Source organism: Triticum urartu, chromosome 1A, assembly GCF_056163025.1.
Source record: "Triticum urartu cultivar PI428250 chromosome 1A, HENAU_Tu73, whole genome shotgun sequence".
Lineage (NCBI taxonomy): Eukaryota > Viridiplantae > Streptophyta > Magnoliopsida > Poales > Poaceae > Triticum > Triticum urartu.
In genome coordinates this window covers 301,370,791-301,442,451 of record NC_141873.1, presented here as the reverse complement: position 1 = coordinate 301,442,451, position 71,661 = coordinate 301,370,791, and the positions used below count along the sequence as shown (strand labels likewise).

The following is a 71,661-nucleotide window of genomic DNA, read 5'->3' as shown; positions in this document are numbered from 1 at the left end:
CACGACGGCGTGGTGGTGGTGAAGCTGCAGTACTCCAGCAGGGCTTCGCCAAGCTCTTACTGAGGAGGAGAGGTGTTGGGGAGGGGAGGGGCTGCACCTTGGATGTTGTGTGCAGCCCTCCCCTCACCCCTCTATTTATAGGGGAAGGGGGAAGGGGGCCGGCCCCCTCTAGATGAGATCTAGAGGGGGCGGCCAAGGGGAGGGGGGCTTGCCCCCCAAGCAAGGGGGCGCCCCCCTTAGGGTTTTCCCCCAACCCTAGGCGCATGGGCCCTAGGGGGGTGTGGCGCCCCATCCCACTTGGGCTGGTTCCCTTATCCATACAGCCCATAAGGCCCTCCGGAAGAGGTGGCCCCTCCCGGTGGACCCCCGGAACCCCTCCGGTGGCCCCGGTACAATACCGATATGCCCCCGAACCTTTCCGGTGACCGTATGACAACTTCACATATATAAATCTTTACCTCCGGACCATTCCGGAACTCCTCGTGACGTCCGGGATCTTATCCGGGACTCCGAACAACATTCGGTAATCACATACAAGTCTTCCTAACAACCCTAGCGTCACCGAACCTTAAGTGTGTAGACCCTATGGGTTCGGGAGACATGCAGACATGACCGAGACGACTCTCCGGTCAATAACCAACAGCGGGATCTGTATACCCATGTTGGCTCCCACATGCTCCACGATGATCTCATCGGATGAACCACGATGTCGAGGATTCAATCAATCCGTATACAATTCCCTTTGTCAATCGATACGTTACTTGCCCGAGACTTGATCGTGGTATCCCAATACCTTGTTCAGTCTCGTTACTGGCAAGTCACTTTACTCGTACCGTAATGCATGATCCCGTGATCAACCACTTGATCACATTGAGCTCATTATGATGATGCATTACCGAGTGGGCCCAGAGATACCTCTCCGTCATACGGAGTGACAAATCCCAGTCTTGATTTGTGCCAACCCAACAGACACTTTCGGAGATACCTGTAATGTACCTTTATAGTCACCCAGTTACGTTGTGACATTTGGCACACCCAAGGCACTCCTACGGTATCCGGGAGTTGCACAATCTCATGGTCTAAGGAAATGATACTTGACATTCAGAAAAGCTATAGCAAACGAACTACACGATCTTTGAGCTAAGCTTAGGATTGGGTCTTGTCCATCACATCATTCTCCTAATGATGTGATCCCGTTATCAATGACATCCAATGTCCATAGTTAGGAAACCATGACTATCTTTTGATCAACGAGCTAGTCAACTAGAGGCTCACTAGGGACGTGTTGTGGTCTATGTATTCACACATGTATTACGATTTCCGGATAACACAATTATAGCATGAACAATAGACAATTATCATGAACAAAGAAATATAATAATAACCATTTTATTATTGCCTCTAGGGCATATTTCCAACAGTCTCCCACTTGCACTAGAGTCAATAATCTAGTTACATTGTGATGAGTCGAACACCCATGCAGTTCTGGTGTTGATCATGTTTTGCTCTAGGGAGAGGTTTAGTCAACGGATCTGCCACATTTAGGTCCGTATGTAGTTTACAAATCTCTATGTCTCCATTTTGAACACTTTCACAAATGGAGTTGAAGCGACGCTTGATATGCCTAGTCTTCCTGTGAAACCTGGGCTCCTTGGCAAGGGCAATAGCTCCAGTGTTGTCACAGAAGAGAGTCATCGGGCCCGACGCATTGGGTATGACTCCTAGGTCGGTAATGAACTCCTTCACCCAGACTGCTTCTTCTGCTGCCTCCGAGGATGCCATGTACTCCGCTTCACATGTAGATCCCACCACAACACTTTGCTTGCAACTGCACCAGCTTACTGCCCCACCATTCAAAATATACATGTATCCGGTTTGTGACTTAGAGTCATCCAGATCTCTGTCGAAGCTAGCATTGACGTAACCCTTTACGACGAGCTCTTCGTCACCTTCATAAATGAGAAACATTTCCTTAGTCCTTTTCAGGTACTTCAGGATATTCTTGACCGCTGTCCAGTGTTCCATGCCGGGATTACTTTGGTACCTTCCTACCAAACTTACGACAAGGTTTACATCAGGTCTGGTACACAGCATAGCATACATGATAGACCCTATGGCCGAGGCATAGGGGACGACACTCATCTTTTCTCTATTTTCTGCCGTGGTCGGGCATTGAGCCGTGCTCAATCTCGTACCTTGCAATACAGGCAAGAACCCCTTATTTGACTGATCCATTTTGAACTTCTTCAATATCTTGTCAAGGTACGTACTCTGTGAAAGACCAATGAGGCGTCTCGATCTATCTCTATAGATCTTGATGCCTAATATATAAGCAGCTTCTCCAAGGTCCTTCATTGAAAAACACTTGTTCAAGTAGGCCTTTATGCTTTCCAAGAATTCTATATCATTTCCCATCAACAGTATGTAATCCACATACAATATGATAAATGCTACAGAGCTCCCACTCACTTTCTTGTAAATGCAGGCTTCTCCATAAGTCTGCATAAACCCAAACGCTTTGATCATCTCATCAAAACGAATGTTCCAACTCCGAGATGCTTGCACCAGCCCATAAATCGAGTGTTGGAGCTTGCACACCTTGTCAGCATTCTTAGGATCGACAAAACCTTCCGGCTGCATCATATACAATTCTTCCTTAAGGAAACCATTAAGGAATGCCGTTTTGACGTCCATTTGCCATATCTCATAATCATAGAATGCGGCAATTGCTAACATGATTCGGACGGACTTCAGCTTCGCTACTGGTGAGAAAGTCTCATCGTAGTCAACCCCTTGAACTTGTCGATAACCCTTAGCGACAAGCCGAGCTTTATAGATGGTCACATTACCATCCGCGTCTGTCTTCTTCTTAAAGATCCATTTATTTTCTATGGCTCGCCGATCATCGGGCAAGTCAGTCAAAGTCCATACTTCGTTTTCATAAATGGATCCTATCTCGGATTTCATGGCTTCCAGCCATTTGTCGGAATCCGGGCCCGCCATCGCTTCTTCATAGTTCGAAGGTTCACCGTTGTCTAACAACATGATTTCCAAGACAGGGTTGCCGTACCACTCTGGTGCGGAACGTGTCCTCGTGGACCTACGAAGTTCAGTAGTAACTTGATCTGAAGTTTCATGATCATCATCATTAACTTCCTCTCTAGTCGGTGCAGGCACCTCAGGAACATTTTCTTGAGCTGCGCCACTTATCGGTTCAAGAGGTAATACTTCATCAAGTTCTACTTTCCTCCCACTTATTTCTTTCGAGAGAAACTCTTTCTCTAGAAAGGACCCATTCTTGGCAACAAAGATCTTGCCTTCGGATCTGAGGTAGAAGGTATACCCAACAGTTTCTTTAGGGTATCCTATGAAGACGCATTTTTCCGATTTGGGTTCGAGCTTTTCAGGTTGAAGTTTCTTGACATAAGCATCGCATCCCCAAACTTTTAGAAACGACAACTAAGGTTTATTCCCAAACCATAATTCATACGGTGTCATCTCAACGGATTTTGACGGAGCCCTATTTAAAGTGAATGCGACAGTCTCTAAAGCATAGCCCCAAAATGACAGCGGTAAATCGGTAAGAGACATCATAGATCGCACCATATCTAATAGAGTACGATTATGACGTTCTGACACACCATTACGCTGAGGTGTTCTAGGCGGCGTGAGTTGTGAAACTATTCCACATTTTCTTAAGTGTGTGCCAAATTCGTGACTCAAGTATTCTCCCCCACGATCTGATCGCAAGAACTTGATTTTTCTGTCACGTTCATTCTCAACCTCACTCTAAAATTCCTTGAACTTTTCAAAGGTCTCAGACTTGTGTTTCATTAAGTAGACATACCCATATCTACTCAAGTCATCAGTGAGGGTGAGAACATAACGATAGCCACCGCGAGCCTCAACACTCATTGGACCGCACACATCAGTATGTATGATTTCCAATAAGTTGGTCGCTCGCTCCATTGTTCCTGAGAACGGAGTCTTGGTCATCTTACCCATGAGGCATGGTTCGCACGTGTCAAATGATTCATAATCAAGAGACTCTAAAAGTCCATCTGCATGGAGCTTCTTCATGCGTTTGACACCTATGTGACCAAGGCGGCAGTGCCACAAGTATGTGGGACTATCATTATCAACTTTACATCTTTTGGTACTCACACTATGAATATGTGTAGCATTACGCTCGAGATTCATTAAGAATAAACCATTGACCATCGGAGCATGACCATAAAACATATCTCTCATATAAATAGAACAACCATTATTCTCGGATTTAAATGAGTAGCCATCTCGTATTAAACGAGATCCCGATACAATGTTCATGCTAAAGCTGGCACTAAATAACAATTATTAAGGTTTAAAACTAATCCCGAAGGTAAATATAGAGGTAGCATGCCGACGGCGATCACATTGACCTTGGAACCATTCCCGACGCGCATCGTCACCTCGTCCTTTGCTAGTCTCCGCTTATTCCGCAGCCCCTGCTTTGAGTTACAAATGTGAGCAACTGCACCGGTATCAAATACCCAGGAGCTACTACGGGTACTGGTAAGGTACACATCAATTACATGTATATCACATATACCTTTCGTATTGCCGGCCTTCTTGTCCGCTAAGTATTTGGGGCAGTTCCGCTTCCAGTGACCACTTCCCTTGCAATAAAAACACTCAGTCTCGGGCTTGGGTCCATTCTTTGGCTTCTTCCCGACAGCTTGCTTACCGGGCGCGGCAACTCCCTTGCCGTCCTTCTTGAAGTTCTTCTTACCCTTGCCTTTCTTGAACTTAGTGGTTTTATTCACCATCAACACTTGATGTTCCTTTTTGACTTCTACCTCTGCTGATTTCAGCATTGAATATACCTCAGTAATGGTCTTTTCCATCCCCTGCATATTGAAGTTCATCACAAAGCTCTTGTAGCTCGGTGGAAGCGACTGAAGGATTCTGTCAATGACCGCGTCATCCGGGAGATTAACTCCCAGCTAAGTCAAGCGGTTATGCAACCCAGACATTTTGAGTATGTGCTCACTGACAGAACTATTTTCCTCCATCTTACAACTGAAGAACTTGTCGGAGACTTCATATCTCTCGACCCGGGCATGAGCTTGAAAAACCATTTTCAGCTCTTCAAACATCTCATATGCTCCGTGTCTCTCAAAACGCTTTTGGAGCCCCGGTTCTAAGCTGTAAAGCATGCCGCACTGAACGAGAGAGTAATCATCAGCATGTGACTGCCAAGCGTTCATAACGTCTTGGTTCTTTGGGACAGGTGCGTCACCTAGCGGTGCTTCTAGGACATAATCTTTCTTGGCAGCTATGAGGATGATCCTCAGGTTACGGACCCAGTCCGTATAGTTGCTGCCATCGTCTTTCAGCTTGGTTTTCTCTAGGAACGCGTTGAAGTTGAGGACAACGTGGGCCATTTGATCTACAAGACATATTGTAAAGATTTTAGACTAAGTTCATGATAATTAAGTTCATCTAATCAAATTATTCAATGAACTCCCACTCAGATAGACATCCCTCCAGTCATCTAAGTATAACATGATCCGAGTTAACTAGGCCGTGTCCGATCATCACGTGAGACGGACTAGTCAACATTAGTGAACATCTTCATGTTGATCGTATCTTCTATACGACTCATGCTCGACCTTTCGGTCTTCTGTGTTCCGAGGCCATGCCTGTACATGCTAGGCTCGTCAAGTCAACCTAAGTGTATTGCGTGTGTAAATCCGGCTTACACCCGTTGTATTCGAACGTTAGAATCTATCACACCCGATCATCACGTGGTGCTTCGAAACAACGAACCTTCGCAACGGTGCATAGTTAGGGGGAACACTTTCTTGAAATTATTTCGAGGGATCATCTTATTTAAGCTACCGTCATTCTAAGCAAATAAGATGCAAAACATGATAAACATCACATGCAATCAAATAGTGACATGATATGGCCAATATCATTTGCTCCTTTTGATCTCCATCTTCGGGGCTCCATGATCATCGTTGTCACCGGCATGACACCATGATCTCCATCATCGTGTCTTCTTGAAGTTGTCTCGTCATCTATTACTTCTACTACTATGGCTAACGCTTTAGCAATAAAGTAAAGTAATTACATGACGTTTATGTTGACACGCAGGTCATAAATAAATAAAGACAACTCCTATGGCTCCTGCCGGTTGTCATACTCATCGACATGCAAGTCGTGATTCCTATTACAAGAACATGATCATCTCATACATCACATATATCATTCATCACATCCTTTGGCCATATCACATCACAAAACACTTGCTGCAAAAACAAGTTAGACGTCCTCTAATTGTTGTTGCAAGTTTTTACGTGGCTGCTATAGGATTCTAGCAAGAACGTTTCTTACCTACGCCAAAACCACAACGTGAATTGCCAATTTCTATTTACCCTTCATAAGGACCCTGTTCATCGAATCCGGTCCGACTAAAGTGGGAGAGACAGACACCCGCCAGCCACCTTATGCAACTAGTGCATGTCAGTCGATGGAACTGGTCTCACGTAAGCGTACGTGTAAGGTTGGTCCGGGCCACTTCATCCCACAATGTTGCCGAAGCAAGATAAGACTAGTAACGGCAAGATAATTGACAATATCGACGCCCACAACTGCTTTGTGTTCTACTCGTGCATAGTAACTACGCATAGACCTAGCTCATGATGCCACTGTTGGGGAACGTAGCAGAATTTTAAAATTTTCTACGCATCACCAAGATCAATCTATGGAGTCATCTAGCAACGAGGGAGAGAGGAGTGCATCTACATACCCTTGTAGATCACGAGCGGAAGCGTTCAAGAGAACGGGGTTGATGGAGTCGTACTCGTCGTGATCCAAATCACCGAAGATCCTAGCGCCGAACGGACGGCACCTCCGCGTTCAACATACGTACGGAGCGAGGACGTCTCCCGCGCCTTGATCCAGCAAGGAGGAGGGAGAGGTTGAGGAAGAGGGCTCCAACAGCAGCACGACGGCGTGGTGGTGGTGAAGCTGCAGTACTCCGGCAGGGCTTCGCCAAGCTCTTACGGAGGAGGAGAGGTGTTGGGGAGGGGAGGGGCTGCGCCTTGGATGTTGTGTGCAGCCCTCCCCTCACCCCTTTATTTATAGGGGAAGGGGGAAGGGGGCTGCCCCCCTCTAGATGAGATCTAGAGGGGGGGGCGGCCAAGGGGAGGGGGGCTTGCCCCCCAAGCAAGGGGGCGCCCCCTTAGGGTTTTCCCCCAACCCTAGGCGCATGGGCCCTAGGGGGGTGTGGCGCCCCATCCCACTTGGGCTGGTTCCCTTCTCCATACAGCCCATAAGGCCCTCCGGAAGAGGTGGCCCCGGTACAATACCGATATGCCCCCGAACCTTTCCGGCGACCGTATGACAACTTCCCATATATAAATCTTTACCTCCGGACCATTCCGGAACTCCTCGTGACGTCTGGGATCTCATCCGGGACTCCGAACAACATTCGGTAATCACATACAAGTCTTCCTAACAACCCTAGCGTCACCGAACCTTAAGTGTGTAGACCCTACGGGTTCGGGAGACATGCAGACATGACCGAGACGACTCTCCGGTCAATAACCAACAGCGGGATCTGGATACCCATGTTGGCTCCCACATGCTCCACGATGATCTCATCGGATGAACCACGATGTCGAGGATTCAATCAATCCGTATACAATTCCCTTTGTCAATCGATACGTTACTTGCCCGAGACTCGATCGTGGTATCCCAATACCTTGTTCAGTCTCGTTACCGGCAAGTCACTTTACTCGTACCGTAATGCATAATCCCGTGATCAACCACTTGATCACATTGAGCTCATTATGATGATGCATTACCGAGTGGGCCCAGAGATACCTCTCCGTCATACGGAGTGACAAATCCCAGTCTCGATTTGTGCCAACCCAACAGACACTTTCGGAGATACCTGTAATGTACCTTTATAGTCACCCAGTTACGTTGTGACGTTTGGCACACCCAAGGCACTCCTACGGTATCCGGGAGTTGCACAATCTCATGGTCTAAGGAAATGATACTTGACATTCAGAAAAGCTATAGCAAACGAACTACACGATCTTTGAGCTAAGCTTAGGATTGGGTCTTGTCCATCACATCATTCTCCTAATGATGTGATCCCGTTATCAATGACATCCAATGTCCATAGTCAGGAAACCATGACTATCTTTTGATCAACGAGCTAGTCAACTAGAGGCTCACTAGGGACGTGTTGTGGTCTATGTATTCACACATGTATTACGATTTCCGGATAACACAATTATAGCATGAACAATAGACAATTATCATGAACAAAGAAATATAATAATAACCATTTTATTATTGCCTCTAGGGCATATTTCCAACAACAACAATAGCAAAAAACTGGAAGACACCTGGCGCAACGGTCTCGGGGCGTCACAGAACTCTTCGGAGGTTCGAGCGATTGAGGAACAACTCCGCGAGACATACGCCGGGGAGGAGTTGCTCCAGCATCAACGCTCCCGAGTGGATTGGCTGCAGGCGGGTGATATGAACACGAAGTATTTCCAAGGGAGGGCGTCTCACAGGAGGAGGAAGAATACTGTACGGACGCTTCAACGCGAGGATGGCTCCAAGTGCAAGGTAAATGAAGAAATGAGAGAGTTGGCCGCTGGTTTCTATGAGCAGCTTTTCGCCTCAGAAGGGTCTAATCATGCTGTTGTTCTTGAAAATATTAATGAAGTGGTCTCGGCTGAGATGAATGCAAAGCTAACCGCCCTGGTTTCTGATGATGAGGTGGAGACGACCTTGTTCCAAATGGGGCCGACGAAGGTGCCGGGCCCGGACGGCCTTCCGGCGATGTTCTACCAGCGACACTGTCGCTTATCAAGGATGATGTTTGCTGCGTTGTCAAGGACTTCCTTGCTGGCGTGGCTGCACCGGATGCTTTCAATGCTACGGTGATTGTTATGATACCGAAAGTTAGCTCACCGGAGTCGCTCTCACAATTTCGCCCTATTAGTCTATGTAATGTCTTGTACAAGATCGCGTCCAAGGTTCTTGCCAATAGGCTCAAGTTTGATTCTGCCGGTTCTCATTTATGAAGAACAAAGCGCCTTTGTTCCCGGGCGGCTTATTACTGATAACGTTCTTATGGCCTATGAATGTGTTCACGCGATCAGAACAAGGAAAAGGAAGAGACCACTTTGCGCTGTCAAACTAGACATGATGAAGGCGTATGATAGGGTGGAGTGGAGTTTTCTTGAGCAGATACTGGCACGCTTTGGCTTTGAGGCTGGTTGGATAGCCATGATTATGCGATGTGTCACTTCAGCTAAATTTGTTGTGAAGCTTAACGGTGGCTCCAGGAGATTCTGCCCATCCAGAGGATTGCGGCAAGGGGACCCCCTATCCCTTTACCTGTTCTTGTTCTTGTTCTGCGTGGAAGGTTTCTCTGCCTTGTTGAAGCGGGCTCAGGAGGAGAATGAGTTGAAGGGGGTGTCGTTTGGGAGCACTAGCCCCCAAGTGACACATCTTCTGTTTGCTGATGATAGTATCGTCTTTCTTCAGGGGTCAGCGGATAATCTTGAGAAGCTGAAAGCCATTTTGGAGGTGTATGAGGTGGCTTCGAGGCAAAAAGTGAATATGAACAAGTCCTCTATCTTCTTCGGGAAGGATGCCCGGAGGGGCAAAAGGAGGTTCTAAAGAGGGCTATTGGGATTGAGTCAGAGGCCTTGAGTGAGCGTTATTTATGCCTACCAACGGTGGTTGGGAGAGCTAAAGATGGTGTGTTTAAATATGTCACGGAAAGCTCGAAAAAGAAGGCTACGGGATGGAAGGGGCAGGGCCTATCCAAGAAAGCTAGGGAGGTCTTAGTGAAATCGGGACTGCAGTCTACTCCCATGTTTACCATGAGTTGCTTCCACCTCACAAAGAGGATGTGCCGGAATTTGTCATCAATCTCCTCTAAATTCTGGTGGGGTGCTATCAATGGTGAACGCAAGGTACAGTGGATTGCTTGGGACAAGATGTGTACTGCTAAGCGAGTGGGTGGCATGGGGTTTCGTGATCCTGAAGTGTTCAACCAGGCGCTTCTAGCAAAACAAGCTTGGCATCTACTTCAGTTGCCGTCCTCATTATGCGCCCAGGTTTTGAAGGCTCGGTATTACAATGATAGGGGCATTCCGAATGCTACTTGCCCAACGGGTGGACCGTACACATTCAGGAGCATTATCCATGGGCGTGATTTGCCGTGAGCTGGCTTAGTGTGGAGGATCGGAGATGGAATGCAGGTCAATATCCATCATGATCAATGGATCCCGAGGAAGGGGGGTTTGACACCGTTGGGTGCTGAGTTCATCCCGGGTTTGACAAAAGTTAGCCACCTACTGGATCAGTCAGGGGCACGGTGGGACGATCAGAAGCTGGCTGCTATGTTTTCAAGTGATGATGCTCGGGATATCAAACAAATTGCAGTGGGTGGGCTAGGCGTTGAGGACTGCCTCGCGTGGAACTATACGAAGAACAGACAGTTCACGGTCCGCTCGGCCTACCACTTGCGGATGGAGATGAACAAAGCAAGGCACGATAAGGCAGAGTCCTCATCTGTGAGTAATCACAAAAGCTGGCTGGCTCTATGGGATTCAGATGCTCTGGGGAAGGCCAAGATACACATGTGGCGCTTAATGAGGAATGGCCTTGCTGTTGGGAATGAGCTGCGGAGGAGGAGCATCAAAGCTGGTGTATTCTGTGCTGCTTGCGGTCGAGACGAGACCATTTTCCATCGTTTTTGGAGATGCCCGCACTCGGCCTTGTTCTGGAAGAGGCTGTGCTCAGAAATGGGAATGAGGGTGGCGATCCCGCCCTGTCAAATTGATTCCCAGAGTGCACTCAATCGGTGGCTGCTGGATTGGCTTCCCGTTGCTCATGAGGACGAGAGGTCATTGGTGATCCAAGTTGTATACACTCCGTGGCCAGCGCGCAATGAAACCAGTGAAGGGAAGCGCATTGAGGATCCACCAACGATTGCTCGCCGGGTGGTGGCTCTCACGGAGGAGTGGAAGTAGGTCCATCAGCATTCGCCACCACAGCCGAAGCAGAGGGCTCAGGTCAGATGGGAGGCGCCAGAGGCCGGGTGGGTGAAGGCCAATGCTGACGGGGCACTGTCCATCCAAAGGGAAAGGGGAGGGGCTGGAGTACTTCTCCGAGACCACAATGGTGGTTTTTTGGCTGCTGCATGCCACTCCTACAAGAATATGGTGAGCCCCGAGATTGCTAAAGCCCTCGCATGCAAAAGGGCAATTCAAGTGGCAGCTGAAATCAATGTGCAAAGGCTCCATCCGGAGCTGGATAACGACCCTGTTTGGTTCCACGAGTTAGAGTTAGTTTGGGTTAGTTTGGACTCAACTAACCCAAAAATATCCAAACATGAGGGTTAGTTTGGGTTGGATGCATCTAACTCATCCAAAAAATCTAATCAATCCAAGAGGTGCTTATTTGGGTTAGTTCTCCTTGGGACCACTAAAAAACATCTTTTTCTCTCATTCTCCTTGCAGCAGATCCCTCCCCACTTCCTCGAAGTTTCTCGTCCTCTCCCTTCCTCCCTCTCGCACCGCTCGTGAAGGCGCCTCGTCGTATTCGCGCTCTCGTCCGCCGCCGGTAAGCAGCCCCGCCCTATCCTCCCGTTCCAACCCCCTCGTCTTCCCGCGGCCCGTCCACCCGCCGGTAAGCAGCTCCTTGCACGGCCCGGCCCCGCCGGTCTCGGCCAGGGACGACATATTCGGTCGGTGGGCTACGCGAGAGGCCAGCGCGGCTCCTTGCCGGACGCGTCCCCGTCTGCCTCGGCTAGGGCTCGCTCTGCCAAATCCGGCAGGAAATAGGGTGCAAAGTAGCCAAATGATTGAGAAAGACCATTTATTATTAATCTAACCCTGCCATCCAAACATCTCTTTGGTTAGAGTTAATTAAGGACTAGTTTAGGGTTAGAATCTAACTCTAATTTCTAAGTTAGAGTATCCAAACAGGACCAATGTGGCTGTTGTTCAGGCTATCTCTAGCAGCAAAAGAGATTTCTCTATGTTCGGGCCTGTTGTGTAGGAAATAAAAAAATATGCTCCAGGAGTTCACTAAAATGAAGGTGTCGTGGAGGAGCCGTGAAGCAAATCGTGCCGCCGATAAATTAGCTAAAGCAGGTTTAGATGATGATTTATGTAAGGTGTGGTTTTCTGTGTCCTAGAGTACGTTCTGAAGTTTTACGACATTCCTAGCTTCGTTTAATAAATGGCGGCGATGATGATCCAAAAAAAAAGTTTTCCCGCTGAAAAAAAGTTTTCCCGCTGAAAAGTGCCACGGCCCTGCTCCCGGCGCAATGCGCTAATCGCGATTTTGCTCACTAGGGTCTCGCCGGGATCGTCGCGCGAGGGCTCCTTGGATCCCCCCCAGGTCCCAGCGCCGCTCGGGATGGATTCCGCGGCGGAGCGAGGAAGTCGGAGCGTGGGGGCAGGGCGAGGTCCTCAGCCTCACGCGTGGCGGGCTTCCCCGCCTGTTCGTCCGCCCCAATTCTCTCGCCACCACGACCTCTTGGCCCGAGCCGCTCCTAGTTCCCTCCCACTAGCAACGCCAGGGAGCTCTTCCTGATAGTCGTCCTCCTCCCCCTCCCCGCCGCTGGATTGGCCAGTGGAGATCCGTCGGGGCGCGATTCCTTTTGTTGGTGAGAATGCCCTAATCCGTTTGGGTTCTTGTTCGTTTTCCTTGCCGCTAACAATCGAATCCGACCAAATCTCCGCTCTTCGTGGGTCTCAGTTTATCCATATCCTGTTGATCCACTGTTAATAATTAATATACGAACTACTGCTACCAAGAGCCGTTTTTTATTTCAGAACAAAATTAGGGTCCCAACTGTTTTAAACCTTGCGTCTTCGACTATGTTTCAGCCTTATCCCGCAAAAAAAAAGACTATGTTTCAGCCTTGGGTGATTCTTCTATAATTTTTATTAACTCAGCTGAGTATCAGGCGAGAAATGCAGTTTACCCCATGACAGAATCTGCATCAGTTATTTATTCACCATTTCTTGCAAGAACTAAAAGAAGGGCGATTATTACAGGAACTGCAAACAGCTGCATGACGGGGGTCCAGGAACAGCAATACGAAGAGTTCTTTGGTGGGTTTTTCTTTGATGAAGATGCGTTAAGGTACTACCACCCTAGTAGCGTTGATGAAATAGGTACTGTATATCAAAGGCTTTGGGCTCCGTGGAGCAATGCCATTAGCTTACAATGCATGCTTGTAAGGAAAGTATAGGAGTAGGACACTATGATTTTTCCCCTGTTACCTTAGCTAAACATATTTGCTGTAGTCGAGAGTGTTGTTGCTTGTTTGTGCGAGAGAAGATTACTTTCTTCAGTCATGGAATCTTCATTGTTGGTTATTTGCTGGAACAGCAAGGATATATCATTGGATGGGCTGGACAAGGAACTTGAGGAGCACAAGAACTATGATGTGAGTCTAAAGCCCACTGATCCACATTCTCCATTTCCATATAACAATGGTCTGAATTAACTGTTCTTACCATTGGAGTATTGCACTTTAACGATTTTTAGTTATTAATGACTGCACAATTTGCAACTTTTACTTGATGAAGTACTGATTGCATATTAATGGCGCAGTGTATGTAGCGTCTTTATTTGTTATTGATGGTTTTAACATGTATCCTATATTTTGGACCACCAAATGCCTGTTATCCGATTTCCTTACCATTCCGAAAGATGTCTGATGTTCTTTTTACAAAAATAAAAAAATAAAAAAAAATCCTGAAATAAATGAGACCTAGGCTATGCGCCATTAATTAGCTTCCACCGCTACATACACTGCCCAGGTTCTTAGAAGCACGATCTTTCTTTTTTCATATGATAATATCAAGTGTCATACGCTTCTCTGTGCTGTTTTCCAGGTGCTAATAAGTATTCTAGCCAACGGTGAAAAACAGCGTGACATGGCAACCATGGTGGAAGGCAACCTAGGCCATATTGAACAGGATCTGATTCAAGTATGTGTTTCTGCAAGCTTCAGCTGTGTCACCAATCTGCTAATAAAACTATACACACAGTGCGGCACATGTGTGTCTTCCAAAGCGTTGGATATTGGATTATTGCATGGTACTACTGATTGTTTCTTTAGACTAGAAATATTCTACATTTTCCTTGCTGGAGCTATATTCCATGGAAAGAGAAGGAATTTGAATGATTCAATGTTTATGGCAGCAAACTGAGGAGTTAGGAAAAATATTATTTCTAATGATATGATTCTAGCCAGTTTTTCTTTGAGCAGAGCATGATTAAACTTGTTTTGAGTCTTTGTTGTCCTGTTTGCTTGCTATATGGTACAAGCTAAATCTATATTTTTCCTAGCTTCGTTTACCCACATATTGTTTTGAACTTTAAAACAATGGACTGCTATCTCATCTGTTCAAAATGACTCATCTACCGATGCTTGCTTTTCTCTTATGAATGACTCTCATGTTACTCAAGAACTCAATTCAAAGCTCTAGCAGGTAGACATGGACATAGCAAAGGTCACAAACCAGTAGTGATAGGAAGTTTTGTGTAACAGACCTAGGGAAGTAGGACTTACAATTAGTGCCAGTGCTTAGACATGGCATGATACCATTTTTTAGAAGGTATTGATTCTGATACTTATAATGAGTCTGGGCCATGTGTTGTGACTTATATTTTGCTAACTAGTATGTGGTTCCTATAATGTATGAAATTACCAAGGGAAGGTCTCTTGCATAGTTTCTTGATCTTCAACATAGCTGTGCCGTGATGTTTTGCATATTTCAATCCATACGTTTCTAAACTTTTATGTACAAAATTGCATGGAAATATCTAGATCTTAAGAGGATCTTTCTTCATGTCTACAGGATTATATAAAAGATAATGACAGCCTAGTTCTGTTGCATGATCAGATTCATGACTGTGACATTGTTTTATCTCAAATAGGATCACTTCTTAGTGGATTTCAGGTATATTCTTGATTACTATGTAGTACATGTAGGGTCCTTATTTATTTGATAACCTTTCTGTTGCAGTAGGTTAGCTTTTTCTCCGAGGGAAAATATGTATGGTGTTGATGTTATAAGCAAACTGTTGAGATTTCATACATGTCAATATGTAAAGTGTGGGGATGTAGCTAGCATGACGTGACTGCTTATTTGAACGTTTAATTTTCAAATTTTATTAAATTGATAGGCTGTATCCCCGTTGAGGTGTGGAGAAGCCTTGGGGACATAGCGATAGTATGGGTAACCAAGCTTTTCAACCTCATTTTTCGGGCAAACAAGATACCAGAAGAATGGAGACGGAGTATATTAGTACCAATCTTCAAGAACAAGGGGGATGTTCAAAGTTGTACTAATTACCATGGAATTAAGCTGATGAGCCATACAATGAAGCTATGAGAGGGAGTCATTGAGCACTGCTTAAGAAGAATGACAAGCATGACCAAAAATCAGTTTGGTTTCATGCCTGGGAGGTCGACCATGGAAGCCATTTTTGTGGTTCGACAACTTATGGAGAGATAGAGGGAGCAAAAGAAGGACCTGCATATGGTGTTCATTGACCTGGAGAAGGTCTATGATAAGATACCGCGAAATGTCATGTGGTGGGCCTTGGAGAAACACAAAGTCCCAACAAAGTACATTACCCTCATCAAGGACATATACGATAATGTTATGCCAAGTGTTTGAACAAGTGATGGCGACATTGATGACTTCCCGATTAAAATAGGACTAACCAGGGGTCAGCTTTGAGCCCTTATCTTTTTGCTTTGGTGATGGATGAGGTCACAAGGGACATACAAGGAGATATCCCATGGTGTATGCTCTTTGTGGATGATGTGGTGCTAGTCGATGATAGTCAGACGGGGGTCAATAGAAAGTTAGAGCTATGGAGACAAACCTTGGAATCGAAAGGTTTTAGACTTAGTAGAACTAAAACCGAGTACATGATGCGGTTTCAGTACTACTAGGCATGAGGAGGATGTTAGCCTTAATGGGCAGGTGGTGCCTCAGAAGGACACCTTTTGGTATTTGGGGTCAATGCTGCAGAAGGATGGGGATTATCAATGCAGATGTGAACCATCAAATCAAAGCCGGATGGATGAAGTGGCGCCAAGCTTCTAGCATTCTCCGTGACAAGAGAGTGCCACAAAAGCTAAAAGGCAAGTTCTATAGGACGACGATTCGACCCGCAATCTTGTATGGCGCCGAGTGTTGGCGACTAAAAGGTGACATGTTCAACAATTAGGTGTGGCGGAGATGCGCATGTTGAGATGGATGTGTGGTCACACAAGGAAGGGCAGAGTCCGGAATGATGAGATACGGGGTAGAGTTGGGGTAGCACCGATTGAAGAGAAGCTTGTCCAACATCGTCGGAGATGGTTTGGGCATATTCAGCGTAGGCCTCCAGAAGCTCAAGTGCATAGCGGACGGCTAAAGCGTGCGGATAGTGTCAACAGAGGTCGGGGTAGACCGAACTTGACATGGGAGGAGTCCCTAAAGAGAGATCTGAAGGAGTGGAGTATCACCAAAGAACTAGCCATAGACAGGGGTGCGTGGAAGCTTGCTGCTATCCATGTGCCAGAACCATGAGTTGGTTGCGAGATCTTATGGGTTTTACCTCTAGCCTACCCCAACTTGTTTGGGACTAAGGGCTTTGTTGTTGTATTAAACTGATAGGCTGTCAGAATTTATTTGGTCATACACGAGACCTGTTACGTGTCAAAGTAGCCCAGTGCCCACCTGAACTCTATGTTGCTTAGGTGGGGCAGGCCCAGCGTTGCAATTCAGTACTACCAGGATTGAGTGTGTGTGTGCATGGGTGGGGGGGGGGGGGGGTGGGGGGGTGGGGGGGTTACAAATGAAGAAATATGAGAGATAGAGAAGAATGCATAGTACAATATGAATATCTCTCAATGCAGTCTCGGATTCATTTTTCTGCCCATGATTCATGATGCTTTTAACCCATGCTGTCACATGGTGGGTACTTTCTGATTGGCAATACATTGGCTCAGTATATTGGTTGATGCTCAACAACCGTGGTTATCATTGTCCGTCATGCCTTTTAGATTGCTGGTCCGTGGCCTTGCCACGCTGCGCGACTTACAACCAAGCCTTTTGCGGTCTGGTTGCCACTCATTCAATGCCTCATGGTAAAGAGAGGAAAGGGAAAACAATGATAGAGAAAGAGGAGGTCCAAGGGGAGGGAGTGCATCTAGAACTCGCTAATCCAGTGTTAGGCATATGATTGCCCATTCTAATGAACCTTCTTGCCATCAATCCCACTTATATATTGCAGCAAATGGTTGTGGTTGCCGTCGCCTACCATATTTGTGGGATCTGAGAAGTTCATTCTTTCATGGTCCTTTGCCATTATACGAGGCTTACCGGCTGTCATGCACTCTTTGCCATCTAGTTGCCACTCTTTCAGTTCCTCTGGAGTTGGGAGCAGAGATCGCTGAGCTCAGAACGAGCAATCACCAGTGGAAGAAGACTATCTGGGGAATCCTGTTAACCTGGCTTTGGGTTGGTACTTGACCGGACAATGCAGGACAAATGGGTTGTCATTGCCATACTACTAGCTGATCAATTAGATCATAACCATCGTAAGCTCACAGCGCACTGAAGTTTGAAAGCCTGAGAAAGTGAGAGTGCTTGTTATGGATGTGGTACTAGTGAGGCAGCGCTAGGCAAGGCGAGTATCACACAATAACTGTTGCCATCTGTCAGCACTGCCCCTGATCTGACTGTTGAAGTGTATATGTGGATTGCCTAGCCCTTTCCATCAGTTCGGACTTTTGGTTGCGTTGGCTAGTGCATGAAGCTTAACTTGGTATCAGGGCCTATCTTGAGTTCAAGTCCTGGCTTTCGCAGTTTATCCAAAAAATTGCTGCTGCCCCCTCTATCACTATGTCCACGTATAGGCCTCTTGAGCCATACCTCTGAGTCTATCCACGTGTTGACTTTCCACGTCACACGTGAGAGGGGGTGTTGAAGTGTATATGTGGATTGCCTAGCCCTTTCCATCAGTTTGGACTTTTGGTTGCGTTGGCTAGTGCATGAAGCTTAACACCGACATCCTTGCCCTCACCACAGGTGTTGGCTTGCAACAGCGTTTGGAGGGGGAGGAATCCTTGCATCAACAAAGTAGACCTGAAATGGAGAGGGTTGGTGAGGCTTGGGTGGCCATACCTGACGGGGAAGTGTGTGCTCCCTAAAACTTTTAGTTTTGTGATACAATTTGCAAATAGATGTCCAACATTAGCTCCCAGCTTCCCACACAACCAGCTTGTGACCATAATCATATTATTGAAATTACGTCTTGTTGCATGACAGGTTCACATTGGTTCTTTAAGCTCGGAACTTAGAAGTCTCCACGAGAAATTCTTGGACTTGGGTGTGAGGCTGAAGAACCGGAAGGTAAGGACAATCCTGTTAGGCTTTTACTGAGACTGCGCGATAATCTCATATAGGTACAGAAATTCTTCACTTTAACAAAATACTTTACGAGTAACAAGAGTTACACGGAAGTTTAGTTTTGGCGTGATACAAAATTGAATGGTAAAATATTAATTGGCAGCAGTAGCATACTTGATGCACTCATAATGTTTACTTTAGTGGTTCAGTAAATATTAATGGGCTGATACGGGAGCTTATGCTGTACAGTTGGCTGAGACAAAGCTTGCAGCATTTGTCGAAGAAATTGTCGCTCCTCCTGGTTTGGTGAATGCTATAATTGATGGAGAGGTAAGCATCTAACAACAACTCTGCAATTTGATGCGGGGGTTTTCCAGTATGATAGGTTACTTTTGAATTCTTTTGTTCCACACTGCAAGTCTTGACGATTTTAGTAGCTATGAGCCAGTGACTTCAATATTTTTTCTTCATGCACATCAGCACATGTAGATGAGAGTATATGTGTGCATCAGTGCATGTGATAAACAGTTGCTGTACCATTTACTCTGTATGTTAATGTGCTGTCTAATATTTGTCGTTTTAGTTAGACATGATTGTTCAAGGGTGAAGTGCACTAAAAATGGTTTTTTCTAAATGCTCAGTTCAGCACCACCCCACTAGGCCATCACTATCATCTTCAATAGTTAGGACGATCCAGTATATCTTATTCTTATCCTGTTCTCAGTTTCAATCAAATTATTGATATTCATATGGATTTTTGTTTTGGTTTGCTCATATGGAATTGAAAGGTTTTAGACTTAGTAGAAGTAAAACCGAGTACATGAGGTGCGGTTTCAGTACTACTAGGCACGAGGAGGTTAGCCTTGATGTGCAGGTGGTGCCTCAGAAGGGCACCTTTCGGTATTTGGTGTCGATGTTGCAGAAGGATGGGGATATCGCTGAAGATGTGAACCATCAAATCAAAGCCGGATGGATGAAGTGGCGCTAAGCTTCTGGCGTTCTCTATGACAAGAGAGTGCCACAAAAGCTAGACGGCAGGTACAGGACGGCTATTCGGCCCGCAATGTTGTATGGCGGCGAGTGTTTGCCGACTAAAAGGCGACATGTTCAATAGTTAGGTGTGGCGGAAATGCGCATGTTGAGATGGATGTGTGGCCACACAAGGAAGGACTGGGTCCGGAATGATGATATACGTGATAGAGTCGGGGTAGCACCGATTGAAGAGAAGCTTGTCCAACATCGTTTGAGATGGATTGGGCATATTCAACGCAGGCCTCCAGAAGCTCCAGTGCATAGCGGACGGCTAAAGCGTCAGATAATGTCAAGAGAGGCCGGGGTAGACTGAACTTGACATGGGAGGAGTCCGTGAAGAATCCGAAGGACGGAGTATCACCAAAGAACTAGCCATGGACAGGGATGCGTGGAAGCTTGCTATCCAATGTGCCAGAACCATGAGTTGGTTGCGAGATTCTTATGGGTGTCAGCTCTAGCTTACCCCAACTTATTTGAGACTAAAGGCTTTATTGTTGTTGTTTGCTCATCTATTTTGTCCCGTTTAGATGAGTAATGAATGCCAAGCTGTGCAGAAAGAAAGTTGTGGTTTCGTGGATCCACAAACATACATTGTTTCTTACCGCAGTGAAGACGGCTAGACAGCATGGTTGAAGGGGGGGGGGGGGGTGGTGGTGGTGGTTACGTAGTCATATGTTGGGATAAGTGAACTAGAGGATCAAATGATAGTGTACAGAGATTTGTTTCTTACTGCTTGCGTCAAAAGAATATGAGCATTCTCATATGCTGGATGCTTTGGTCTTGACATTTCCTACACACGACCCAATTCATTAGATCTTTCCTAGTATAACTGTGCTCCCTAAATATATCTTTCCCTACCACCTGGTACACTCTTTCTTAGTATTTCTGGACTATCCGAATCCTGTTATTTCCTGATTCTCCCTGAGTGTCCAACTTGGCTCTGTAGCTCAAACACAACCTATCCAATCTGCTGATGCTGCTATCCTCGTCCAATACATGAACAACATTGCACCCCTCCTGGACACGCAGATTGTCCTCAAGCTGCCTTCCGATATGCACATATTTTCATTACAAAATTGAACCCTGGTATGCTGGTATCCTTTTGAAGGAATTAGCAGGAGTTCTTATGTATGTTTTGGTTAATGCTTTTTAGTTGCAGCCTTTTCGTAATTGTTGGCCAACATTACCTGGTTTTCTGTGTAGTAGTTGTATTTTAAGGTTCGATTGTGGCAGCTGAACTGTGTTGCGCTGAACTTACTCTATAATCTGCTGTAGAAAAATAGGCACAAAAGTAGGAAAAGTTGGCTATTTAAACGGTAAAGCGTGCGGGTAATGTCAAGAGAGGTCGGGGTAGACCGAATTTGACATGGGACGAGTCCGTAAAGAGAGATCTGAAGGGCTGGAGTATCACCAAAGAACTAGCTATGGACAAGGGTGCGTGGAAGCTTGCTATCCATGTGCCAGAACCATGAGTTGGTCGCGAGATCTTATGGGTTTCACCTCTAGCCTACCCCAACTTGTTTGGGACTAAAGGCTTCATTGTTGTTGTATTGGTTGACTAACCACCCTTTCCTGCTTCCGTTCCTATTCTTCTACAGTAGATTATAAATAAATTCATCACATCATATTTGAGCAACCACAAACTGTGCCTAAGTTGGCAATTCCAATGCTTTCTTTACGCACTAAAAGTTTTGTTGAACATCTGTACGACGCTGTTTAAGCTTTCTATAGATGTGGTGTTGGCCCTTTTCCAAAGAAAACAACATAGACCATCAGATGTTTTTCCTTTTCAAAGAAAACATCATGGATCTAGTAGCATACTGGAACCAGCAAGCCACCCAATAAATGGAATTTAAGATGTTTCTCTTTTTCAAAGAAACATCATTCTCCTTTTGCTTTCCTAAATCACATATTTGCTGATGCACGAATATAATAAGTTCAATGACTTGCTATTCCAGTTCCTTTTGGCAGGTAAATGATGATTATATCAAAAGCCTAAACATGTTGAGCAAAAAGTTGAGATTTGCTCAAGTTGATCCACTGCTTAATGCATCAAAAGCTCTGAAAGATATTAAGCAAGAACTGGAAAGGCTTCGGAAAAAGGCACTATCAAAGGTTACCTAAGAATGCACTCATATAGATTAACGATTGCTTTATGCCCTGGTTTTCAAGCTAACAGAAATCTGTTTGTGTTCTTACATTTTGCTTGCCTCTGTTGATTACTGTAAAATATTTACTACTGGTGTGATGCTTACCATTTATTTACCACTATTTACTTTGTCAGGTGTCCGCCTATGTCATTGGGATATTCTCTTCCATGAGAAAGCCTGGAACTAATATCCAGATACTTCAACAAAATTTGCTTCAGAAGTATAGGTATACATGGTGGAAAATTAAATGTCTATGGAATATCTAGCCGTTCTGTCTTCTCTACCCAATAGTTATCTTCATGGTATTAGATCTTATGTTCCTGGTTGTATGAAGAATCGTACCTATACTCTTCTCATTCACGTTAGACTATATGTGCCTGAAAGCTGTATGCATTTTTGTTTTTCTTAAAGTCAGTTCATGCTTGATTTTTGAACTAAGTGGATAGGGGTAAGGAAAATCATTTGAGGTTGCTAAAGACAACAAGAAACACAGAATAAACAGCCACTTGCTACGATGAAGTTCATAAAATTTAGAAGTTGGAAGCATTATTTTCTGTGATATACTCCCTCCATCCCGAATTACTTGTTGCAAAAATGGATAGAAATGGATGTATCTAGAACTAAAAATATGTCTAGATACATCCATGTCTGCGACAAGTAATTCCGGACGGAAGGAGTATATTTTTTCAGTTAATTTAGCTTCTTTAGTCCTGTCGTTGCACGAATGAACAAAACAAGACAACATGACATCATCATTTGCTTTATTTCAATTAGTCATGTCACTGTTGCATATGCAAGATACCGTAAGCATTCTGATAATTTCCTACAGGAGCTGATTATTGCTTGCATGGTTCTCTCAGGTATCTTGTTCTCTTTCTTAAAGAACATGGAATCGAGACATATAATGATGTCTGTGCAGCATATGTTGATAAAATGAACAAGGTAAATCTGTGTGAAATTATTTCCACTCTTTTTTGAGAGAAAATATGTTTTCCCATGTCTGTCCATGACTACATGATTGGCTGAGGAGTATGAAGAGAGTTTTCAAGACTTATCACTTGTGTCATGCCTGAGCTATTAGGTACTGGGAGATCAACATACATGTTGAACATATGACTTTTGGCTGGTGATGAAATATGACAGGCCTCATGGTTGGAATTCTGGTGGAAATAGATGGCAGTAGGCTGAGGCTCCGATTGCTTTTGATTGTCTGTCTTTTGATGAATGGATTTTAATTTAGTGAAATATCAACATTCAGATGGAAATTTGCATGCTCAGAACTACATGTAGTTGCGACTCTGGCAATATGGACCATGCTTCCTTTCATTTGGCATCAAAATTCATCAATTCCTCTCATCCTTTCCTTGTCCTTGACTTGCCTCTTACCTTTTTTCTCTATGTGGTGTCAATCGAATTGTCCTTTTCAGACATCTAAATTACATTGTCACGTAACTACTAATACAATGACTATCTGCTGTGATGTCGATACATTGTTCCTTCTAAATAGCCACCTGAACTCACATAGTGCAATGATGATATGTCTGCTTGTATGGTCTCTTATCTTGTTCGCCATGGTCAGAGTATAGACGCAACTGTGCCCACATTACACATTGGACCTAATAAGATTCTTGGTTCTTAAATTATAGACCACCATTTGATGTTCATTGCTCACTCATAAAAGCACGATCATGATTTCATAATATGGTATGTGAATATTTTGACAATTGCTATCTATGGAAGCTTCATGGTGTGTTTTGTTGTCTTGCTTTGTGGAATCTATGGTGATCTGTCACCAGAATTGTGCTATATCAGCTACTGTGCTGTATATGTTGCTTAAAATTTTAACTTAGCTTATTCTTTTTTGATTTGGCCATACATGCTAATTACCTTGCCCCCTCCCCCCACCCCCCTCCAATAGGTGCTGAGTGAAGATTTTCGTGTGTACTTAGAATCATTGGAGAGTTTGAAGCTAGATATTGGTGTATCCACTGATGTGATTGGATATGACGCCAATGTCCTAGACCTTATACCAAGGGGGAGAGAGCAACTGAGAAATCATCATTTCATGTTTTCTTTAGGTGAACGATCAAACATTTTGAAGGTACATACATAATTATTGTTAACTACTACCCCTGTTTCTCAATATAAGACGTTTTAGCAGTTTAAATTGAACTGCCAAACCATCTTATATTTAGGAACAGAGGGTGTAGTTGAGTATTCAGAATTGCACATTTGTTTTGTATTTGCAGCAGATTCATGGCCATATTGTTACCTCACTTTGCAGGAGATTGATCAGCCTGGCTTGGTACCTTGTATATCTGAAGCTAATTCCTTGAAATACCCATATGAGGTTATTTTTAGGAGCCTACAAAAGCTTCTGATGGACACTGCTAGCTCTGAGTACGTGAATATCCATCTATTTAATCTGAGCACAGTAATGGTGCTGATGGTTCCTGTAAAACAAAATTTTCAGGTATATTTTTATCAAAGCATTCTTTCGCGAAGAGTCGATGTTTTATCAAGTTTTTGAAGGTGCAGTCTTTTGTTTTCTTTTTTACTTATTTGCCTCATGTTTCCTCTTTTTAGTGGCTATATATGTTTATGGTAGGAACCGGATCCCTACCAGGGCATGGTCTCAGGTCTGTAGGGGTGGAAAGAGGGATGGCGTGGTCGCCGGCGCTGGGGCGCCGTTGTTGCGTGCGCGCGCGCGCGAGAGAGAGAGAGAGAGCAGGGGCGGCGACTAGGGTTAGGTCTCCCGGCTCCCTAAGGAAGCCGAGCAAATATGATTGCTTCTTGCTTAATCCCAAAACGGGTCCTTACACGAGTTCATATAATCTTCCTAATAAGATAATTGGGCTAGGCCCCTAATAATGATAAGATAAACTGGGCCACAACTAACTGGGCTAAGCCCCTAATATGCCGGTCATAACATCTCTCCCCGCCTGCACAAACAGCTCGTCCTTGAGCTGGAAGGCGGGGAAGATCAACGGTTGCCAAACACCTCTGCGTCCGGTAGAAGAGTCGTGGGCAGACGTGGCCCGGTACGTAGGGCTCGTCGCAGTTGAAGCACAACCCTTGGCGGCGACGCTCGAGTTGCTCGGCCGGGGTGAGCCGGCGGAACGAGCGTGCCGCAGCCGCGGCGAGGGGCGCCGCGGAAGCCTGGGCAGGCTGACCCTGCGCAGGAACTTCCGGCCAGGGTGGCGGCCCAGCGGCCCGGGGTGGTGGCGCCTGCTGGATGGGCACCGCGCGACGCTCGAACGCGCGGGCGTAGTACATGGCCGTTTGGAGGTCCTATGGCCCGCGCATCTCCACGTCCACGCAGATGTGGTCTGGTAGGTCGCCGACGAAGAGCTCAGCCCGCTACGAGCCGAAACGCCAGGGGCGTGGCACGCTAGTGCCTGGAAGCGGTTGGCGAAGTCTTGCACCGAGGTGAGGAACAGAAGACGCCCAAGCTCCGCCAGACGGCTCCCGTGTATAGGCGGACCGAAGCGCAAGAGGCACAAATCGCGGAAGCGCTCCCATGGTGGCATGCCGCCCTCGTCCTGTTCGAGGGCGTAGTACCACGTCCGCGTGGCTCCTCGGAGATGATACGAGGCGATCCAGGTGCGGTCGGACGCGAGCGTGCGTTGTCCCCTGAAAAATTGGTCGCATTGGTTGAGCCAATTCAAGGGGTCGACGGTGCCGTCATAGGTCGCGAACTCCAGCTTGGAGAATCTCAGTGGCGTCTGGACGTGGACGACGGGCGGGTGCGCCTCGTCAGCACGGAGCAGCGAGGATGACGGGGCCGAGTAGGCGGGCCTCAGGGTGCCGCCCTGGAATAGGGGCCCATCGACGCTGGCAAAGGGCTCGGCGGAGCCCGAGGACCTGCCAAACTGCATGGCCGGGTGCGTCGCCGGAGGGGCAGCACATGCGGCCCGACCGAGGCCGTCGTGTAGACCGGCTCAAGGGACCCAGCGAGCCAGGCCGGTAACGGAGACAGCGACGGGGGAAACCGGACCTGGTGGATGGGCACCCCCGGGCCCATCATCGGGATGCCCAGGGCCACGGTCGCCGGTGGCGGCGGCTGCAGCTGTTGCCCCCGTTGTATGGTGGAGGCGCTGGGGTTCGTCGCTGGTGGCGGCTGCCACGACAGCTGTTGCATGGCGGCGGCGACGGGGGTCGCCGAGGATGGCGGCTGCTGCGGCGGCGGGGCGGTGGCGAAGGGCACAGGCGGCTGCGGCCCATAGGATCTCGCGAGGAACGTGTAGATGCCCGTGACCGCCTGGGTGAGATCCCGGATGGCAGCCGTCATCTCCTCCGGGGTGAAGACGACGGGAACGGGCGCGGCGGAGGTAACCGGCACCGGCATGAGCGGGGCGCTGGCCGTGGTGGCCATCAGAGCGGTCGTCGCGGTAGGGTAGGGGTGGGCGGCGGCGAGGACATGATCGCACCGAAGCTATCTGATACCAAATTGGTAGGAACCGGATCCCTACCAGGGCGTGGTCTCAGGTTGTAGGGGTGGAAGGAGGGATGGCGTGGAGGAAGGCGTGGTCGCTGGCACTGGGGCGCCGTCGTTGCGTGCGCGCGCGCGCGAGAGAGAGAGAGCAGGGGCGGCGGCTAGGGTTAGGTCTCCCGGCTCCCTAAGGAAGCCGAGCAAATATGATTGCTTCTTACTTAATCCCAAAACGGGTCCTTACACGAGTTTATGTAATCCTCCTAATAAGATAATTGGGCTAAGCCCCTAATAATGATAAGATAAGCTGGGCCACAATTAACTGGGCTAAGCCCCTAATATGCCGGTCATAACAGTTTATGCCAATTATATATGTTTATGCCAATATTGAACATCCTGTAAATACCTTCACAACACACAATGGTTACTATATGTAGGGATGAGAGAGAGACGTACCAGCAGCAGCATATGCTTTCTCTCGTATTGCAGCGCTCGGGGATAACAGGGATGAACACATCCCCTTTAGGTCAGTCACGGATGGGCCTGGGCCACATGGGCCAACAGGATGGGCCACACTTACAACACCCCCCCTCAAGAAGGGATAGATATATGTCATTCCCATCTTGTCACACGCTGAACTGGATTTTCTAGTTCCCAGTCCTTTAGTCAAGTAATCTGCAATTTGTTGTTGTGAACTCACATACTCTTGTCTTGGTAATCCCAGCATCTAGTTTTTCTTTGATAAAGAATCTGTCAATCTCCACATGTTTGGTTCTATCATGTTGAACTGGGTTGCTTGCTATGTTAATTGCCGAGTTGTTGTCGCACCATACATTCATACAACTGGTCTTCAATATCATCAACTCTTCTAATAGATTTATTGTCCATAACAACTTACTCAATCCCTGAGACATGGCTCTTTATTCAGCCTCTGCAGTTGATTTGGAAACAACAGGTTGTTTCTTGCTTCTCCAAGACACTAGATTTCCTCCTACAAAAACACTAGATGTCCATGACTCTTGTATATCAGTCTTTTCCCAGGAGAACCCTTCAAGTATCTCAGGATTCTATATGCTGCCTCGAGATGTTCACTTCTAGGTTCATGCATATATCTGTTCACAACACTTATTGCAAATGCAATGTCTGGTCGTGTATGACACAAGTATAACAATCTTCCCACCAATCGCTGATATTTTTCTTTATCCACCAGATCACCTGATTGGGCAGTCAATTTATGGTTTTGATCAATTGTGGTTGAAGCAGCTTGATAACCCAACATGCCAACATCACAGAGGAGGCCCAGATTATACTTTCTTTGAGAAAGACCTATTCCTTTTCTAGACCTTGCCACTTCTATACCAAGGAAGTACTTGAGTCGACCAAGATCTTTAACTTTAAATGCCTTACTCAGACACCCCTTTAACCTTGTTATCTCTATGTCATCTTCGCCGGTGATAATGATATCATCAACATAAACTGCAAGGATGGTCATTTTCCCTTTAGAGTGTCCATACCCCATGTCACACACAACCCGTCTAAACTTATCAAACCAAGCACCTGGAGACTGCTTCAGTTCGTAAAGAGCTTTCTTTAGCCTGCATAACTTGCCAACAGTCTCAGGAATCGAGAACCCAGGTGGAATCTCCATGTATACCTCCTCCTGCAAGTCCCCATGAAAGAAGGCATTCTTCACATCGAGTTGGTGTAAAGGCCACTCGAAATTTGCTGCACAAGAGATCAGAATCCTCACAGTGTTCATCTTTGCTACTAGAGCAAAGGTCTCATCGTAGTCAGTGCCGTATGTCTGTCTACATCCCCTCACCACAAGCCTTGCTTTGTACCTTTCAACCTTTCCTTCTGCATTCTGCTTCACAGTGTATACCCACTTGCAGCTGACTGCCTTCTTTCCTGCTGGAAGGGGTGTTAGTACCCATGTCTTGTTCTTACACAAAGCCTCTAGCTCTTCCACCCGCCACTTTGAGTCCTCCTTTACCTTATTCCAGTTAGTCCGAATTGACACAGACTAAAGAGAAGCAACAAATGCTTTGTGGGCTGGAGATAATGCTTCATAGGAAACATAATTTCAAATATCACTGACATCAAATCCATACCTCTTCTCTGGTATCCCTGTTGTTGCTTGAGTAGTTCTCCTTAAGGCCACTGACTCCTGTGGCTGATCTAGTTGCTCCCCTGATGTGCAACACCCTCACCTCGCTTTTGTGAATACACCTTTAGCTACTCCTCTTGCTTTCCTGTCCACCTTGGCACAGTACAGATCTTAGCCGACGCTCGCTTCCGTGAATACACCTTTAGCTGCTCCTCTTATTCTGATGTCCACCTCGGCGGATCTGAGCCGGTGCCGGTGTGCCAATCTGCACATCACCGGTGGAAGTCGATGCTTCTATCACAGGAGCCACATGAGTTACTATTTAGCCGCCTATTGCTAACAGCCCAAATTTAATGTGGAGCATCATAATTCATAAGGCATATGCTTCAGATGATGTTGCAAAACCTCACAACCTTCTTTATCCTTGTAATTTTCAGGACCTTTTGCAGTAATTGATGAAAACATGAAGCTTACTCTTGCAAATAGTCATGATGCAATATGCCTGATGCTCATGATCTGCATAACTAAAAAGCACCAGGTAGGAAGGTATTTGCTATTTTCCCTTTGCTAGGGAGGAAAACTGAACTTATGTCTCTGTTTTTTCTTCCCGCACAATACGGACAAGGAGTGAGTAAAACAAAATAAATTGACCAATCACATACGTCCAATAGCACAAGGCAAGCCACATGTATACTCGGTTTAATGATGATGCATGTCTGGCGACATCCACATTTCCATATTTCATTATTTGTTCAGAACTATTTTCGCTAAAGCGAACCACTTTGGAATCAATTAAAGAAATAACAGAACCCTTACATTTGTTTTTCCATACCAACTATCAGACACCCAATTCTTAGATGACATTGGTGGGAGCACGAAGCAATGCCCTCACATATGAAAATTTGGTCAACACAAAACCTGGAGTCCAGACAACCCCCAACACTATTCAATCTAAAGATAACAGAAAAATCGACGATTGCATTATATGTAAATAAAGGGTGCTAATAGGTACTCGAGTGTTTTTTCACCTTGAGAGTTGAGAGTACATGAATTTCCATCCACATAATTTTCCTGTTAAACCTGGAATTAATAGGGGATCATGGAGATCTCATGGCTAAGAAAAAAAAAATACTCAAGTACAACCTAGACACTCATAAATAAATGCATAACTGGTAGTAATTTCAACATTATCGTTCTTACCAGGAATATGAACTTTGCTTTCTTTGGTGATATGAAACCAACTTTTGTCAAAGTTGAGACATTTAACTTTTAACGAGGTATACTATTCTGCTATCCTTCAGAATTTAATGTAGATCTATACTCCAGAGTGAAAGTAGTTATTTGATATACAATACCTGCAAGAAGAAAAAAAAGAAGTCTCGGGTCCTCGGGGGCAAACCCTAGCCGCCGCAGCTCGGGCCTCCCCTTCCGGCCTTCCTCCCCCGCCGCCGCCGCTCGGCGCTGCCGGGCAAAGCCCAGCCGACATAGGTGGCGGCGGGGCGCTCTTCCCTCTCGCCGCGTGCGGCGCAGGACGCGGGTCCGAACGGCGCGCGGGGGCGTCAGGCTGCCGCGGGGCCTGGCGGCGCGGTGGCGGGCGGGCGGGGCGGCCGTTCCTCTGCTTGGCAGCGGGTGGCGGCGCTCTAGCTCCTTGTCGACGCGCGGTGGCTGCGGGGCGGCGTCCTTTGGGTGGTGGCGCGGGGGTCGTCCGCGTCCAGATCTGGCCGGGTCTGGCGCCGACGGCCGTTGGCTGGCCGGGGCTGCGGGCAACAAGGCCCACGATCGTCTCCTCCCTGCTGCTGGTGGGGATAGGGGAGGCGTGGTGGTGGCGGGGGCGGCGGCCGACTGCATCTGGCGGTGGCTTTTGTTGCTCCTTGGTGCCGGCTTCGGTTGGCTTGGGCTGCGGTCGGCTGGGACCTCCGTGCGGTTCGACGGAGGTAACAACGGCGTGGTTGGTGGCGGTGGTGGCGATGTGTGCTGGCCGGATCTGGCGTTGGGGGTCGGCCGTCGGCGCGTGGCACCCAATTGTGCGTGCTCGGCGGCTCCGGCACTTGGAGCTCGCCGGGTGACGCGGGTAGGGTAGCGGTTGGGCGTGGCCGTTGCTCCGGCTGTGGGCGGCGGCGTGGGGAGGTGCGGTGGTGGTGGCCTCCCGGTGTCGTGGCGGCTTCATGGTGGCACGACGGATCTGCCCGCGGCAGCGGCCGGCTTCTCCGGCGTCGGCTCGTCTGCGTTCGGATCGTCTCAGCCTTCGCCCCATCTTCTCATTGCCCGGGCGCTACTCCCATCAAAGGGCTGGTCCTCTCCCAGCTACGGTCCACCGCTTGTCTCGCGCCCGGTGCTGCAGGATCGAGCTCATCTCGTGCATGGTGCAGCAGGACGGAGCTCGTCTCGTGCTCGGGGCAGCATGACGGGTCGGTGGATGCCAGTTCTGGCCAGCCTATTGGGTCTTGGCGCCGGGGGCTGCCCAGGGGTGCGAAAGGTGGGACCTTCCGCTCGTCTCTTTCGTTGGGGTTGCGGTGGGTTTTGGGTGAGGTGGTGTCAAGATCTTGGATGCCGGGGCGGCGGCCCTGGTGGTGGTAGCGCGGTGCTCTTGGGCAGAGCCCGTGCCTTGGTGCTGCCCAGTCACCATGGCCGTGTGGGCGGCGTGGTTGCCGGGGTGCGGCGTTCGGTGGCGGTGAGTGTTGGCCGAGGTGAAAACCTGTTCTATCTTTGGACGGACCGGCGGCGGCGAAGATTGTTCCCTTCTTGAAGGCGTCGTCGCGGCTCTCATTGCCTGTCATGCGGCACCAGGGGAAACTCTGATCCTTGGATCGGGCAGTGGCGGCTCTCCGGTGTCGTACCCTTCCTGAAGGCGCCGCCTTGGAGCACATGGTTCGTCATACGTAGCTTCATCTCTTCGTGGTGGTAGTGCTAGGGGTGGTGTTGCTGCGCTCAGCACCTATGTATCCTGCCCTGGGTGTGTGCGTGTGTTGCGGTGGTGTGCGTTTGTACTGGGTGCTTGTTGATCGGTGCTTTATATATAAAGCGGGGCGAAAGCCTTTTTCGGTAAGTAGTTGTTTCAAGTAAGACACAATAACAACAGACATCCTAGCTATAATAGCACAAATTTAGGTGCTTTAAAAACTACATCAGTGGTGCTTATGTTGCAGGTTGGTTCTTCTCAATGAAATAGATTTTGCCTGTTAATCTACTGTGTCATACCTCCGTCAAATGTTTGCAAAATAAGATAACAAAAATTGTTTTCCCCTTATTTTGTCATTTCAGCTGGTTATGTCCAACAGGCGGCTTCCTTGTCTAGATACATATTTGGATAAGGTTTGTGATGAGGCATCAATTTATTCTGAATGCCCCGTTAACTCTGTTCTTAATAAATTGCATCCCGTCCTTTTCTCTTCAGGCTCTCATCTATCTCTGGCCACGTTTCAAGATAGTGTTTGACATGTATATTCAAAGCTTGTACCAATGTGATGCGAAAATGTTATGGGTGGATGGGACCCATCCACACCACATTGTAAGGTGCTACATGGAGTTCACAGCATCTCTTATTCAACTTAATGCTGAATGTGGAGATGGTCAGGTTAGTTCAGTTACATAAATAGCCAGCATCAGATTCTGCTAGCATTAGCTTATTTCATTTTTGAATGCAAATCTACTGTGTTTCTAAACAAATAAATGTTTTGATTTTTATTGGAAAGCGCTATATCTATATTCTACAGTATGTTTGTAGTCAATGGCCCTGATCACCTATTTGCACTTATTTAATCATGCACCTGTGTCCCATTCTATTGAATTTTGGATTAACTAAGTAGCGTCATTCAAAATATATATTTCATGGACTTCTCATGATTGTTGGTGCATATGATGTACTTAAGTACATGCATTTCGTTCCAATAAAATCATTTATACCATGGAAGACGTCTTTGTTAAGCTTCATGCACTAGCCAACGCAACCAAAAGTCCGAACTGATGGAAAGGGTTAGTGCAATCCACATATACTGTAACACCCCCTCTCACGTGTGACGGGGAAGACAAGTCAACACGTGCAACCGGAAGAGAGCGACGGCGCGCGAAACTCACGTATGACTCAAGAGGCCTATACGTGGACACAAAGGGGGGCATCGGCAATTTTTAGATAAATTGCACAAACCAGGACTTGAACTCAAGACCTTAGCTCTGATACCATGTTAAGCTTCATGCACTAGCCAACGCAACCAAAAGTCCGAACTGATGGAAAGGGTTAGTGCAATCCACATATACTGTAACAGTCTTTAAGGGAAAGCAGCATTTCTGTTCCTGCTTTAGCAATATCATCTTGCCAGTGTCTGTTTTTCTCCCAATAGCTTTGTTGGTTCAGTAAAATACCCTGATTTGTTTTAATGTTTTTCTTATAGTATATCTAATATCATTTATGTAGCTTGATATGAGCTTGAAACGGTTGCGGTTAGCTGTTGATGATCTACTTGTTAGATTTGCCGAAAAGTTTGCAACTCAGAAACTGCAACACCTGTTTCTTTTGAATAATTGTGACATGGCCATCTCTATCCTGAAGGTTAGGTTTGTGCTTTCATGCAAATAACTATTCATCTTGTGCTCCTTTCAGCCTATTGGGGTTTACCATGCCTATGTATTTCAGGAAGCTGGTGAAGAAGCAAAAGAACTGCGGAGATATTTTGAAGAGAAGCTGGAAAGTAACCTGGTTTCATTTGTGGTAAAATGTCCTATCACCCCATGCCAACCGCGGTGTAAAATTAAATGTTAGAGCATTTCTTGACTTCTGGTGGGATCTCATTTTGACATGATTTTAGGGAACTACAGTGGAACCCGGCTGGAGTCTGAACTACAGTGGGATCTCATTTAGACATGATTTCAGTGTCAATCACTAAATGGCTGATTGTAGCCTTTATGATACACTCAAATAAAATTCTGCAAAATCAAATTAATAGTGTCATCAAAAAGTCATGCACATAATATGGCATAGAACTAATCTCAGTGTCTTCATGACTTTTGCTTTTGATGTATCGGTCTGTCCGCTAAGATCCGATCAATGTTATAGAAGGTTGCATATCATCATTGCATATCATATGCCAAATTATTTAAAAAAATCGCCAGCTTAGCAGATGGCAGATGAATATGGTTAGGCCGTTAGTTTCCTTATCAAGATAAAGACAGCAGATTTATAATGCCTCTTTTCTCAAATGGAAATGGATCGACTGAATTTACACCCATGGATAGCTTTTGACTTTCTTGACCTTTGCTGGTTTACAGGATGAATTGCTCATGGAGTATTTTGGCGATTTAATTAAATTTGTGAAGAACCACATTTGTAAGTTGGACAAAACTATATTGCCGAAGTATGTTATTTTTGTTACTCATGGGAAATTGGGAATATGCAGAAAATGACTATCACTTTTGCAGCCGAAGACCTAATTTCTTACACTGAGTGCCCAAAAATTGCTGATGTTGAGCTGGTTGTGAAGAACTTCGCCGTGAAGTGGAGAACTGCTCTAGAGCTCATGCACAATGAAGTTGTAACTTGTTGCAGTAACTTTGTGTCTGGTATGGCGATTCTAAAAGCAGCAATGGCTCAGTTGCTTAATGACTACAACAGACTCTCAGAATGTGTGAAGATGATCCCAGGTGGATCTTCTTTGAACAGGAATCTGGTTTCTATCACCTCGATTTCATACGAAATCAGGAAATATTCAAGAACACTCTAGTTACTTGAATAGCATGGCAGCCACGCACATATCCTACGCCTCTGTGTAATTGAGGCTCAAATAAATGATTGTGGATGGACTCTCAGTATCAAAGCTGGAGAGGAACTTGTGCTCTGTCAAGCAATAAAGAGCTGAAAAATACATCAGTGTTGATATTTTTTAATCCTTCTACCAAATAATGTCATTTGTAGTTGGATTTCAACATTAGGCAATAGTGCAAATTTGGATATTATGTATTTTTTATTATAGCTTATTTTATTGGATATACTGTTGCTGAAAGTTGTGGACAAAATGATACTCGTCAATTATGTCCTAGTCACAGTTTATTCCTGAATTTGTTTTACTTACTGGGGCTGTAGTTATATCAGTTTTTCATGAAGAGAAATCATTGCTGTAGGTACAGATCAAAGTTAAAATGACGGGTAAGATTTTTTTATTATTAAATTTGCTCTTCTACTTCATTAATAGCATAATAGATTCTCCTGTTTTAATTATGAATTTATTCTTTTATGATTGGTCACAGGAAAATGTGAAACAAAATCAAGCTTATGTACAGTCTTCTGATATATACTTCTCATTACTTGAAGCTTGCTTGTATGATTGAACTACCATAGTGTGATACAGGGTCCATCAAATCCTGGCTCCAGCTATCTAGGGGACAAGGTATTTGGTGCGATACCCTTGGGCTTACATTTCCACTAGTTTCAGTTGACGTATCATTGTCGATTGGTGAAGGTAAGTGCCTTATCTTATCTTTTCCCTACTTTTCCGCAGGCACTTACATTTTCTTTTTTGGATTTAGATAATGTTATAATGGAACTGTTGTAGGTCTGTAGCTTCCTAGCTGGAGGTGATCCAATTGAAATTCAATATGCTTATGTGAAACCATTTTTATCGGCTTATGTTAACTAAATGCAATAAATTCAGTATTTAAATTAAGATTGCTTGAAAAAAAGGGCAGCCCGGTGCATGTAGCTCCTGCTTGCAAATTGGCAGAAATCGATTGCATGCTATTTCTTCTGCATCTTCAATATTTATTTTGTAACTATGTGTGGTAAACTACATAATTGCACATTGGACTAAATAAATCACAAAATAACCAAGGAGCGCTGCTGCTATGATTTCACCAATATGTGTGCGACGAACAGTTGAAGGATTGAAGTTTGTTATGAGTATAAAGTACTATTGAAATACTAAAGCTTAATGTTACATCACTGTGACTTCTGATTCCACATTGTAGGGTTTTTAAGTTTCCACCCTATTACTTTCTGTCATTCATCCATTATCAAACTTCTGCTTGGTTCGTGTTACTTCTAATTTTTGCTTGATTAGAGTTAGAATAAACAAAAGCTAGGATTTCTTGGTTTCTAAGATTGAAGCTGTTTCTGTGGTTAGACACCATGTGTTTCTCAATTGTTCAGCTATATGCACGGATACTAGACAGATGCCCTAGTTGCATAGCACAAAGGCCTATACTAGATTAAGTGCCTACTAACCCTTACCGTCTTCTCCAGTTCCATGGGTGTGTGGTGGGCTACTACTCTTTGCCGCCTAATCGTGGCAGAGTGCATGACACCAAACTTATTTTGGATAAGAATGCTTCCACCACAATTTAGTCGAGAAGTGAGGGGAAAGGAGTATGACAGGCAGATTTTATGGCTAGGAAGGTACGGCACAACACAACTTTGATGGTGGACCAAGCGCATACCGTGGAAAGTAAAATTTGGCAGTGAATCAAACAGTCTCTATCAGCATGATAAATGTCCACAAAAGTGGTACTGTAATAGAGTCGTTAACAGTCACTGATGACAGCGCTATTGCAGGCGACGAAGTTGTGGATCAGAGCCGGGGACCCAGATTTATCAGCCTTTGAGCACCGTTCCAATCTAGCTAAACCTAAGGGAAAAACAAAATCCGCCTTATGGAAGTGGTGAGAAACCATCCTTCATGTCCCCATCTTGATCATCCAATCCATGCTATCCATTGATCTCACGCGATCCTCCAAGATCTCTTTTGGATCAAAAGATGGACGTGACTATTCTATTCTTAAGCCATGGTGATATCAGATTTATTGTGGTACAGTGGCGATTGTACGATTCATGCAGAATCAGGAGGAACATAGTGGACTGGACAGAGATAGACAGCTACAGCCAGTGCCATCCTGACTCGGATTCTCGTGCACTGCGTTGTCCGCCTATCTGCAAAGCTGCAGCTCCAGGCGATTCAGTGGCTGGGAAATTCGCATGAAACAGTATACAATTTTCCGCATACAACAATTCAGCTGTTTTGCCTTTTTTTTTTGAGCGAACTGGTCTGCTTTTGTTTACTTGAGGTATGGTCACATCTTTCTTTTTTGAGGAATTGGCTGCTCTATGCCTATATATTAAGAGGGATGTAAAGGTAAATAAGGCCTGTCACAAGATGGTCTGTAAGCAACCAGAAATTGCGACAGGTTCCGAGAGTGAGATGCCGGTGTGGTGCATGCATTGCGAAAGACCCCACCACTCCTCTCCACTGGGCTAGAGAGGGGCGGCTGGAGCATGATCCTTTCCTCGCCGTCCGTCCGTCCGTCCGTCATCCATCAGACAGCCGGTACGACGGTGGCGGTTGTTGGTGATAGGCCATCCCTCGTGGGGGCCTGTCCATTTTGGTTTTGGTGGCTAGCCATCTCTGTGTTTTTATCTTTCCAGTTTGCTTGCTTGGGTGCTGGTGGACTGAATATATCAAACCATCCAGGAAGACACCAGCTGCCTGCCATAGTCGGCTGGGAGTGAAAGAGAGTCGGACCGGACGGATGGAGGTACTTGCAAATCTCGTCCTTCATAATAGATCTCCCTCCGCTCCTAAATATACAAGTCTTTTTAGATATTTCAAATTGAGTACAACATACGGATATATGTAGACATATTTTATAGTGTAAATTCATCCATTTTGCTCCGTATGTAGTCATTTGTTGGAATCTCTAAAAAGACTTATATTTAGGAACGGAGAGAGTAGAAATATCTATATCTAAAAAGACTTATATATTTAGGAACGGAGGGAGATCTATTATGAAGGAGGAGATTTCTAGCAGTGTCTTCTCCACAGCACACTAAACCACTTGTATCAGTAGTATCTTTGCATTGTGACCTTGTAGCAGTCGATTATGGTGTTGGAGGTGGAAAAAAGCTTCAGATACACACTGTCGTGTTGTCTAGCTGATGTAAAATGGGAGAAGAGTTTGATTTGCCGATCCTTGAGCATAAATACATCAGCCAGTACGTAACGTCGTAACGTATGTGCGGTTTGCTAACAACATGTATACTACACTACACTATTGCGAAAGGCCAAGATTCCCCTAGCAAGAAGAAAGTGTATGCATGAGTGCTGCTTGTGTAAGCAAACTCACATAGCAGCAGAAAACAGTTTAGCATCCAGGTTCCGAGCCTCTGTCCAGTTGGATACTCCTGCTGCCACTATTATAGTACGACTGCTCTCTGGCTTTCTGCGCATCCATGCAAGCAAAGCAAAAGCAGAGGCACGAAATCAAGCCGCTGGATTACGGATTGCGACATGGCTCGTCTGTTAGCGGGAGAGGTGGGTCGAGCGAGCCATGTGCGCCCAACTGCTCCGACCAATGGATTGCGAGCCCGTGGCGAGGCGGACGTCTCGTCGGAGCCTCGGAGGAACATGTCTATTGCGTCTGCATGCGCTTTTCCTCGAGAATGCGCTTTAATTTCCTTTCTTTTTTCTTCTAGATATAGTAGACTAGATAGACAGGGTAGTGGGTGCTCGGGGAGCACGGGCGGGCCCCGCTCCCCCGCGCCGGCATACGGATAAGCAACGAGCGAGCTGACCTAGACTTGCAAACCCATCATTAAGATTAAGATAAGCAAGCGACGACGACGACGACGACAACAACGACGACGCAGGCAGCGTCCGTCCGTCCGGTGTGTGCTTGTTGCTGCTCCAGCCTTGGGTCTCAATTGACTGACTGACCGACCGATTGATAAAAGGCAGGATCGGACAAGGCATGTTGGTGGGTGCATAAAAGGTAGGTGCCGTGGAATAAACCCCCGCTGTTATTCTTCTGATGAAGCTACTGTTAGCGTGCTGCGACTTCTTAAGTTCAGTTTGCGGTTGCCTCGTCCTTATTTTACACATTTTTTGACCACCATGTTAGAAACAGCTCGGTTAATAATTAAACTAAATACACACTAACATAGAAACAAAAGCTTGTTTTGGGTAAAATATACCAAAAAACGGCTGGATAAACTGGGTCATCATGGTCTACTGGATTAGTGTTCGTATGGTCTATATGTCGGTTTTTGTTTGTGTCTTTTCCTTAGCACTTACTTAGGGAATCAGTATATACTCCCTTCGTAAACAAATATAAAAGTGTTTAGATTACTAAAGTAGTGATCTAAATGTTGGATTATGAATGGGCTTAGGTCCATATAAGACACTAATCCCTGGTTAATCTTAAGGCTCATGTATGAGATGGCAGTTGGTGGGAAATTTAGACCCCTTTATAAGGGATGCTCTACCACTTGCCATTGGGAGCTTGGGAAGAGGAGTGGTACACGCGCGCTCCTCCTCCTCCGCTGCCCGCCTCGCCTCGCCTCGCCTCGCCTCGTCACGACGCGCGCGCGGGAACAACGACTCCCTTGCCGGGAGTGGGTCGACTCGGTCGTGGGCCTCCGCAAGGCCCACGACTTTCTTCCTTACGGACTATATCGTTCGAGATCCTGTCCGGGAGAACGGCAATAAGGTTTTTGGGGAGCGTCTCGACGCGACTGCTCCGGTCCGTCCCCAACTCTGTTCGCCTCTGCTTCCACTACTTCCTCGGCATCGACACCATGGCTGCCGCCGCCGCCGCTAAGAAGAAGGCCACGGACGACGTCGAGGCTGCCGCTGCAGCCGCCGCGTTGGCCTGGCCAACCGGAGGGTATGATCTGTTCATCCCTCGTTTACTCGTACTTATGCTAGCCGTATATGTGCTGCTCATAGAAGGTTCGATTCTATGTTCTGTACATGCTAGTATGCTTAGGTATTGCTATGAGATGCATACCTTTTATGCCATGCTTACTGCTTACTTGTGGATAAGTCTAATCGGAAAAGTACTAATATTTTCAACAATCCAAAAACCTTATTTTAGGCATTTTTCGATTTAAGGCTTTGCTGCTACTCTGAAACCGGAAAAGTTTATCGGGACGCATTTTAAGCGTTGGCAGACTAGGACCACCTTGTGGCTCACAGCGATGAACGTGTTCTGGGTTGGTGGTGTGTCCCTCACAGAAACGATTGCTCCTGAACAGGAGAAGGCGTTTAGAGAGGCAACCACAATCTTTCTGGGAGCAGTTCTGAGTGTGATTGGAGACAAGTTAGTCGACGCCTGTATTCATATGGGCATTGCCAAAAACTTGTGGGATGCGCTGGAAGTCAAATTCGGCGCAACTGATGCTGACAGTGAGCTGTATGCCATGGAGCAGTTCCATGATTACAGGATGGTTGATAACTGTTCTGTATTGGACCAGGCTCATGAGATATAGTGCATTGCTAAGGAGCTGGAGCTCCTGAAGTGTGAGTTACCGGACAAGTTTGTCGCGGGTTGCATTATTGCAAAACTCCCTCCTAGTTGGAGGAACTTTGCTACTTCTCTCAAGCACTTGAGACGTGAATTCTCTGTTGAGGATGTCATTGGTCATCTCAGTGTTGAGCAGAACTCGAGAGCAAATGACTCACACGTGAAAGGGGCAGAGGGTTCTTCTAGCGCCAATGTGGTGCAGAAGAACTTCCACAAGTTCAAGGGAAAGAACTCTGTCCAGCAAAATATTACCTTTAAGAAGAAGGGTAAGAAGAAAGACAAAAAGAGAGATGGCTGCTTTACTTGTGGTTCAGATGAACATTGGGCAAACAAGTGCCCAAACAAGTACAAGAAGCCAGCACAGGACTCCAAGTCTGTGAATGTCACTCTAAGCAACAATGATGCGGCATCTGGGTATGGTAATCTGTTTACCATACTTTCAGTTTGTCAGTCCACCGATTGGTGGATTGACACTGGGGCCAATATTCATGTGTGTGCTGATGTGTCTTTGTTTTCTTCCTACAAGGTCGCACGAGATTGTTCCGTCCTGATGGGGAATGGCTTGCATGCTTCTGTTCATGGTGTTGGCACGGTAGATCTGAAGTTTACTTCGGGAAAGATCATGCAACTGAAGAACGTGCAGCATGTCCCCGCCATAAAGAAGAATCTCGTTAGTGGCTCCCTTCTATGTAAAGAAGGGTTTAAGTTAGTATTTGAGTCTAACAAAGTAGTCGTATCTCGGTATGGACTATTTGTTGGAAAAGAATATGCTTGTGGTGGTTTGTTCCGCCTTTCCCTGGAGGATTTCTGTAATAAAGTCGTGAACCAAATTCATTCTAATGTGAATGAATCTGAGGTTTGGCATTCACGTCTTTGTCACATAAATTTCGGTTGTATGACGCGGCTAGCTAAGATGGATTTAATCCCGAGTTTCACTTTAGCCAAAGGCTCTAAGTGCCATGCGTGTGTGCAAGCTAAGCAACCTCGTAAGCCTCACAAGCCTGCGAAGGAGAGACACCTGGCACCTCTAGAGCTCATACATTCAGATCTCTGTGAGATGAATGGTGTGTTGACTAAAGGTGGAAAGAAATACTTCATGACTCTGATTGATGATTCCACTAGATACTGCTATGTGTATTTGTTAAATACTAAGGATGAGGCTCTACACTACTTTAAAGTCTATAAGGCTGAAGTTGAGAACCAACTTGAGAAGAAAATAAAACGAGTCCGATCTGATCGTGGTGGAGAGTACATTTCTAATGAGTTTGATTTATTCTGTGCGGAACATGGCATTATTCATGAGAGGACGCCTCCCTACTCACCCCAGTCAAACGGGGTTGCCGAACGGAAAAACCGTACTCTAACTGATTTGGTTAACTCCATGTTAGATACATCGGGTTTATCCAAGGCATGGTGGGGGAAGGCTGCATTGACATCTTGTCATGTCCTGAATAAAGTTCCCACAAAGGATAATGAGACTACTCCCTATGAGCAATGGGAAAAGAAGAGAACTACACTCTCTTACTTGCGCACTTGGGGCTGTTTGGCGAAAGTCAATGTGGCGATAATCAAAAAGCGCAAGTTGGGACTAAAGACCGTGGACTGTGTTTTTCTTGGCTATGCCAAGCATAGCGTTGGCTATAGATTTCTAGTGGTGAAATCTAAGGTACCTGACCAGAAGGTCGGTACAATTATAGAGTCTAGGGATGCTACATTTTTTGAGGATATTTTCCTCATGAGAGATATGCAAAGCAGTTCTAGACTGGAATCTGATGAGACTCCTGAACCTGCTATTCCGATGGAATATCATGAACATAAAAGTGATAAGAGTTCCATGGAGGATGACGAAGAAGCTCCTGTTAGGAGCAAGAGACAGAGGACTGCAAAGTCCTTTGGTGATGATTTCCTCGTGTACCTCGTGGATGATGATACTTCCAGCTCCATTTCAGAAGCTTATGCATCTCCGGATGTTGACTACTGGAAGGATGCGGTCCGTAGTGAGATGGATTCCATCTTGGCTAATGGGACATGGGAGATCACTGATCGTCCTTATGATTGTTGACCATTAGGATGTAAGTGGGTGTTCAAAAGGAAGCTTAGGCCCGATGGTACTATTGAGAAGTATAAGGCTAGGCTTGTGGCCAAGGGTTATACCCAGAAAGAAGAAGAGGATTTCTTTGACACTTATTCACCTGTGGCTAGACTGACAACCATTCGAGTGTTACTCGCTTTGGCTGCCTCGCATGGTCTTCTCGTTCATCAGATGAACGTTAAGACGACTTTCCTTAACGGAGAGCTAGACGAGGAAATTTACATGCAACAACCGGATGGCTTTGTAGTAAATGGTCAAGAAGGAAAGGTGTATAAGCTAGTGAAATCTTTGTATGGCCTGAAACAAGCGCCTAAGCAATGTCATGAGAAGTTCAACACTACTCTGACATCTGCTGGCTTTGTTGTGAACGAAGCTGACAAATGTGTATACTATCGCTATGGTGGGGGCGTAGGAGTTATACTGTGTCTGTATGTCGATGACATACTGATATTTGGGACCCACCTCAAGGTCATTGAGGAGGTCAAGTCTTTTCTATCTCACAACTTTGAGATGAAAGACCTGGGTGTGGCTGATGTTATCCTGAACATCAAGCTACTGAGAAATTCTGAGGGTGGAATTACACTTTTGCAATCCCACTATGTTGAGAAGATTTTGAGCAATTTTGGATATTCGGACTGTAAACCTTCTGCAACACCATATGATCCTAGCGTGCAGATTCGAAAGTTCGAAGGCACGGCTGTAGATCAATTGAGATATTCTCAAGTGGTTGGTTCACTGATGTACCTAGCACGTGCTACTCGTCCTGACATCTCATTTGCTGTGTGCAAACTGAGCCAGCTTGTTTCCAATCCGGGAGATGTGCACTGACATGCTGTTGAGCGAGTGATGCGTTATTTGCAAGGTACTGCGAACTATGGAATTCACTATTCTGGGTACCCAACGGTACTTGAGGGGTATAGTGATTCAAATTGGATATCTGATGCTGATGAGATGAAAGCCACTAGTGGACATATCTTCACACTTGGTGGTGGTGCTGTTTCCTGAAAGTCTTGCAAGCAGACGATCTTAACCAGATCGACTATGGAAGCAGAACTCACAATATTAGACACATCATGCGTCGAAGCAGAATGGCTTCAAGAGCTTTTGATGAATTTGTCGATGGTTGATAAACCAGTGCCGGCTGTCCTTATGAATTGTGACAATCAAACAGTGATTGCCAAGGCTAAGAGTTCAAAGGACAACACGAAATCCACAAAAGCACATAAGAAGAAGATTGAAATATGTTAGAAAATCAAGAAACTCTGGAGTAATAGCGTTGGATTATATCCAGACGGCTAAGAATCTGTCAGACCCTTTTACGAAAGGGCTATCACGGGTTGTGATAAAAAATGCATCGAGAAAGATGGGTATGAGACCCACGTAAGTTGCCATGGGGGTAACCCAACCTATGTGATCGGAGATCCCGTGAATTAGGATCTAGGAAAACAATCCAGTGGTGAACTGAGGAGAGTATCCTTAATTAACCCACTCCGTTGGAGATGCACAATACTCTCAATTCTGTAAGGCAGACTGTCTTTTGTTTTAATATGTTCCAAAGCTTGTGTAAGCAAGATGCTAACCTACAGAGCATTCTTTGGAGGAACACACCTATGTGAGCCCGACTGCTGGTCACAGTCTATGAGATTGGGTAATCTCTGTTAAGCTCATGAGAAGGTACAGAGTATGACTAATAAGCTCCACTCGTGGGGTTTAGCCTTCGGCAGCCATGTATCAGCTGACAATAGGCGAAACTTCTACACGCCAAACTGAGAATTCAAGGCATAGTCCATTGTTCAGTTGTGAATAAGTCTAATCCTGTTGCTCTAGGTGGAAGTTCAACTTAACAGTCTCCACTGAAAATTCTGGTATATCAAACATTGTTTGGAACAGTTGACAAACTTATGTGCCTTGAGATTTGGTGAGGGATTGTTGGATTATGGATGGGCTTAGGCCCATATAAGACACTAATCCCTGGTTAATCTTGAGGCCCATGTATGAGATGGCAGGTGGTGGGAAGTTTAGTCCCATCTTGCTAGTTGAGGAGAGTTGAGACCCCTTTATAAGGACTGCTCTACCACTAGCCATTGGGAGCTTGGAAAAAGGAGTGGTACACGCGCGCTCCTCCTCCTCCGCCGTCCGCCTCGCCACGCTTCGCCTCGTCATGACGCGCGCGGGTTGCGGGAATGAGCCGAGCCGAAGCTTATTTTTGCCGCTCAGGAATGAATTAATTAATCAGGGATTAATTAACGAGCCGCTAACATGTGGGCCATTGTCCAAGACGTTGGACTGTGGGCTCACTTGCGTTGCCGGGATTCGTCGACCCCTTGCCGGGGTGCGACGCTTGCCGGGAACAACGACTCCCTTGCCGGAAGTGGGTCGACTCGGTCATGGGCCTCCGCAAGGCCCACGACTTTCTTCCTTACGGACTATATAAGAAGGCTCTGGCCAGTGAAGTAACCAAGTTCGGTTCACTCACTCCCTCTCGCGTGACCTAGCCGTCATCTACTGTTCCTCACTCTGTGCTGCCTCCGGCGATCCCATCCCGACGACCGAGTGCACGGCTGATCGGGAGAACAGGTGCCTCCGGAACCTTGTCGTTCGAGATCCTGCCCGGGAGAACAACAATAAGGTTTTTGGGAAGCGTCTCGACGCGACTGCTCCCGATCCGTCCCCAACTCTGTTCGCCTCTACTTCCACTACTTCCTCGGCATCGACACCATGGCCGACGCCGCCGCCGCTAAGAAGAAGGCCACGGACGACGCCGAGGCTGCCACTGCAGCCGCCGCGTTGGCCTGGCCAACCGGAGGGTATGATCTGTTCATCCCTCGTTTACTCGTACTTATACTAGCCGTATATGTGCTGCTCATAGAATGTTCGATTTTATGTTCTGTATGTGCCAGTATGCTTAGGTATTGCTATGAGATGCATACCTTTTATGCCATGCTTACTGCTTACTTGTGGATAAGTCTAATTGGAAAAATGCTAATATTTCTAACACTAAACGCTTTTATATTTCTTTACAGAGGGAGTAGCTTTCTTTCTTGGTGTGTGTGTGTGATACGATGACACGGTGCACAGGATGCTGGCGCTAAAGAAGACCCAGGGCCCGTAAGTCATGGGTACCTCTGTTTTAGGACAAGTCATGGGTATCTCTTGTGTTAACCATCATAGATACCTCAAAAAACAAGCAGCGATAATGCGGTCTCAACCAACCAAAACCAAAACTAAAACCCAAGTGGGTGGGTATTGAGTATTGACACATCGTCATGCAGCTGACGTATGTGTATATGGCGCCCTATTTCCAGCTCCACCCTTTGGCTGAATCATGCATGCTTGTCTCCATTTCTTCGTATATATGGTCTGTAGAAAATGCAGTTATACTCGCTCTGTACAAGGGATCGACGACTGGTTCAGTACTCAATAATGATTCACAGCGAAAACACGGCATGCGTGCTGCATACTGTATTCATCCACCATACTATGCACTGTTAGTAGTTGATAGTATATGGGTGTTTGATTGACTGACCTCGCGAGACGACCGGACTCCGCGCCCTACTATCAACTGCGGTTAAACCTGCTCTCTTCCTCCTTAATCAAACCATTTAGTACCTGCATTATGTGGGTTACTTTCAAGTTAGTAGTAGTACTATATATGTTAAGCTGTAGCCTGTTCCACTCAGGTAAGAACGGTCGCAGCACGAGCGGAGCGTATTCACACCGGCCGGGTGCAACGTTGGATATTCCTTATTTTGTTCTTTTCCTCGAAACTTATTTACTTTGGAAATTACTCTACCAGTTGAGGCTGAGAAGATGAAAATATCTTGTTTAAAGATAAAGAAAAGATGAAAATATCTTTAGCGTGCGCTTTATGCTTTTGAGAGAGGTCAGTCCGTCAGTACCTCAGCTCCTTCTCCCGCCCCGGCTATATAAGCGACTCGACCCACACATTCATCGCTCCCCCCCTCCTTGCACGCCATCGAGAGCCATCCTCCCCCCTCTCGCGGTCTAGTATGCTCTTGCCCGAGATGAACTGCTCCTTCCTCAAGGCGGCGGCGGTCGCCGTGGTCGTGGCGGTTCTGGCGGCCACGGCCGGCGCAAACTCCTTCGTCTCCGTGGCGCCTCTCCCCGCCGTTTTCCTCTTCTCCCCTCCCTGCTTCCTGTGGATCGCCGCCAACGTCATCGTCGTCTGGCTCCTTTCCTCCTGCCGCCACCGCGGAACAGCCGTCGCGGCCGGACTCTCGTCCACGGCCAGCGACGTATCCGCTGCCATGGGCGGCATGCTCTTCCCTCCGTTGGAACACGACGTCTTTGCTGCCGCTCCTGATGACGTCGTCGCGCCGCCGGCGCCGGTCTCGACGAGCCGGCCGCGGGAAGCGAGAACGGCTAAGAGGCCGGTCGACCGCCCCCGCGTGCGGAAGAAACTCGCCGGCGAGGGCACGGTCACGGTGGGAGGCGCCGTGGCGGAGGCCAAGCCCAAGGGCAAGAAGGAACACATCGAGGAGGAGAAGCCGAGGCCCTCGGCCGCCGCGACCGAGGCCAAGGCCGTTGGCGTGGACGACGTGTCTATGGACACGGCGTGGCAGTCCATCGTGAGGAGCGGCGCGGCGCGGCCGGTGGCCGTGCGGAAGAGCGAGACGTGGGGCGGCGAGGAGCTGCCGCGCATGCGGCGCGCGGCCGACAAGGCCGTGGTCGCGCGGAGGGAGATGCGTAAGTCAGCCACGATGGTCCCGCCCTCCCCGCCGCACCCGGCCGCGGCGTCGTCCCCGGTGGCGGAGAGGCAGGGGTGGCGCACCAGGGACGTGCTGGGGATGGCGCAGGACGAGCTCCTCCGCCGCGCCGAGAGCTTCATCCGGAGGCAGCACGAGCACCTGCGCATGCAGCGGCAGGAGTCCGAGCAGCGCCAGGCCATGGAGCGCGACCGCCGCCGCCCTGCTCCCATCCGCGTCTAGTCGCCGGCCAGCACGACATGCATCGCACATCGCCTATGCACGCGTAGCGTACGTACGTGCTAATCCATCCACAGGATGGATGGATGCACGCGTCCATGCATGTACGGAAGGAAGACTGTACAGAAGTTGGTCAGCTAGCTGGCCGTACTAGCATAATCATCAAGAGACAAAGATGCCTGCCGCCATTGCATGCCTAGAAGGAACGATGGAAGGACTACGTAGGTAGAGGGGGAGGATCCGGCCATGGCTGTCTAGCTACGTAGCACACTGAAGCAGTACTGGTCTGGTCATGCACCGCGTCCTGCAGCTTCGGTCGTTGTAGATTAAATCCGTATGTACGTAGGATCATGGTTGAGTGAGTGAGGAATCAACGCTACATGTAAGTTACTTTAACCTCTAAATAAATGAAGAGCGGTAGCCGTTTCTTTGTTCTTTTGCTCAATTTTGCTGTTTCAAATTCTCGGAGACCCCTGTCCGCAGCGCAAGAATTTCGTAGGAAATCCACAAGAAAATTCATCTCACTTGCCTTGTTCATCACAAAGGATGTGTGCTTGATAGCTGAATAGGTAGATGTGAGCATGCTTGAGATTAAGGGCCTCTTGCATCAAGTGGATTTTGGATTTCACTGATTTAGTATAACTTTGTACCGTATCAATAATAATTAATATTGATTGAAGGGAGTAAAGGATTAAAATCGTAAGGAAATTTTCTAACTATCCCTGATTGTAGGATTGCAAACCTCGTTGCATGAGAGTTGCGGCCAGCCTATTTGGATCGTGAAATTCAAATTGGATCATGAGAAGAAAAAAGACAAGAATATAATAGGAGTGCATGCACAAAAAGAGGATTGTAAAATGCGGGAATCTTGAAACTTGGGTATTTGGTCCACAAAAATAGAAAAGCATGTTGATCTTAATAAGCACAATCAAAGTAAAGTCAAACCATATGAAAATATATAATTAGGATATTATTAGACCTTTACGTACGAATTACTAAAGGAGGTCTGAGTAGATTGTAAATTCTCGCGTTTTTCTTTAAAACTGTGATCAAAGAAATGTTTCCTCCTTTTTCATTTACTCCATTACTTTGAATCAAATTGACGAATGGTAGTACCAAAGGGGAAAACACATACTTATAGTTTCCTCCACTTCTCCTATGAACTATAGAGGCCCTGATTTTGGAGGAATCCAAACATGAGGTCAGGCCAAATGGATTTTTCTTTAAAGTTCCAGTGCATCTTATGTCTTTCTCTCTGGATTCTCTTCCTAATCAAGTAACACACAATCTTAGAAATTTTATATTTTTTCTCCGCGGATCGTCCAAAGGTTCTTCGGAACGTTCCTTATATTTTTGTTTGCTTTACGATTCAAGATGTCATGACATTTCAATCATGTGCTTTTCATATTTCCTTTTTTGGTCAACACTTTTTTCTCTCTCCACGCAACGTTCCCTAGTCGCGGTCGGATTTGGTCATCATGAATCACCATACATGTTTTGATATCACTGAAACTAGCAGAAGCCGACATATGCGAGCACTGCTTCACATTGGAGATACCTCCACCGTCTTTCGGCCTCCGGAGATATTCTTTTCCTTAGTTAGGCTTGCTGAGTTCTTCGGCACTTCGACCATAGCTATGGTGGCAACAATGCTTAGGATCATACCTTGTCCAGATCCGTCTTTGATGCGTCTGCTGGAGCCGATGGCATTGCTTGCCAGTTGCCAGGCCGAAGGAGAAGATGTGTTGCATCTGGTTGTAGTTTCGGATGGGTGTGTTGAGGAACTCAGCGCCCTTGGGGCGGTCCTAAGATAGAAGCACAAGTGTTATTAGTTGTTAGAAGGCAATGGTTGACAGTGTGCAAAACAAGGGGACGGTGAGCTAACCGCGACATCGCCGGTGTAGTGCTCTGCCTTCAGAATGATAGAGAAAGTGCTCTGATCCCAGGATGCGCCACTAAAGTCTCAGAGCTTGGACACTTGGATCCATCGAGCTCTTGTAGGATCGAAAGTATGTCTAGAGGGGGGGGGGGGTGTGATTAGACTACTTGACCACATAAAAATCTAGCCTTTTCCCAATTTTAGTTCTAGGCAGATTTTAGCAACTTAGCACAAGTCAAGCAATCAACCTACACATGCAATTCTAAGAGTATAGCAGCGAAAAGTAAAACAATTGCATATGAAGGTAAAGGGAGGAGTTTGGAGTGTGCAAACGCAATTGGAGACACAGAGATTTTTGGCGTGGTTCCGATAGGTGGTGCTATCATACACCCACGTTGATGGAGACTTCAACCCACGAAGGGTAACAGTTGCGCGAGTCCACGGAGGGCTCCACCCACGAAGGGTCCACGAAGAAGCAACCTTGTCTATCCCACCATGGCCGTCGCGCACGAAGGACTTGCCTCATTCGGGTAGATCTTCACGAAGTAGGCGATCTCCTTGCCCTTACAAACTCCTTGGTTCAACTCCACAATCTTGACGAAGGCTCTCAAGTGACACCTAACCAATCTAGGAGACACCACTCTCCAAGAGGTAATAAATGGTGTGTTGATGATGAACTCCTTGCTCTTGTGCTTCAAATGTTAGTCTCCCCAACACTCAACTCTCTCTCACATGATTTGGATTTGGTGGAAAGATTATTTGAGTGGAAAGCAACTTGGGGAAGGCTAGAGATCAAGATTTATGTGGCTGGAGTGGAATATCTTGATCTCAATACAATTGTAGGTGGTTCTCTCTCAGAAAATGTATGTTGGAAGTGTAGGCATGTCCTGATGGCTCTCTCCACGAATAAAGAGTGGGTGGAGGGGTATAAATAGCCCCCACACAAAATCTAACTGTTACACACAAATTACCAAACTCGGTGGGACCGAATCATGAAACTCGGTCAGACCGATTTAGTTCAAAATGTGAACGTTAGGATTTTCTGTGGGACCGACATGTCAACTGGGTAGACCGATTTTGTTAGGGTTAGGGCATAACGTAATCTCGGTGAGACTGATTTTGGTAATGGACTAACAGAGAGTTGGTCAGGCAAACTCGGTGGGACCGATTCGCTCATCTCGGTTGGACCGAAACGTTATGAAAGGGAAACATAGAGTTTACATTGCAATCTCGGTGGGACCAATCTCTCATCTCGGTTGGACCGAAACGTTACGAAGGGAAACAAAGAGATTACAATCCCATCTCGGTGAGACCGAGATCCCTATCGGTGAGACCGAAAAGACTAGGGTTTCTGGCAGTGGCTATGTCAACTAAACTCGGTGGCACCGGATAGAAAGTTTCGGTGGGGCCGAGTTTGACTTTTGGTTTGGGACATATGTGGATGTGAGAAAGTAGTTGAGGGCTTTTGGAGCATATCACTAAGCACTTTGAGCAATTAAGCCATTAGGCAACACCTCATCCCCTCTTAATAGTATTGGCTTTTCCTATGAACTCAATGTGATCTTGGATCACTTAAATGAAAAGATGTAGAGTCCTGAGCTTTGTGCTTGAGCCAATTCTTTGTCCTTAGAATTTTGAGGGATCCACTTTTCTCATCCATGCCATGCCAATCATTGAGCTTTCCTGAAATGTTTATCTTTAAGTAGCATTAGCTCAATGAGTTATATGTTGTTAGGAATTACCAAAACCACCCAGGGATAGTTGCACTTTCAATCTCCCCCTCTTTGGTAATTGATGACAACATATAGATCAAAGCTTCAACAAATGATAAATAAGATTGAAAAACATTGTCGATTTGAGAAGTATGTGATAAGTAAGAGCTCCCCCTAAATTTGTGCATTATTTAAAATTTGCTTGTGAATGCAAATGCACAATCGATTAGGATCATGGGTTACTCTTCCATGTCACATACATCTTGGTGGAGCGCTCAAAATGATAGAGATTAAAAGCATGCACTCATCACCAAGCAAGTGAATGATCATATAAGGATATAAGAGATAGCATCATTCAACCAAGCATTAAGGGTAGCATATGATCAAACACATGATCAACAAGTATCTCACAAGGACATAAAGTATCTCACACAAGCACTCAATAAAGAAGTTCAACCAAAATAGCAAGAGAGATAAAAAGAACAACACTCTCTCTCTCGAAGCCTATGATCTATACATTTTTCTCCCCCTTTGGCAACAAGTTACCAAAAAGTTCAAAAATGCATAGTGCTAAACAACTCTCAGGCTTGATCTTCGGGAGGTGGTGTAGAGAGAACTCCAAGGACGAAGGCTTCCGATGAAGTAGTTGGAGCTAATGGAGTGGGTGCTAGAGGTGGCACTGGAGCTGTGGCTGCTGGTGCTGACACTGAAGCTCGAGTATCTGAGACTGGCACTGCAACAGACATTGTACCTCGTGGCACACGCTTGAAAGCATCAGTAGTTGATTTGTCCTTCTTCTCCTATGCTTCCTCCTAAAGCTGCTCAACTGCAGTTTGGATCTCAGTTACCTTGACATCCAGATCATAGAACTTCTGCTCAACGATCCTCTCCAAGCTCTCCTGATTCTAAGTCAGGGTGGCCAAGCCCTTCTCAATCCTCAGTGTAGCTTGAATCGGATATCCAAGCTGATCTTGCTTGCTCTTCAGGAATACTTGAGATGCCTCTTCAGCAGTTGGAATCCTTGCAGCTTTCTCTGCCCTTGCCTTCTCTCTCTCTTCTCATGTGCTTGAGCTGAAGATGGTTCATTTTCATTCATGAAAATAGTATTGTCTTCAAAATCAGGGTAGATGGGCAGGTGCTCCTTATCCAAAAGATACTTGCCTGTGCCCATCTTTGAGTTGACGAGCTCCTGAATTTGTGGGGCATACCCACAACTCCTCTTCTGATCAGCTGCTGTCCTTTTGATTGTCTCCACAATCAGACTCATGACTTTGAATTTTTGAGGCACATCAAACAAATGTAGCAAGTTGATGGTATGTCCTCTGATCATCTTGTGATCACCTGACTTGGGTAGCAGTGTGTGTCTGAGGATCCAATTTATAGTAGGCAGACCAGACAACAAGTAGTGGACAGATCCAAACTTGTGAGTATCCAAAGTAGCATCTGGGATCTCTTTGTACATGTTGGCCATTGTGTTGTGGTCTTTCTTCTTCTCAGCATATACATCCAAGTCATCTTCATGCTCTGCAGGGGCATTGATCAAGTGAGCCCATTCATTAACAGAAGACTGGTACCTTGTACCTTCGGACATCCAAATGATCTTTCCATCTGGGTAGAAGTGGGCAGTGGAGTAAAACTGCATGATCAGCTCATCGTTCCACTTGGTGAGCTTCTGGGCCACAAAGACATCAACTCCACATGCCTTGAAGCTGTCATATACACCTGGATAGTGATCTTCATTCTCTTGGATGTACTCCCAGTCAACCTATTTCATGTCACACACAATGGGCTTCTTCTCAAGCAACACTGTCTCATAAAAATCTTGTTCTTCCTTGGTGTGAAACCTGTAGTCCACAGCAGTCCTCCTCTTGACATCATATGGATCAGACTGTCTCCATAACCTCAGTCCTGCATCCTTCCTGATTTTCATGTTTTCTGCCACAGGGTGAGCATCATTATGGTCAGGGATCTTAGGCTTCAGCTTTCTCAACACAACTGAGTCATCTTCTTCTTCTTCTTCAGCAGCTTCAGGCACCGGGGCCTTGTTTTTCTCCTCAGCAGGAATGTTTCTAGTGCTTCTCTTGGGTTTAGGCTTCTGAGATGGAGTAGTATCCTTGGGAGAAGCTTTGGGCTTAGATGGAATAACCCCTGATCTGATTGCATCTCCCATGTGCTTTTGAGCCTTAGGAACTGGTGCAACATCCTCTTCCTCTTCATCTAAGCCTCTCATTATTGATGATCTGTCAAGCACTCTGGCAATGGTCTTCTTGACCATTTCCTTCCTTTTCTTTCCTTCTCCAATAGCCTCTTCAGTTTGCTTGGAGGTTTCAGCAGTTGAGGCTCTAACCTTTAAGGTTGGAACCCTCTTGGCAGGGGGCTTCTTGTGCAAGCCAGGCTTAGTTGATGCTGAAGGAAATATGCCCTAGAGGCAATAATAAAGTTATTATTTATTTCCTTATAATCATGATAAAGGTTTATTATTCATGCTAGAATTGTATTAACCGGAAACATAATACATGTGTGAATACATAGACAAACAAAGTGTCACTAGTATGCCTCTACTTGACTAGCTCGTTAATCAAAGATGGTTATGTTTCCTAACCATGAACAATGAGTTGTTATTTGATTAACGGGGTCACATCATTAAGAGAATGATCTTATTGACATGACCCATTCCATTAGCTTAGCACCCGATCGTTTAGTATGTTGCTATTGCTTTCTTCATGACTTATACATGTTCCTATGACTATGAGATTATGCAACTCCCGTTTGCCGGAGGAACACTTTGGGTGCTACCAAATGTCACAATGTAACTGGGTGATTATAAAGGAGCATTACAGGTGTCTCCAAAGGTAGATGTTGGGTTGGCGTATTTCGAGATTAGGATTTGTCACTCTGATTGTCGGAGAGGTATCTCTGGGCCCTCTCGGTAATGCACATCACATAAGCCTTGCAAGCATTGCAACTAATGAGTTAGTTGCGGGATGATGTATTTACAGAACGAGTAAAGAGACTTGCCGGTAACAAGATTGAACTAGGTATTGGATACCGACGATCGAATCTCGGGCAAGTAACATACCGATGACAAAGGGAACAACGTATGTTGTTATGCGGTCTGACCGATAAAGATCTTCGTAGAATATGTAGGAGCCAATATGGGCATCCAGGTCCCGCTATTGGTTATTGACCGGAGACGTGTCTCGGTCATGTCTACATTGTTCTCGAACCCGTAGGGTCCGCACGCTTAAGGTTACGATGACAGTTATATTATGAGTTTATGCATTTTGATATACCGAAGGTTGTTCGGAGTCCCGGATGTGATCACGGACATGACGAGGAGTCTCGAAATGGTCGAGACATAAAGATTGATATATTGGAAGCCTATGTTTGGATATCGGAAGTGTTCCGGGTGAAATCGGGATTTTACCGGAGTACCGGGAGGTTACCGGAACCCCCCGGGAGCTATATGGGCCTTAGTGGGCTTTAGTGGAAAGGAGAAAGGGGCAGCCCAAGGTGGCTGTGCGCCTCCCCCCTTCCCCTAGTCCTATTAGGACTAGGAGAGGTGGCCGGCCCCCTCTCTCTCTTTCCCCCCTCAAGGAGTCCTATTCCAACTAGGATTGGGGGGGGGGAATCCTACTCCCAGAGGGAGTAGGACTCTCCTGGCGCGCCACACCTTGGCCGGCCAGCCTCCCCCCTCTAGTCCTTTATATACTGAGGCAGAGGCACCCCAGAAACACACAAGTTGATCCACGTGATCTATTCCTTAGCCGTGTGCGGTGCCCCCAGCCACCATAGTCCTCGATAATACTGTAGCGGAGTTTAGGCGAAGCCCTGCTGCTGTAGTACATCAAGATCGTCACCACGCCGTCGTGCTGACGGAACTCTTCCCCGACACTTTGCTGGATCGGAGTCCGGGGATCGTCATCGAGCTGAACGTGTGCTCGAACTCGGAGGTGCCGTTGTTTCGGTGCTTGATCGGTTGGATTGCGAAGACGTACGACTACTTCCTCTACATTGTGTCAATGCTTCCACAGTCGGTCTACGTGGGTACGTAGACAACACTCTCTCCTCTCGTTGCTATGCATCACATGATCTTGCGTGTGCGTAGGAATTTTTTTGAAATTACTATGAAACCCAACAGTGGCATCCGAGCCTAGGTTATTTATGTTGATGTTATATGCACGAGTAGAACACAAGTGAGTTGTGGGCGATATAAGTCATACTGCCTACCAGCATGTCATACTTTTAGTTCGGCGGCATTGTTGGACGAGATGACCCGGACCAACATTACGCGTACGCTTACGCGAGACCGGTTCCCCCGACGTGCTTTGCACATAGGTGGCTTGCGGGCGACTGTCTCTCCAACTTTAGTTGAACCAAGTGTGGCTACGCCCGGTCCTTGCGAAGGTTAAAACGGAGTCTATTTGACAAACTATCGTTGTGGTTTTGATGCGTAGGTGAGATTGGTTCTTGCTTAAGCCCGTAGCAGCCACGTAAAACTTGCAACAACAAAGTAGAGGACGTCTAACTTGTTTTTGCAGGGCATGTTGTGATGTGATATGGTCAAGACATGATGCTGAATTTTATTGTATGAGATGATCATGTTTTGTAACCGAGTTATCGGCAACTGGCAGGAGCCATATGGTTGTCGCTTTATTGTATGAAATGCAATCGCGATGTAATGCTTTACCTTATTACTAAGCGGTAGTGATAGTCGTAGAAGCATAAGCTTGGCGAGACGACAACGATGCTACGATGGAGATCAAGGTGTCACGCCGGTGAAGATGGTGATCACGACGGTGCTTCGGAGATGGAGATCACAAGCACAAGATGATGATGGCCATATCATATCACTTATATTGATTGCATGTGATGTTTATCCTTTTATGCTTCTTATCTTGCTTTGATTGACGGTAGCATTATAAGATGATCTCTCACTAAATTATCAAGAAGTGTTCTCCCTGAGTATGCACCGTTGCGAAAGTTCTTCGTGCTGAGACACCACGTGATGATCGGGTGTGATAGGTTCTACGTTCAAATACAACGGGTGCAAAACAGTTGCACAAGCGGAATACTCAGGTTATACTTGATGAGCCAAGCATATACAGATATGGCCTCGGAACACGGAGACCGAAAGGTCGAGCATGAATCATATAGTAGATATGATCAACATAACGATGTTCACCATTGAAAACTACTCCATCTCACGTGATGATCGGTTATGGTTTAGTTGATTTGGATCACGTAATCACTTAGAGGATTAGAGGGATGTCTATCTAAGTGGGAGTTCTTTAATTAATTTGATTAACTGAACTTAAATTTATCATGAAACTTACTACCTGATTATTATCTTGCTTGTTTATGTTTGATTGTAGATAGATGGCTCGTGCTGTTGTTTCGTTGAATTTTAATGCGTTCCTTGAGAAAGCAAAGTTGAAAGATGACGGTAGCAATTACACGGACTGGGTCCGTAACTTGAGGATTATCCTCATTGCTGCACAGAAGAATTACGTCCTGGAAGCACCGCTGGGTGCCAGGCCTGCTGCAGGAGCAGGGCCGGATGTTATGAACGTCTGGCAGAGCAAAGCTGATGACTACTCGATAGTTTAGTGTGCCATGCTTTACGGCTTAGAATCGGGACTTCAACGACGTATTGAACGTCATGGAGCATATGAGATGTTCCAGGAGTTGAAGTTAATATTTCAAGAAAATGCCCGGATTGAGAGATATGAAGTCTCCAATAAGTTCTATAGCTGCAAGATGGAAGAGAACAGTTCTGTCAGTGAGCATATACCCAAAATGTCTGGGTATAATAATCACTTGATTCAATTGGGAGTTAATCTTCCAGATGATTGCGTCATTGACATAATTCTTCAATCACTGCCACCAAGCTACAAGAGCTTCGTGATGAACTATAATATGCAAGGGATGAACAAGACTATTCCCGAGCTCTTCGCGATGCTGAAAGCTGCGGAGGTAGAAATCAAGAAGGAGCATCAAGTGTTGATGGTCAACAAGACCACTAGTTTCAAGAAAAAGCGCAAAGGGAAGAAGAAGGGGAACTTCAAAAAGAACGGCAAACAAGTTGCTACTCAAGAGAAGAAACCCAAACCTGGACCTAAGCCTGAAACTGAGTGCTTCTATTGCAAGCAGACTGGTCACTGGAAGTGGAACTACCCCAAGTATTTGGCGGATAAGAAGGATGGCAAGGTGAACAAAGGTATATGTGATATACATGTTATTGATGTGTACCTTACTAATGCTCGCAGTAGCACCTGGGTATTTGATACTGGTTCTGTTGCTAATATTTGCAACTCGAAACAGGGACTACGGATTAAGCGAAGATTGGTTAAGGACGAGGTGACGATGCGCGTGGGAAACGGTTCCAAAGTCGATGTGATCGCAGTCGGCACGCTACCTCTACATCTACCTTCGGGATTAGTATTAGACCTAAATAATTGTTATTTGGTGCCAGCGTTAAGCATGAACATTATATCTGGATCTTGTTTGATGCGAGACGGTTATTCATTTAAATCAGAGAATAATGGTTGTTCTATTTATATGAGTAATATCTTTTATGGTCATGCACCCTTGAAGAGTGGTCTGTTCTTGTTGAATCTCGATAGTAGTAACACACATATTCATAATGTTGAAGCCAAAAGATGCAGAGTTGATAATGAGAGTGCAACTTATTTGTGGCACTGCCGTTTAGGTCATATCGGTGTAAAGCGCATGAAGAAACTTCATTCTGATGGACTTTTGGAACGACTTGATTATGAATCACTTGGTACTTGCGAACTGTGCCTCATGGGCAAGATGACCAAAACACCGTTCTCCGGTACTATGGAGAGAGCAACAGATTTGTTGGAAATCATACATACAGATGTATGTGGTCCGATGAATATTGAGGCTCGTGGCGGATATCGTTATTTTCTCACCTTCACAGATGATTTAAGCAGATATGGGTATATCTACTTAATGAAACATAAGTCTGAAACATTTGAAAAGTTCAAGGAATTTCAGAGTGAAGTTGAAAATCATCGTAACAAGAAAATAAAGTTTCTACGATCTGATCATGGAGGAGAATATTTGAGTTACGAGTTTGGTGTACATTTGAAAAATTGTGGAATAGTTTCGCAACTCACGCCACCCGGAACACCTCAGTGTAATGGTGTGTCCGAACGTCGTAATCGTACTTTACTAGATATGGTGTGATCTATGATGTCTCTTACTGATTTACCGCTATCGTTTTGGGGATACGCTCTAGAGACGGCCGCATTCACGTTAAATAGGGCACCATCAAAATCCGTTGAGACGACGCCTTATGAACTGTGGTTTGGCAAGAAACCAAAGTTGTCGTTTCTGAAAGTTTGGGGCTGCGATGCTTATGTGAAAAAGCTTCAACCTGATAAGCTCGAACCCAAATCGGAGAAATGTGTCTTCATAGGATATCCAAAGGAAACTATTGGATACACCTTCTATCACAGATCCGAAGGCAAGACTTTTGTTGCTAAATTCGGAAACTTTCTAGAGAAGGAGTTTCTCTCGAAAGAAGTGAGTGGGAGGAAAGTAAAACTTGACGAGGTAACTGTACCTGCTCCCTTATTGGAAAGTAGTACATCACAGAAAACTGTTTCAGTGACACCTACACCAGTTAGTGAGGAAGCTAATGATAATGATCATAAAACTTCAGATCAAGATACTACTGAACCTCGTAGATCAACCAGAGTGAGATCCGCGCCAGAGTGGTACGGTAATCCTGTTCTGGAAGTCATGCTACTAGATCATGATGAACCTACGAACTATGAAGAAGCAATGGTAAGCCCAGATTCCGCAAAATGGCTTGAAGCCATGAAATCTGAGATGGGATCCATGTATGAGAACAAAGTATGGACTTTGGTTGACTTGCCCGATGATCGACAAGCAATTGAGAATAAATGGATCTTCAAGAAGAAGACTGACGCTGACGGTAATGTTACTGTCTACAAAGCTCGACTTGTCGCAAAAGGTTTTCAACAAGTTCAAGGGATTGACTACGATGAGACCTTCTCACCTGTAGCGATGCTTAAGTCTGTCCGAATCATGTTAGCAATTGCCGCATTTTATGATTATGAAATTTGGCAGATGGATGTCAAAACTGCATTCCTGAATGGATTTCTGGAAGAAGAGTTGTATATGATGCAACCAGAAGGTTTTGTCGATCCAAAGGGAGCTAACAAAGTGTGCAAGCTCCAGCGATCCATTTATGGACTGGTGCAAGCCTCTCAGAGTTGGAATAAACGCTTTGATAGTGTGATCAAAGCATTTGGTTTTATACAGACTTTCGGTGAAGCCTGTATTTACAAGAAAGTGAGTGGGAGCTCTATAGCATTTCTGATATTATATGTGGATGACATATTAGTGATTGGAAATGATATAGAATTTCTGGATAGCATAAAGGGATACTTGAATAAGAGTTTTTCAATGAAATACCTCGGTGAAGCTGCTTACATATTAGGCATAAAGATCTATAGAGATAGATCAAAACGCTTAATTGGACTTCCACAAACAACATACCTTGACAAAATTTTGAAGAAGTTCAAAATGGATCAAGCAAAGAAAGGATTCTTGCCCGTGTTACAAGGTGTGAAATTGAGTAAGACTCAATGCCCGACCACTGCAGAAGATAGAGAGAATATGAAAGATGTTCCCTATGCATCAGCGATAGGATCTATCATGTATGCAATGCTGTGTACCAGACCTGATGTGTGCCTTGCTATAAGTCTAGCAGGGAGGTACCAAAGTAATCCAGGAGTGGATCACTGGACAGCGGTCAAGAACATCCTGAAATACCTAAAAAGGACTAAGGATATGTTTCTCGTATATGGAGGTGACAAAGAGCTCATCGTAAAAGGTTACGTTGATGCAAGCTTTGACACTGATCTGGACGATTCTAAATCGTAAACCGGATACGTGTTTACATTAAACGGTGGAGCTGTCAGTTGGTGCAGTTCTAAACAAAGCATCGTAGCGGGATCTACATGTGAAGCGGAGTACATAGCTGCTTCAAAAGCAGTGAACGAAGGAGTCTGGATGAAGGAGTTCATATCCGATCTAGGTGTCATACCTAGTGCATCGGGTCCAATGAAAATCTTTTGTGACAATACTGGTGCAATTGCCTTGGCAAAGGAATCCAGATTTCACAAGAGAACCAAGCACATCAAGAGACGCTTCAATTCCATCCGGGATCTAGTCCAGGTGGGAGACATAGAGATTTGCAAGATACATACGGATCTGAATGTTGCAGACCCGTTGACTAAGCCTCTACCACGAGCAAAACATGATTAGCACCAAGGCTCCATGGGTGTTAGAATCATTACGGTGTAATCTAGATTATTGACTCTAGTGCAAGTGGGAGACTGAAGGAAATATGCCCTAGAGGCAATAATAAAGTTATTATTTATTTCCTTATAATCATGATAAAGGTTTATTATTCATGCTAGAATTGTATTAACCGGAAACATAATACATGTGTGAATACATAGACAAACAAAGTGTCACTAGTATGCCTCTACTTGACTAGCTCGTTAATCAAAGATGGTTATGTTTCCTAACCATGAACAATGAGTTGTTATTTGATTAACGGGGTCACATCATTAAGAGAATGATCTTATTGACATGACCCATTCCATTAGCTTAGCACCCGATCGTTTAGTATGTTGCTATTGCTTTCTTCATGACTTATACATGTTCCTATGACTATGAGATTATGCAACTCCCGTTTGCCGGAGGAACACTTTGGGTGCTACCAAATGTCACAACGTAACTGGGTGATTATAAAGGAGCATTACAGGTGTCTCCAAAGGTAGATGTTGGGTTGGCGTATTTCGAGATTAGGATTTGTCACTCTGATTGTCGGAGAGGTATCTCTGGGCCCTCTCTGTAATGCACATCACATAAGCCTTGTAAGCATTGCAACTAATGAGTTAGTTGCAGGATGATGTATTTACAGAACGAGTAAAGAGACTTGCCGGTAACGAGATTGAACTAGGTATTGGATACCGACGATCGAATCTCGGGCAAGTAACATACCGATGACAAAGGGAACAACGTATGTTGTTATGCGGTCTGACTGATAAAGATCTTCATAGAATATGTAGGAGCCAATATGGGCATCCAGGTCCCGCTATTGGTTATTGACCGGAGACGTGTCTCGGTCATGTCTACATTGTTCTCGAACCCGTAGGGTCCGCACGCTTAAGGTTACGATGACAGTTATATTATGAGTTTATGCATTTTGATATACCGAAGGTTGTTCGGAGTCCCGGATGTGATCACGGACATGACGAGGATCTCGAAATGGTCGAGACATAAAGATTGATATATTGGAAGCCTATGTTTGGATATTGGAAGTGTTCCGGGTGAAATCGGGATTTTACCGGAACCCCCCGGGAGCTATATGGGCCTTAGTGGGCTTTAGTGGAAAGGAGAAAGGGGCAGACCAAGGTGGCTGTGCGCCTCCCCCCTTCCCCTAGTCCTATTAGGACTAGGAGAGGTGGCCGGCCCCCTCTCTCTCTTTCCCCCCTCAAGGAGTCCTATTCCAACTAGGATTGGGGGGGGGGGAATCCTACTCCCAGAGGGAGTAGGACTCTCCTGGCGCGCCACACCTTGGCCGGCCAGCCTCCCCCCTCTAGTCCTTTATATACTGAGGAAGAGGCACCCCAGAAACACACAAGTTGATCCACGTGATCTATTCCTTAGCCGTGTGCGGTGCCCCCAGCCACCATAGTCCTCGATAATACTGTAGCGGAGTTTAGGCGAAGCCCTGCTGCTGTAGTACATCAGATCGTCACCACGCCGTCGTGCTGACGGAACTCTTCCCCGACACTTTGCTGGATCAGAGTCCGGGGATCGTCATCGAGCTGAACGTGTGCTCGAACTCGGAGGTGCCGCTGTTTCGGTGCTTGATCGGTTGGATTGCGAAGACGTACGACTACTTCCTCTACGTTGTGTCAACGCTTCCACAGTCGGTCTGCGTGGGTACGTAGACAACACTCTCTCCTCTCATTGCTATGCATCACATGATCTTGCGTGTGCGTAGGAATTTTTTTGAAATTACTACGAAACCCAACAGATGCAACTGTGTCATACTCTTTCTTCAGCATCTTTTTCCTTGAAGTAGCCTCATCCTCAACAGCCACATAATCTTCATCCTCTAAATCAGAAGTTTTCTTCTTCCTTGTCCTGGTAGCTGCCTTTGGCAAGTTTCTTGGTGTGCTCCTGCTGCCATCATCAGAAGAAGTAGAGGGACTAGTGCCCTCACTCAGTTGAACCTGCTCCTCAGACTTGTTCTGGCTGTCACTTTGATCAGACATCTTGCAGGCAAACTATCAGCAGACCCTGTGAATGGATTATAGATGAGGTAGAGAAGATGAGCATCACAAAGTATAGGAGTTTTGCAAAATAATTGACCCAAAAACTTAGTTTTAGTTCTTCACAGAAAGCATTTCGGATCTACCGATTTGTAAACTCGGTGATACCGAAGCAGCTTTTGGGACCTAAACTAGTGAACTCGGTCAGACCGAGTCACAGTTCGGTGGCACCGAGACTGCTAGGGTTTCACAGAGAATTGAACTCGATCACACCGATTTGCAATTTTCGGTCAGACCGAAAACGCATGTGCAATGGCCTAAGCCAAATCGGTGAGACCGATTTCCACGACTCGGTCGGTCCGAGATGAGTTCGGCGGAGACCTAACCCTAAATTTTCAAATCAAATCTAATCTATGGGGCGTTTTCGCTGGACAGGATGATTTCATTCGTGGCAAGAATCACGGCAAAGCAATGTGCTAAGAATCAGAGTTATGGATTAGCACAAAGATCAAGTTCGTACCCTAGTTCGGCGGCGAACTTGCTACGGCGGCAACGGCGGGGCAGATTGCCGTTGACGGCGGCGGAGACCAGCGGCGGGAGGTCGCTGACGGCGAGAGGATGATCCGGAGACCCGAGGAGGGAGAGTAGGTTATGCGCGGGCGAAGGGTTTCGGAAATTTTTCCAAATTTTGGCCCGTCAGTATATATAACCTGACCCTGTCGGTGTGACCGAGTGGAACAACTCGGTGGCACCGAGATGCAAAACTACAGGCAATTACTGCAACTCGGTGTGATCGAAAGGTTCTAATCGGTTTTACCGAGATTGAAAACCTAGATCAACTAAGTGATCTCGGTAGGACCGAAAAGGATGAATCGGTCAGACCGAAATGCACAAAGAGGTTTTGGAAGTTTAAGTCTATGACGAATCGGGAACTCCGAGTGCTCCTCACACAGAGTGGTTCGAATCTAACTTGATCAAACTTTGTGATGTAGCATGAATAGAGTTTGAGACGAGAAAAGCATAGATAGCTAGAGGGAGTTCTTAGGCATTCTTGTCCATCCATTTGGCAAAAGAGAAAAGGCCAAACAATCAAAGCAACAAATGGATGTCCCCGAATGAGTAAAATATGCAACCAACATGCTCACACAATAAGATGGCAAAATAAATATGTGACAAAGCATGCACAAACACTCTAGCATGTATCAAGCAATTGGCGATGACTAGGTCATCTATAGATGAGTATATTGACTTAGGAGTCAAATGAGAACATTTGATCATAGGTCATACTTATCGTTTAAGCACAAGTGGGGTTACCACTTTTACATAGAGCATTATTGTACTCACACCATTAGAATTGCTTTAGCTCAATTGATTAGGGTAAAGCTCCCCCTAGATGTGATATCCCCCTAAGAGGGATCAACTATCCTTGGGTTTTGTCGATGATGACTTCATGTAGGTGTTGAAGATGTGGATGCTCAATGTTGATGTAGATCATTCGGAGCAATCCTTTGGAGTGAGTTGCACTTTCAATACCTACATTGGTTAGTCCCACAAGGAACAAACAAGGATATCCATAGACATAGAGTGACATGTACACAAGATGATGTCCATGGAAGCATTAGGTTACCTTGTCCCTTGTCTTACCAACAAGAGGGTTTGTGACTCCTTGAACTAGTGCAAGATATGAAAGTTGTTTGTACTTGTCCTTGCCAAAATGATACGAGTGAAGTATGTTGGCGGAGTCACCCTCAAGAACTCTCTAGTTCTTCTTCTTCGGGATCCACACCATCTTGATGGGAATCCTTGGAGTTGTAGTCGTACTTGATGAAGTAGAACTTGATGTAGTCTTGGGAACCCACTTGACCAAGGCTTTGGGAGCTTCTTCAAATGCATCAATCTCCTCTTGAAGCTTGCCCTTGCCTTTTACCTTGTGGTCTTGTGGTGGAAGATCATCTTGGGATTGTGTTCCTTTGAAAGAAGTAGGATCATACTTCTCTTGTTGAGGAACAAACTTCGTCTTGGGGTATTGATCTTCTTCCCACTCAACTCCATTGGCATTGAACTTTCGTTCCAAACCAACACCTTGATTCTTCCGGTGTCTTCCTTGCTTGCGTACAATTTCCTCAAATTGCTTACTTCTGGCAAGGCTCTTGTAAACACCTTTACTATAATTCCCTTCAATAAGCTATTTTATTGTTCAAGTGTAACTTGGCTAAGATAATCATTAGTGGAATCAAGAGAGCTACTAGAAGCAACAACATTGGATTTAGCATGATTGTTGTTACTACTAGATGAAGAATCTTTCTTGTTCTTGTTGCTAGATTTAACTTGTGGCATGTAAGTAGACAAGAGTAAACGCTTGGCAATGTAAGAATAACTTTTCTTGCGAAGATCATCATTGATTGCCTTTAAAAACTCATGTTCTTGCTCAAGGTTGAGCTTTTCAAAGCGTAGCTTATCATGAATCTTTAAAAGTTCTTGATGATCTTCCAAGGTAGTTTCATGAGCTAACTTAAGAGTGTTTAGTTCTTTAGTTAGGCACTCAATCTCCTTCTTATCATCGTCATTCGTTTTATCTTGATTATCATGATTAATAGCAAGCTCATCATAGTTTTCATAACTCGAGTTGTCAACAAGTAAATCATCATCTCCTAGCAAATATCTTCATCACTATTGAAATCAACATACACGGGGTGTGTTACCTTTGGACCTTTAGCCATGAAGCATCTCCCAATTCCTTCATTTGGTGAGTCAAATATGTCAAAGGAGTTGGTTGTCACAAGTGTTAGTCCGGCAACACCTCCATCTTGAGTATATTCGGAGTCGGAGTGATAACTTCTTTCGGAGTGATTGTCGGAGTCGGAACCGAATACCCATTCACCAACATGAGCTTGATGCCTTCTTTTTGTGTAGCTCCTTGATGACTTGTCCTTTCTTTCTGAGTCCTTGCTTCTCCGAGAGGGTGTTCGTTCATAACGATCATCTCTACTCATTCTCTCTCTTGATGGTGATTCTTCTCTTCTACTCCTTCTCTTGGGAGAATCTTCTCTTCTTTTGTAGGAGGTTGTACATTCATTGGAGTAGTGTCCGGGTCTTCCACAATTGTAGCAATTACGCTCACAACTAGAAGATCTTCTGTCATTGTAGGACCTTGACTTGGAACTTCTTTCCTTGATTCTACTTTTGTAGAACTTGTTGAAGTTCTTAACCATTAGACTCAATTCTTCATTGAAGATTTGCTTCTCACTTGATGATGTGGGAGCATCACACGTGGCTTTGTAAGCACCACTTGACTTGTTGTGAAGCTCTTCCTTATCCTTGAGTGACATCTCATGAGCAACAATTCTTCCAATTACTTCCGTTGGCTTGAGATCTTTGTAATTGGGCATCATTTGGATCAATGTGCACACGGTATCATATTTTCCATCCAAGGCTCTTAGGATCTTCTTGATGATGAATCTATAGGTCATCTCTTCACTTCCTAAGCCGACAATCTCATTTGTGATGAGAGCAAGCCTAGAGTACATTTCAGCGACGCCTTCACCATCCTTCATTTTGAACTTGTCAAGCTGACTTTGAAGCACATCCAATTTGGATTCCTTGACAGATTCGGTACCTTCGTGCATATCAATCAAAGTATCCCAAATTTCCTTTGCATTCTCAAGACGGCTGATTTTGTTGAATTCTTTAGGGCATAATCTGTTGAAGATAATATCACAAGCTTGAGAATTGTATTGCAACATCTTCAACTCTTCCGCGGTAGCTTCACGATTTGGTTCTCTCCCATCGAAGAATTCACCTTGCAAGCCAATACACACAATAGCGCAAACGGCGGGGTTATGTCCAAGAATATGCATTTTCATCTTATGCTTCCAACTAGCAAAATTTGTACCATCAAAGCAAGGACCTCTACGGTGGTAATTTCCCTCGCTAGACGCCATACTCTCCTAGGTTGTGAAACCAAGGCTATGACCACCAAAATCTATGGAAATCAAAGCAAATGGAGACCAAAGCTCTGATACCACTTGTAGGATCGAAATTATGTCTAGAGGGGGGTGATTAGACTACTTGACCAAATAAAAATCTAGCCTTTTCCCAATTTTAGTTCTAGGCAGATTTTAGCAACTTAGCACAAGTCAAGCAATCAACCTACACATGCAATTCTAAGAGTATAGCAGCGGAAAGTAAAACAATTGCATGTGAAGGTAACGGGAGGAGTTTGGAGTGTGTAAACGCAATTGAAGACACGGAGATTTTTGGCGTGATTCCGATAGGTGGTGCTATCATACATCCACATTGATTGAGACTTCAACCCACGAAGGGTAATGGTTGCGCGAGTCCACAGAGGGCTCCACCCACGTAGGGTCCATGAAGAAGCAACCTTGTCTATCCCACCATGGACGTCGCCCACGAAGGACTTGCCTCACTCGGGTAGATCTTCACGAAGTAGGCGATCTCCTTGCCCTTACAAACTCCTTGGTTCAACTCCACAATCTTGACGGAGGCTCCCAAGTGACACCTAATCAATCTAGGAGACACCACTCTCCAAGAGGTAATAAATGGTGTGCTGATGATGAACTCCTTGCTCTTGTGCTTCAAATGATAGTCTCCCCAACACTCAACTCTCTATCACAGGATTTGGATTTGGTGGAAAGATGATTTGAGTGGAAAGCAACTTGGGAAAGGCTAGAGATCAAGATTTATGTGGTTGGAGTGGAATATCTTAACCTCAACACAAGTGTAGGTGGTTCTCTCTCAAAAAATGTATGTTGGAAGTGTAGGCATGTTCTGATGGCTCTCTCCATGAATGAAGAGTGGGTGGAGGGGTATAAATAGCCTCTACACAAAATCTAACCGTTACACACAAATCACCAAACTCGGTGGGACCGAATCATGAAACTCGGTCAGACCGATTTAGTTCAAAATGTGAATGTTAGTTTCAGTGGGACCGACATGTCAACTCGGTGGGATCGATTTTGTTAGGGTTAGGTCATAACGTAATCTCGGTGAGACCGATTTTGGTAATGGACTAACAGAGAGGTGGTCAGGCAAACTTGGTGGGACCAATTCGCTCATCTCGGTTGGACCGAAACATTACGAAAGGGAAACATAGAGTTTACATTGCAATCTCGGTGGGACCGATCGCTCATCTCGGTTGGATCGAAATGTTACGAAGGGAAACAAAGAGATTACAATCCCATCTCAGTGAGATCGAGATCCTATCGGTGAGAACGAAAAGACTAGGGTTTCTGGCAGTGGCTATGTCATCTGAACTCGGTGGCGCCGGATATAAAGTTTCAGTGGGGCCGAGTTTGACTTTTGGTTTGGGACATATGTGGATGTGAGAAAGTAGTTGAGGGCTTTTGGAGCATATCACTAAGAACTTTGGGCAAGCAAGCCATTAGGCAACACCTCATCCCCTCTTAATAGTATTGGCTTTTCCTATGGACTCAATATGATCTTGGATCACTTAAATGAGAAGATGTAGAGTCCCGAGCTTTGTTCTTGAGCCAATTCTTTGTCCTTAGAATTTTGAAGGATCCACTTTTCTCATCCATGCCAATCATTGAGCTTTCCTGAAATGTTTATCTTTAAGTAGCATTAGCTCAATGAGTTATATGTTGTTAGGAATTACCAAAACCACCCAGGGATAGTTGCACTTTCAGCTCTCCACTTCCTTAGAGCATATCCAACAAAGGCGCTAAAAGTAGCCCGTGCTGAAAAAACCGCTAATTTAGCGCGGGGGAGGAAAAAAGCTCTCCAATAGACGCTACAAAATCCAGCACGGTGCAAAATCCATCCAGCGCGCTGGGAATTTCTGCATCTCACGCGGGATATTTGGTGTGCGGCGTATAGTGCGCTGGACAATCTGGAGACGACGCGCGAAGACCAACTGCCACATGAATCTTCCGACTCGCTCCGCTCCCTCTGCTCGTCCTACCTCGAGCTCGCCGCTGCAACCACTCCATGCAGCTTGCCGCCACCGGCCACCGGCCACCGCCACTCCTCTGCATGCTCGTCCTCTGCTCGTCCCGACATGGGGTGGAGCCACCACTTCCCTTCTTCTTGCTGGCTGCAGCTCGCCGCCTCGAGCTCACCAGTCGGGAGCGCGTGCCGACCAGGAGCCACCGCTGCCCTTCTGCTTGCCGCCTCGAGCATGCCGCCTCTGTAAGGGCATATTTCTCCCTAAGTGGTTTTGATGATTGATGACAATGCATTTGCGGACTAATCGTGTGCATTGAGCATTTGAGATATCTCAAGTCTAGGCACAAGACGATTCGGTGCCCCTCGGAGCCTATCGAAGACGGTTGTTCTTTACGTTTCTTTTTCCATGGATTTGAGTCGTAGGAAAGCCGTACTATTAAGAGGGGGTCCACTTCGGAAGGATTAGGGTGGAATCAACACGTACACATATGTTCCTTTGCACCACCTTTCCTTCACTTTGATGGAGCATCATCCGTTTATCCATGTCTCTATGATTTGAAGGCAACCAAGTGCTAAAGCCTCTGTGGCGTGCGGTAGTATTGCTCAAGGGAGCGGTAGTACCGCTACCTCCAGCCATGACGCTGATGCATGCGGAAGTAGGCGCAGAGGTAATTTTTTACATCCGCCCTTACACGGTAGTACCCGACGTCTGTCCGGTACTACTATGCCGGACTTTTGCATAGTTCCAACCTCAACGGAAGTTGTTATGAAAGTAATTTATTTCTTTTGTGCATTTCCAGTGCCAGTTGATACCTACCTTACGGTAGTACCGTAGGGGCACGCGATAGTATCACTCTGGCGGTTCTACCGCTCGTTGCCCTGTGCAACAGGCCCTCATCTGGTCACTACCGCGCAAGTAGTAGTACCGCACCCCTATGCGGTAGTACCGCAACACTATGCGGTAGTACCGCGGCCGTGTGCGGTAGTACCGCATTGCGCGGGCTGAGAGAGGGGGTAACGGTTGGATCTTTTCCCCCACTATATAAAGGGGGTCTTCTTCCCTAAGAAGATCACCTCTTCCCTCCCCATGCTCCATTGTTGCTCAAACCTCCATTTCACCCGATCTTTGTCCCTAGCCAAGCAAAACTTGTTGATTTTCTAGGGACTGGTTGAGAAGGCCCCGATCTACACTTGCACCAAGAGAAATTTGATTTCCCCCACTAATCCCTTGCGGATCTTGTTACTCTTGGGTGTTTGAGCACCCTAGACGGTTGAGGTCACCTTGGAGCCATATTCCATTGTGGTGAAGCTTCATGGTGTCGTTGGGAGCCTCCAATTAAGTTGTGAAGATAGCCCAATCTTGTTTGTAAAGTTTCGGTCGCTGCCTTCAAGGGAACCAATAGTGGGATCACGTCATCTCGCATTGTGTGAGGGCGTGAGGAGAATACAGTGGCCCTAGTGGCTTCTTGGGGAGCATTGTGCTTCCACACCCCTCCAACGGAGACATACTTCCTCTCAAAGGGAAGGAACTCCGGTAACACATCCTCGTCTCCACCGGCTCCACTCTTGGTTATATCTTGCCTTTACTTGAGCAAGCTTTTATTATGGTGTATCGCTTGCTTGCTTGTGTGCTTGTTGTTGTTGCATCATATAGGTTGCTCATCTAGTTGCACATCTAGACAACCTATTTTGATGCTAAGTTTAATTTGGTCAAGAAAAGCTAAAAAATGTTAGTTTCCTATTCATCCCCCCTCTAGTCAACCATATCGATCCTTTCAATTGGTATTAGAGCCTCGTCTCTTCATTAAGGACTTTACCGTCTGAAGAGTATGGTTGACACTGTAGACGAGGGGGAGGGCACTTCGGTGTGAATCCGTCCTTGTCTACGACCGATCGGGGATCCTCGGTCTCTCGTGAGGAATTCAATGTGGCTTTGGACACATTGAAAACCTCCATCACGACCGAGATTAAAGGCATGTTTAAGGAGTTTCTTGAAGGCCTTAAATTATCCACGCACCATTGGAAGTGGTTGATCCCACTAACAGATGGCGTATGCTAACTCCAAAAAGGGGGAAGCTAGTAGTGTCCCAATTCCTTTGCCTAGTGGTAAGAGTGGGAGTGGCATCTTTGCCCATGTTGAACCTCCCCTTACCTATGGAGGACCGGTTCCCTCCACGCATATGAATCATGTTGTTCCTCCTCCTAAGCTTGTGAAAAATGAGGATTTTGCCGCTTGGGTGTATCGCTTTAAACATCATTTAAATCATAGTTCTACTAATCTTTGAAGAATAATTGAGCAAGGTTTCTACCCGCATGATCCAAGCAACTTCACTCCTAGAGAAGCCGCGGATCATCAATTCAACGAGTCCGCTCTCTTCATTCTCCAAAAAGCTATTCCTCCCGAAGATATTGCGCATCTCCGACCTTTCACCATGGCCAAGGAAGCATGGGAGCATGTTGTTTCCTTGTACATGGTAAGCGCAAGCATTCAACGCTCAAACTTTGAAGTGGTGCAAGATGAAGCCAATGAGTTTTCCATGATTGAAGATGAAGAACCTCGAGAGCTTTGTCGAAGATTAACTACTCTCGCAGTCTCACTCCAAGATCATGGGAGCAAGGATACAGATGAAAATTGGATCAAGCGCAAGTTTCTCAAGGCCATGATGCCTTACCATAAGGCCATGTCCCCCATCATCCGTCAAAGGCCGGACTTCCATGCCTTGTCCTCAAGTGAAGTGTTGGATGAGTTTGTTGCAATGAGGATCTTGGACAAGACCGCCGATAATGCGGTGTTGCGTGCTCAACGATCAAAGAAGCCCAACCTTGCTTTGAAGGCCAAGGCTAGTGCGGAAGAAGAGGATGAAGAGGAAGAAGAGGAGAGTTGCCCTGAAGACACCAAATATGCCTATCATGAGCACATGACTCTTGCTTCACAACAATTTTGGAGCAACAAGAAGAACTCAAGGCCCAACTTCAACAAGAATAACTCAAGTGGCGCCAAGGGCAAGCAATGTGTGAGGACGTGCTATAATTGTGGCAATGTGAGTCACTTTGTTATGAATTGCCCTTACGAGAAGAGGGAAGACAATGGTGGCAAGCTTATCCGAAAAGACAAGGCCAAGTCTTTCCCTAACAAGAACAACTTCACCAAGAAGACTCCTCACAAGGGGTTGGTGGCACAATAAGAGTACAATGATGATGATGATGATGATGATGATGAAGAAGATGGTGAGACGGTTGCCATAGCCTCCGTTGCCATTGCAACAACTCCACGGGTGTCCCTCTTCGATTCACCCAACAAGAACATTACCGCCAAGTGCCTCATGGCTAAAGCCACCAACAAGGTAACCCCCAACATCAAGTCTACCATCACTTATAATCCCTCGTTGACGAATTACATTGATGAAAGTGAGGGGGCAAAGGAGAAAGAGAATGAATTTGAGTCTTTCATGAGTAAGCTCAAAGGTAAAACCAAGAAGCACTTCATTGCTCTCTTGGAACAACTTGGTGAAGCCAATGACATGATCGAGGCTCATGAAGAGACCATCTCTAAGATGGAAGGGTATAGTCGTGACTATGCTGATGAGATATCGGATCTCTCTAATGCGCTTGAGGAAGAGTGTGGTCATAATTTGGCTCTTGAGGAGTCACACAATGATGAGCATGCTAAATTAAAGAAAGATCTTGATCATGCTCTTGTTGTCTCTCGTGTGCTCAATTCCGAGAAAGCCGAACTTGGGGTTGACCATTGATACGTCTCCATTGTATCTACTTTTCCTAACGTTTTTCCTCTTGTTTTGGACCCTAATTTGCATGATTTGAATAAAACTAACCTGGACTGACGCTATTTTCAGCAGAACTATCATGGTGTTGTTTTTTGTGCAGAAATGAAAGTTCTCGGATTGGAGCGAAACTTTGTGAGGATTTTTATACAATAAAAGAGAATTTCTAGAGCCAAGAACCACCAAAGGGGGCACCTGAGTGGGCACAACCCACCAAGGTGCGCCTGCACCCCCCTTCCCAGGCGCGCCCAGGTGGGTTGTCCCCACCCGGTGGCCCTGCAGACCCTGAAACCGACGCTATAAAATCCTATTTTTTCAAAAAAAATCAGGGAGGAAGAATTATCTCGTTTCACGATATGGAGCCGCCGTCACCCCCTGTTCTTCATCGGGAGGCCAGATCTGGAGTCTGTTTGGGGCTCCGAAGAGGGGGATCTTCCGTCTTCGTCATCACCAACCCTCCTCCATCGCCAATTCCATGATGCTCTTCACCAGGAGTGAGTAATTCCTTC

General features: G+C 45.8%; 3 protein-coding genes and 1 pseudogene across 7 annotated transcripts; 3 read left to right on the top strand and 1 right to left on the bottom strand.

The window, feature by feature from the left end:
• Window positions 1-12,257: 12,257 nt before the first annotated feature.
• On the top strand, window positions 12,258-34,246 carry LOC125508882 (vacuolar protein sorting-associated protein 52 A). 5 transcript variants are annotated; one of them, XM_087519200.1, is made up of 21 exons: window positions 12,658-12,703; window positions 13,098-13,185; window positions 13,435-13,492; window positions 13,944-14,039; window positions 14,913-15,014; window positions 18,384-18,467; window positions 18,714-18,794; window positions 21,468-21,611; window positions 21,781-21,872; window positions 22,507-22,588; window positions 23,565-23,747; window positions 23,931-24,046; window positions 24,120-24,178; window positions 27,289-27,378; window positions 28,620-28,723; window positions 31,447-31,497; window positions 31,580-31,759; window positions 32,597-32,731; window positions 32,816-32,890; window positions 33,448-33,505; window positions 33,598-34,246. In XM_087519200.1, exons 2-21 carry the CDS (start codon window positions 13,115-13,117, stop codon window positions 33,897-33,899), a joined length of 2,163 nt encoding a protein of 720 aa, XP_087375326.1. In that variant the 5' UTR covers window positions 12,658-12,703; window positions 13,098-13,114; the 3' UTR covers window positions 33,900-34,246. The 5 variants fall into 5 exon arrangements, with proteins under 5 accessions (XP_048529682.1, XP_048529639.1, XP_048529659.1 ...); XM_048673725.2 differs by lacking the exon at window positions 27,289-27,378 and having other exon boundaries at window positions 12,258-12,703; window positions 28,623-28,723; window positions 32,597-32,736; window positions 33,598-33,839; XM_048673682.2 differs by lacking the exon at window positions 27,289-27,378 and having other exon boundaries at window positions 12,273-12,703; window positions 28,623-28,723.
• LOC147990958 (uncharacterized) lies at window positions 24,212-25,425 on the top strand (annotated as a pseudogene).
• Window positions 29,090-30,439, bottom strand: LOC147990957 (uncharacterized). The gene is made up of 2 exons (XM_087519213.1): window positions 29,541-30,439; window positions 29,090-29,256 (listed from the first exon to the last, which is right to left on the bottom strand). Exons 1-2 carry the CDS (start codon window positions 30,437-30,439, stop codon window positions 29,187-29,189), a joined length of 969 nt encoding a protein of 322 aa, XP_087375339.1. The 3' UTR covers window positions 29,090-29,186.
• An 11,251-nt stretch (window positions 34,247-45,497) lies between the features above and the next one.
• LOC125532761 (uncharacterized) lies at window positions 45,498-46,948 on the top strand. The gene has a single exon (XM_048696690.2). It carries the CDS (start codon window positions 45,568-45,570, stop codon window positions 46,504-46,506), a length of 939 nt encoding a protein of 312 aa, XP_048552647.1. The 5' UTR covers window positions 45,498-45,567; the 3' UTR covers window positions 46,507-46,948.
• Window positions 46,949-71,661: the final 24,713 nt, after the last annotated feature.

Bases quoted from the DNA above. Each gene is read 5' to 3' on its own strand.
- LOC125508882 (XM_087519200.1), top strand. From the start codon at position 13,115: ATGACGGGGGTCCAGGAACAGCAATACGAAGAGTTCTTTGGTGGGTTT. The intron at 18,468-18,713 runs GTAAGGACAATC...TATGCTGTACAG, and splicing joins TGAGGCTGAAGAACCGGAAG to TTGGCTGAGACAAAGCTTGC. The intron at 28,724-31,446 runs GTAGGAAGGTAT...TTGTCATTTCAG, and splicing joins GCATAACTAAAAAGCACCAG to CTGGTTATGTCCAACAGGCG.
- LOC147990957 (XM_087519213.1), bottom strand. From the start codon at position 30,439: ATGGGGCGAAGGCTGAGACGATCCGAACGCAGACGAGCCGACGCCGGA. The intron at 29,257-29,540 runs GTATTGTATATC...CAGGTTTAACAG, and splicing joins TCTTTTTTTTCTTCTTGCAG to GAAAATTATGTGGATGGAAA.
- LOC125532761 (XM_048696690.2), top strand. From the start codon at position 45,568: ATGCTCTTGCCCGAGATGAACTGCTCCTTCCTCAAGGCGGCGGCGGTC.